Genomic DNA, 72,089 nt, shown 5'->3' with positions numbered 1-72,089 from the left:
AACTAAGGGCCAAGGAACATATGAAAAAATGGTCAATGTCTCTAACCATCAGGGAAATGCAAATCAAAGTCACAATGAGATATCACTTAACTCTAGTGAGAATGGCTTTTATCAGAAGGTCCCAAAACAACAAATGCTGGCATGGATATGGAGAGATAGGGACACTCATACACTGTTGGTGGGACTGCAAGCTAGTATAACCTCTATGGAAAGTAATATGGAGATACCTCAAAGAACTAAAAGTAGAACTATCATTTGATTCAGTAATCCTGGTGCTGGGTATTTACACAAAGGAAAAAAATACTTTTTGTAAAAAAGACACATAGACTTGAATGTTTACAGCAGCACAATACACAGTTGCAAAGATTGTGGAAACAACCCAAGTGTCCATCAATACATGAGTGGATTAATAAAATGTGTTATAGGTATATAACGGAGTACTACTCAGCCATTAAAAAAAAAACTGGTGAACTAATACTTTTTGTATTAACCTGGATGGAACTGGAGACCATTCTTCTAAGTGAAGTATCACAAGAATGGAAAAACAGCATATGTACTCAGCATTAAACTGGAACTAATCATTCAACACTTATGCGCACATATGGAAATAACACTCATCAGAAATCAAGCAGGTGGGAGTGGGGAGGAGGGGATGGGGAAATTCACACCTAATGGGTACAATGCATGCTATCTGGTTGATGGGCACGCTTATAACTTTGACTCAAATGCTACAACAGCAATTTATGTAAATAAAACGTTTGTATCCCCATAACATTCTGAAATAAAATTTTAAAAATTGCTATTGAAATTTTGTTAGGGATTGCATTGAATCTGTAGATCACTTTGGGTAATATGGACATTTTAATAATATTGAGACTCCATCTGCACAGGATGCCTTTTCATTTATTTTTACTTTCTTTAGTTTCTTTCATTAATGTTTTATGCTTTCAGTGTATATCTTTCACTTCTTTTGTTAAGTTTATTCCTAAATATTTTATTCTTTTTGATGCTATTATAAATGGAATTGTTTTCTTAATTTTCTTTCTGGGTGGTTCATTGTTAGTGTATAGAAACACAGCTGATTTTTGCATGTTGATTTTTTATAATGCACTTTTCCCAAATTCTTTTATTGCTTAATTTTAATGTGTTTGTCATTTGCCCAATTTTCTCTTGTGTTCTCCCCTGTTATTTATTAATTACATAGTGTTTTTATGTATTCCAAATATTAGCCTTTTGTGCTTTTATGCGTTGAAATACCTCTTCACCTTTTGTGGTTTGCCTTTTCACTCTTTTTCATAATGGCTTTTAAGGAATTCTTAATTTTAATTAAACTGGATGTATCAACTTTTCCTTTGAAATTGTCAATGAAGAAAAATCCTTAAAAAAATCTTTCATTGCCTTCAAGGTCTGGAGATACTCTCCTTTGTTATATTCTTAAAGCTTTATTTTTTTTTTACCTTTCACATTTAGATCTTTACTTGGTGGTACATTGAGCTGTATAATTACTTTGCACTGAACTGCAATACCAACTCGGTCATTTATCAAATGGGTGTATGTGCATAGATCTTCATTCTCCTCTATAGCTTGTTTGTCTATTCATGTGCCAAAACCACATTATGTTAATTACAATAACTCTACAATAAATTTGACAACTGGTAGGGCAGGTTCCTACCTTCTTTTTTCTCAAGAGTGTCTTGGCTCTTATTGACCCCTTGCACTTTCATTATGTCTTAGAAATGTATTGTCAAGTTCCATAAGAGCATTTTGGAATTTTTATTTGCATTGTACTAAATCTCTAGATCATTTTGAGAATTGACACTTTTACAATAAACAGTCCTCTAATCTAGGAATATGATATATTAATAGATATCCATTTATTTAGTCCTCCTTTATATGTTTCAAAATGCTTTATTATTTTCTCCCTGAAAGTTTTCCACATCTTTTGTTAGATTTATCTCAGGTACATATTTTTATATTACTGAAGATGGCATTTAAAAAATTTATTTTATCTATTTGTTACTCATATATAAAAATGCAACTTATTTTTGAATGTTAACTTTATATCCAGCTATGTTGCTAAACTCTTACTAATTTTAGTAATTTACCCATAGATTCTTTTGTATTTTCTGTGTATACAGCCATGCCATCTATAATAATAATAGTTTTGTTTCTCTCTTTTGAATCCCTATACTTTTATTTTTCTTCTTATATTACAACACTGACTAGAATTGTTAGTATAATGTTGAATACCAGTGGTGATAATGAGAAGCCTCATCTCAATCCTAATCACAAAGAAAGTATTTTCAACATTTCACTGTCAAATATGTTAAGCAGCTTACCTTCTGACCATCTTTCAGAGTTCTTCTTTGTTTGTCCCTCGTGCCTTTCCTCAGAGTTTATAGTTGAGAAGGAAAAAATGTCTCTAGGCAATTTTTTTCCAGATTGGAAATCTCTATGTGTTTATGTCTTCTGTTGTGTTTCTTTGAGAAGTTGGGCTGGGAAATGAAGACAGAAAGCTGTTTGATGCAGCAGGCACACATTAGTTGAAATAATGGAAGAGACCAGGCATGGTGGCTCATGCCTGTAATCCTAGTACTCTGGGAGGTCAAGGTGGGAGGACTGCTTGAGCCCAGGAGTTTGAGACCAGCCTGAGCAACATAGTGAGACCCTGTCTCTAAATAAATAAATAAATACATCAGTAAAATTACCTGGGCATGGTGGTGCATGCCTCTAGTCCTAGCTACTTGGGAGGCTGAGGCAGGAGGATTGGCTTGAGCCCAGAAGTTTCAGGTTTCAATGAGCTATGATGATGTCATTGCACTCCAGCCCAGGCAATAGGGCAAGACCCTGTTTTCTCCCCCCATACTCCCCAAAAAGAAATAATGGAAGAATTATTTCTCATTGGCTTAGAATTTGATAATTTACTTCTTATAAGTTTATTACTTGAAGATTGCCACTTCATTTGTCTCAAAACATTAATTTTCTCAACAACTCCTTTGGCACTTGCACAGGTTTGTACAACTGGAAGAGTATTTTTTCTGCTCACAATATGCCAGATGTCCAGGATGTGCCAAACTGTGAGAATTAACTTTTCTATCTTGTCCTTCTTCACCTTCACCTACAACTTATTCAAGCTGCAGGTAAAGTTTCTAAGAAGCAACGGCAACCTTAGTATTTACCGGATTTAACAATCCCCAAACTGTAAAGTAACCGCAGATATCATAGTTGTAAATTCACATACCTGTAATGTCATCAGTAATCACCAGCTGAATGAATGAATCAATTGCCATTTATACTTTTATGTTCCTAGTATATCTGAATACCTGTCTTAGTCCGTTTGTGTTGCTATAAAGGATTCCTGAGGCTGGTAATTTATAAAGAAAGTTTTATTTGGGTCATGATTCTGCTGGCTGGAAGTCTAGGCATCTGGTGAAAGCCTCAGGCTGCTTTCTCTCATGGTGGAAGGCAAAGTGTGTACAGAGATCACGTGGTGAGAGAGGACATGAGAGATTTGGGGAGGTGTCGGGCTCTTTTTAACAACCAGCTGTCCCTCCAACCCCAGGGAGAGGATTAATCTATTCATGAGGAATCCACCCCCATAACCCAAACATCTCCCATTAGGCCCCACCTCCATAATTGGCGATCAAATTTCAACATGAGGTTTTGGGGGACAAACATCTAAACTATAGCACCCCCTTTTCTCAAGCTTAGATAATCTTTTATTCATAATGAATGTGTGTTGAAACTAGGTTGTGTGCTCTGCCTTTGTGTTTCCATAGTTTCCTGTACTCCCCTCCATGCAAGGGACATCTATAGGTCCAGTTCCTTGAACTCTTCATGAATGAAGAAGCTCACATAGGTGTGAGAATAAGCAGGCAATTGACTTTGGGAATATGTAGAAAGTCATTCATTAAAAGCAACAGTCAGCAAAACTGGGGAGTTGGAGGAAGCTAGAGTTTCCTCCTCTCCACCCAAAGCCTCACATGATTCTTATCAAAGACTAGGAACTGACACCTAAACTTACGCAGCTTCCCAAGAATTCATATTCAACCTCAAACAAAATGGTACTGAACAAATGCATCGCACTTCATTTTAGTTGTGGAATCCTGCCCTTGAGGCACTCAGTGTAGGGAGGCCATTGACGTAAACCCTCACCAAACACGTTGACTCCTATCACAGCATGTAGGGTATGTTGCTGTTATTGCTTATCTAATCATAACTCTTACCCATTCTAGACTATAAGCAAAAGGCAAAAAGAACTGTGCTAATTTTCCTATCCATTCTCTCTCCAGCCCCTACCACAGGACCTGACACAAGTAGGAGTTATTATTTAATTAACTTCCAGACACTGGTGAGGGTAAGGAGGAGTAAAAAATGTGAAAGAAAGGGTTGTTTCCCCAAGAACTTACAACTTTGATGAGGAAGATTAACAGGTAAATAACTACATATAATGTAAGTCATTCAAATAAATGCTAAGAAGATTCAAATTATCAGCCCTGGCAGTCTTCAACACAGGGAAGTTAATTGCTAATTTATGGGATCAAGGAAGGCTTTACTAAGGAAGAGATTTTTGAACTGCATGTGGAAATAATGTAGTCTAATATATGGGAAATAATTTCTCTAGAGTGGATTCCTATTTTCTTGACTTCCATTTTTTTCCTCAAAAAATAAAGTTTACACAGTCTTCCTATTATTAATAGTAAGGGTCTGCTTCCTGTGGAAAGTCCCAAATATCATTTAATGATTTTAAAACAATAACCTCTATGTGATAATAATGGATTCCCATCTGGGTACTTACGTTGGGAAGAAAAATATGAATCAAATTTTCAGCCCAAATACTATTCCAGGGCTTTTGGGAATCTCTTTGTTTTGGTTTAAGCAATTTGTTTTTGGCTCATAAATAATCTCAGATGGTAGCAGCATTTCCAATTAGATCTCAGTACTGGTGATGGTAATTCATTTAAGGGTGTGAACATTTTAAAAAAAAATTAGATTTTTATGTTATTGAATTCTCCAGTGACCAAGAGAAATTATATAGGCCTCAGTGATTGGATTTTCCAACTGAAGAGCCATTAACTCTCCCAAAAAGGGAGAATATATAACAAATCCATTTTTGCAATAGGACTGCACATTTTTATAAAATATTTTGCAAAATACTACCAAGGTTTTTTCTTTTTAAATTTCAGAATATTATGGGGGTACAAACATTTTGGTTACATATATTGCCTTTGCACGGCCCAAGCCAGAGCTACAAGCGTGCCCATCTCCCAGACAGTGTGCTCCACACCCATTAGCTGTGAGTTTACCCACCCCCTCCAGCCCCCTCCCACCTGCCCAGCACCCAATGAATATTATTACTTCCATGTGTGCACCTAAGTGTTGGTCAGTTAGTACCAATTTGATGGTGAGTACATGTGGTGCTTGTTTTTCCATTCCTGTGGTACTTCACTTTAAAGAATGGGCTCTAGCTCCACTACCAAGTTTTTTGGGGGGACGATCTCACTAATCTTCCTTAGAAACCTGGTTGAAAAGGTGGAGAAGAGACTAATCATATTATTTTTCCTTAAATAATTTATTCAGTACAGAAAGTAACCTGTTTGTCACCCAGGAGATGAGTAGCAAAATATTAACTGTATCCTATATTGTGTGCTTGTTTTGTGGCTATAAAAGAGCTTTGAAAACGTTTGCTAGTAATAATAGTTAGATTTTTCATTAACCACTCTGAAAATGAAGGCATGGGGTGGGGATCAAGGAGTTCAAATGAATGTACTGAAAAAGGCAAGAGAAGGTTGGGAAGAGGAAAGTTGCCTAAGGGAAGAAGAATTTCTAAGCAACCTCTAAGCCCATACAGTTGGCTCACACCATCAAAATGGCCTACCTCAGCAGTGGCTATGACTGGAGTGTGCAGTGACTAAGAAAAAGTTGTGGCACAGCTGATTATTCAAGGCTTCGTTGAATGGATTAAACATTGTCAGGCCTTTCCTGCACCTGAGTTTATGTCCCATTATCTTCAACGAAGCTTGTTAGGGTTGAGGCATTTATTGTCTGTACCTTACAATTAGCTCTCAAGCTCTCATCTACTCTACTATTACATCAGGCATCTTCTCAAGTAGACTGTAGTCTCTTTAGGGGCAAGGACCGAAGCTTACAGGTTGCCAAGATTTGGTACAATTCTTTACACCAAGTTCAGAAGTCAATAAATATCTTCTGATGGTATTTCACTGAACTTAAATGTAAGGCATGTCAGTTGTGTTTTTTCTCTGGCTCAAGATAATTCCCATGTTTTGAAGACTGATGCTGTTTCATTTCCCACACATGAGTCACCAGAGGAGGCACCAGAAGCCATGCCTCTACTTTGTGATTCTCCCTGATAGGCCATGCAGATCCAGTAAGACTCTTTCTCTTAGACATTTGGAATTTTGACCTAAGAAAAAAGAGATTTGAGTCTATTGCTCCTGAAAAAACACTAATAGAAGAAAGGAAGGTCCACAACCTCTCTGGTTCCATTTGTGGAACACACTATGGCTGCCTAACAAGAGGCATAGCCTCCATTCTTACTCACTATCAAACACCACGCTTTCCATCTGGTAGCAGCTGAAGATTTCTTGATCTCATGGAAAATGGGCCCAACTTCTAGTCTAGGCATAGTCATAAAGTCACAACCCAGTTTTACCTAATGATAATCATAAACTAATGATTATTAGAAACCTATGATTATCAGAAACCTAGTTCTTTTGTTTAATGCTTACATTTTTTTTTTTAAGAGTGAGACTCTGTTGCCCAGGCTGGAGTGCTGTGGTACGATCATAGCTCATTGCAGCCTCTAACTCCTGGGCTCAAGTGATCCTCCTGCCTTAGCCTCCCCAGTAGCTGAGATTACAGGCATGTGACACCACACCTCGCCTCAGTTCTATCTAAAGAGACATGATAGGAAGTCTGCTGAGGGTCTTCTAGGAAATATTTATTGCTCCTTGAAAAAAGAAAAGAGAGAAAAATAATGAGAACTTTCTCTCTGCTCTAGCCACCACCGCTCCTCCTTGTTTCCTACCTTTGAATACGGTGCCTGGTGTTAAGGCAGCCATGTTGTAGCCATGAGGCCACCAACCACAAGAATGACTGACACACTGAGGCTGGTTAAATGAAAGCATGGAAAGAGTCTGGCTCCTTCGTGACATTGCTCAGTGGCAGAACCAGCCTTGGAATATCTGGAATGGTATTTTTCTAGATAATTAAATCTCTATTTCTAAAGCCACTATTAGTCAGATTTTTTATTATTGGCAATAAAATATATCCCTAATGATAGATCATATGATCCAGATCTTTTTCCTTATATTCTTTTAGATTCACTAATATATTCTCTATAACTTATTTTTCCTCTTTGGGTAACTAGAATAAATTTCTATTTTGTGTAGCCAAAGGATGATTAACTTCTTCTTTCTTCTTCCTTCTTTCTCCTCCCCCTCCCCCTCCCCCTCCTCCTCCTCCTCCTCCTCCTCCTCCTCCTTCTCCTTCATTTTTTGAGATGGAGTCTTGCTCCATCATCCCCAGTAGAGTGCAGTGGCATCATCACAGCTCACTGCAACCTCAAATTCCTGGGCTCAAGGAATTCTTCTGCCTCAGCCTCCCAAGTAGCTGGGACTATAGGTGTGCACCACCACTCTAGGCTAATTTTTCTATTTTTGGTAGAGGTAGAGTCTCGCTCTTACTCAGGCTGGTCTCACACTCCTGACCTCAAGCAATCCTCCTGCCTTGGCCTTCCAAAGTGCTAGGACTACAGGCATGAGCCACCATGACTGGCCATGTTAAACTTATTATACAGGCTTTTCATAAAATATTTGAGATTTTTTTTCTTTATGACACAGGGGGAAGTCAAGCCAATATTTATCCAAATACAAAGAGTAAGTGATACTTTGTCTTACTTGAATATTTTCCTCTTCAATTTGACTTAACACTAGATGAAGGCAACAATAAGTCAAGAACTGCTGTTATACTCTCAGCTTTGCAAAAGAGAGATGAGAGAATTAGAGCATAGCTTAACCAAAGGAAGGTGCTCTTGCCAGTAGCCAAAGAAATGCAATTCAGAGTTACCATTTTATGTTACCTGAGGTGAGGATAAAACTTGAATACAAACATGTAGCAAAGAGCATTTCAAATTGGCATATCCCCTTTTTAAAGGAATAAGATAACATTTAGTAAAAACTACAAAGACATTCATGTCCTTTGACCAAGTAACACTACTCCAGAGAATTTTTCCTAAGGAAATATTTTGACAGATGTAGGACAGATGTTTCTATCTGTAATAGAAAAAAAAATTGAAAGAGAAAAAATGTAATATTCAAAAATAAGAGAATAACTGTAAATTGCAGCATATCAACAAGAGAGGCTACAATACAACCATTAAATTTAATAATTATGTAAACAAGTTTAAGAATATAGAAAATTTTTGTGATTTTTTTTAAAAGCATAATACATAATGATATGTAAACTATGATTGCAATTTAGATAAGATCTGAAAGGTAAAGGAAAAAATAAAATGTAGTTTTGGGATCCAAGTGGGATTGAGGGTGACTTTTTTTTTTCTTTCATTTTTTGCAATGTCATTCTAATGTGTTTTGTTGCTCATACCAAGCATTGTGTTGTGCCAAGGTCATAACCTGTGCATAGAAAGAAAAGTCTTCTCTCTCTCCAAATATCATGTGGAATTAAGACTTTGCTTATTTTATGTTCTTATGCTGAATAATCTGAGTGATGGAAAATTCTTGAGGAGTAATAGCTAAAAACTGACAGGACCATTATCACAAGGGACACAAATATTCAAAACATAGCTGACCAAGGCCTTAGTAGGATTGATGAGATGCGATCTAAGTGCATTAGGGTGGCCTACATTCTTCCTAATCCATGATTTCTCCCTGTTGTCTACTGGGTGGCTATTTACCTTGTCTTCTTGGAAAGATTCCTGAGCCTAAGAAGTCCTATTCTAGGCCTTCTGAAGTTGACCCAATGGAGGGACACACCAGGTATGTGTGGAAAAGATCATGCCAGGAAAAGATCTGAATGAATAAAATTAGTTTCTCCCACTAGAATTAATAGTTCTTTTCTTGAAGAGAATTTAATTGGTACAATAGCAATGTCTGGAAAATACTTTCATTTGTACTTTCAGATGAGGAAGTGCTGGAATACAGGAAGGGGTGAACTGAGACAATCTGGCAGTGAACTTGTAGGTGAAGCAAACATATTGAATTCTACTTTTATATTGTTTGTATCCTAACCAGCGCCCCCCCCCCAAAAAAAAACCCAGACAACAAAAAACCAAAGAAGGGAAATAAACAAAAAAAACTCATATGTGTTTGATAAAAACACTAAATAGTTATATACCTTAAATGTATACAATTAAAAAAAAAAAAAGAAAACACTAAATAGCAGTGTTCAGGTTTAATGGTAAGAATGGACCCAGCTTCAGAAGGAACCCTGCCTTGAACAGGGATGAACACATCCTTGGAAAAAAATCTGCATTATGAGTAAGAAATGTAGTGTCCCAGCCACAAGAAGTGTAAATTGCCTTCTGGGGCTGTGGGAGACAGCAGTTTTCCGTATAGAAACATGCATTTGAGGTATAGTGGTTCTCAACTGCATGAATACTACTCCCCCGTAGGCATTTGGGAGCTGTTACTCAATTTAGTGAGCAAGGGCCAGGAATGCTAAATTTGTGCAATGTTGGAGACTCTCCTGAACAACGAAGAATCATCCTCTATAAAATTTCAATAGATCTCCTGTTGGAAAACATTATGTAGAAAATCAAAGCTGGGAAGAATCTTGAAATTATCATTAAAAATGGAAGAAATAGGGGACTGCAGAAGAAAAACCTATTTCTCTGAATGTGAAGTTTTGTTTTGATGGTAATGATTCAACAGTTCAGAAATGCTTCTGGTATATCAGGAAAGGTTTTATTGGAGACTCTTACATAACACTGTCCTGCGTAATTCTCAGGAAAACCCAGCTATTTTGAAATTCTCTAGTTAGATGCATTCTGAAAGTGGTGACATTGAGAGATTTATTTCAGAGAGGAGATTTAAAAATATCAGGTCTCAGCGGGTGTGGTGGCTCACACCTGTAATCCTAGCACTCTGGGAGGCCGAGATGGGAGGACTGCTTGAGCTCAGGAGTTTGAGACCAGCCTGAGCAAGAGCGAGACCCCGTCTCTACTAAAAACAGAAAGAAATTAGCCAAACAATTAAAAAAATAGAAAAAAATTAGCCGGGCATGGTGACACATGCCTGTAGTCCCAACTACTCGGGAGACTGAGGCAGGAGGATTACTTGAGCCCAGGAGTTTGAGGTTGCTGTGAGCTAGGCTGATGCCACAGCACTCTAGCCTGGGCAACAGAGTGAGACTCTGTCTCAAAAAAAAAAAAAAAAAAAAAGGAAAGAAAAAAGAAAACTCATTAAAAGAAAAAAAAAATCAGTTCTCCAAAATATATCTGCTGGAATTTTTACTAGTCTTTGCCATTTTTTTAGGCTTCATAATTTCTTTTTTTTTTTTTTAATGTCAGTAGATTTAGGGGGCACAAGTAGATTTTTAATACATGGATGAATTGCATAGTGGTGAAGTTAGGGCTTTTAGAGTAACTGTCAATCAAATAGTTTATTACGGTGAAGAAAGGCTAATATTATGCTTACTTCACTTAGGATAATGGTTTCCAGTTTCATCTAAATTGCTGTGAAAGACATTATTTCATTCTTTCTAATGGTTGAGTAGGTATATATCATTACTTCATGGTGTGTGCGCATGTGTGTATAGTTTCTTTATCCACTCATCAATTGCTGGGCTCTTAGATTGATTCCATATCTTTGTAATTGTAAATCGTGCTGTACTAAACATACGAGAGTGCGTGTGTCTTTTTGATATAATGACTTCTTTTCCTTTGGGTAGATACCTAGTAGTGGCATTGCTGGACTGAATGGTAGGTCTACCTTTAGTTCTTTGAGGAATCTCCATATTGTTTTCCATAGAGGTTGTACAAATTTACATTCCCACCAATAGTGCATAAGCATTCCCTTTTCACTGCATCCATGCCAACATATATTATTTTTTGACTTATTTAATGGCCATTCTGACAGGGGTAAGTTGGTATCTCATTGTGGTTTTAATTTACATTTCCCTGATGATTAGTGATGTTGAGCATTTTTTATATATTTTTTGGCCATTTGTACATCTTCTTTTGAAAAATGCCTATTCATGTCTTTTGCCCACTTTTTAATGGGATTGTTATTTTTATTGCTGATTTGACTGAATTCCTTATATATTCTGGATATCAGTCCTTTGTTGGACGTATAGTTTTGCAAATATTTTCTCCCATTCTGTAGGTTGTCTGTTTACTATGTTGGTTTTTTCTTTTGCTGTGCAGAAACTTTTCACCTTAATTATGTCCCATTTATTTACTTTTGTTTTTATTGTATTTGCTTTTGCGATCTTAGTCATAAATTCTTTGCCTAGGCCAATGTATGGAAGAGGTTTTCCTATATTTTTTTCTAGAATTTTTATGGTGTTGGGTCTTACATTTAAGTCTTTTTTTTTTTTTTTTTTGAGACAGAGTCTCACTTTGTTGCCCGGGCTAGAGTGAGTGCCGTGGCGTCAGCCTAGCTCACAGCAACCTCAAACTCCTGAGCTCAAGCGATCCTCCTGTCTCAGCCTCCCAAGTAGCTGGGACTACAGGTATGCAACACCATGCCCGGCTAATTTTTTCTCTATATATTTTTAGCTGTCCATATAATTTCTTTCTATTTTTAGTAGAGATGGGGTCTCGCTCATTGCTCAGGCTGGTCTCGAACTCCTGAGCTCAAACGATCCGCCCACCTCGGCCTCCCAGAGAGCTACATTTAAGTCTTAATCCATCTTGAGTTAATTTTTGTATATGGTGAGAGATAGAGATCCAGTTTGATTCTTTTGCATGTGGCTATCCAATTTTCCCAGCACCATTTATAGAATAGTGTTCTTTCCCCAGTGTATGTTTTTGTCTACTTTATCAAAAATCAGTTGGTTGTAGGTGTATGGTTTTATTTCTGGGTTCTCTATTCTGTTCCATTGATCCATGTGCCTATTTTTATACAAGTACCATACTGTTTTGATTTTCATAGCTTTGTAGTATAATTTGAAATTGGGTAATGTGATGCCTCCATATTTGGTTTTTGCGCTTAGGAATGTTTTGGCTATTTGGGCTCTTTTTTATTTTATATGAAATTTAGCATTGTTTTTTCTAATTCTGTGAAAAATGATATTGGTATTTTGATTGGTTTTTTCTAATTCTGTGAAAAATGATATTGGTACATTGAATCTGTATATATCACTTTGGGAAGAATGGACATTTTAACAATATTGAATCTTGCAAACCAGGAGCATGGGATGTTTTTCCATTTGTTCGCACCATTAATGATTTCTTTCATCAGTGTTTTCTAGTTCTCCTTGTAGAGATCTTTCACCTCCTTGGTTAAGTATATTCCTAGGTATTTTATTTTTTGCAGCTAATGTAAATGGTATTAAGTTCTTGATTTGATTCTCATAGGGGGCTTCTGTTAGTGTACAGAAATGCTACTGATTTATGTACATTAATTTTATAAACTGAGACTTTACTAAATTTATTTATCAATTCCAGGACTCTTTTGGAGGAGTCTCTAGGGTTTTCCAGATATAAGATCATATCATCAGGAAATAGGAATAGTTTGACATCCTCTTTTCCAATTTGGATGTTAGACTTTATAATGTCATGTAGGCTTCTGGGATAGTAAATGTGATGGCAGAGAGTACCAGTCAGTTAAAGAGATATAGAAACAATACTTCTTATTTACATTTATCATTTTTAGTCTAATCCTTACTCAAAATAACTCAATAGTTTTAGTCCTCATACATTTTTTTCCAATTTGGGGGTAGTTGGGTTTGTATTAATATATTTAGCCACACAGCATGATAGACTTTTAGTTAAAACTATTGTGTGATGAACTGACCTGACATAAAAGAAGTCTCTGTAACACATACTCATTTATTAGCTTCATGGAAAGGTATTCCTGCAGTCACGTAACTGTGGTTATGTTTGCTCAACCTGTAGTTTTAGTCTTTTAATTTTAATCCCCTTTTCCCTATGACCGATTATTCATTATTATAGAGGATTAATATAAGGGGATGATTAGTCCAATAATGATCCTTCCTTAATTACATTCTACATTTATAATGGGAAAAAGTATAAATTGAAGCGTACCATTCTTCTGGCTGGGAAAATGGACATACTGAAAAGAGTAATGTAATCAACTTATTTTCAGTCTTTTCCATATGCTGAATGTATTTGAAAGTGTATGCAACTCTAAATTTTCCTCATATTAGAGATTTTAGGTTTGCTTGAAAAAGATTAAAGTTCTCCCCTCTCCACCTCCAACATCCTTGCCTTAACATAAGGATCCCAGTGCTCTGTCTCATTCTCACCGTGTTTTTGTTCTCCAAGTGCTTATCTTCACTTACCTCGAGAAAGGGAACTTAGTGAAGCAGCAACTTAAAAATCTTAATGTACTTTATCACCCCTTCACTTCTCTCTCTGAACAACCTCTGCCATGTTGCTTTTGGCCAAGCCCTCTTCTGTTGGAGAGAAGGGGCCGTGGATTCTTGGGCTGGCCATGGGTCATCTCCTAGGTGGCTTTTGGAGCCTGAATTTCCATTGCACTTGCAGGCAAAAAACTCTCTAAGGACTGGAGAGAAAAAGATAAAAGAGTATTTTTCTTAGTTTAGAGATCAAAATAAGAACCTGATACTTGTTCTTGATTTGCAGCACTCCCTGTTTTCCCAAGGAAAACAGAAGAGGGAGGGCAGGGCACTTCTCTCCACATATGCGGCCATGATCCTGTTCCCAAAAGCATTCCCTCCAGAGGGGAACGTTGCTCACTGCCTGGGTGGCCAGGGGAGCTCCCTCCTGGAAAGATGAACCCAGGGCAAGGGAGTGGCCAGAGCCTGAGAGGAGGTGAGGTGGTTTGTACTTACTCTTTCTTTACACTGCCCAGGGGGCCTCAGTTGGGAGTCTCGAGTTGGGAGGGCTGATGGAAACTATTTCTTTGTTTTGTGTTGTTTTAAATGAGAAGACTATGACTATAGTCTATTATCCTACTCTTTTTTTTTTTTTTTTTGACAGAGTCTCACTCTGTTGCCCAGGCTAGAGTGAGTGCCGTGGTGTCAGCCTAGCTCACAGCAACCTCAAACTCCTGAGCTCAAGCGATCCTCCTGTCTCAGCCTCCCGAGTAGCTGGGACTACAGGCATGCACCACCATGCCCGGCTAATTTTTTCTATATATATTTTTAGCTGTCCATATAATTTCTTTCTATTTTTAGTAGAGATGGGGTCTCGCTCTTGCTCAGGCTGGTCTCGAACTCCTGAGCTCAAACGATCTGCCCACCTCGGCCTCCCAGAGTGCTAGGATTACAGGCTTGAGCCACCGCACCCGGCCTATCCTACTCTTTGTCTTCTCTTTAGCCCTACTTCTAGAGTATGCCACCCAGTACACAACAGGTATCACCAACCAAAAAGAGTGTTTGTAATGAAGGTCTCTTAAGCAGATTCAAGAAAACATGTAAAGTTGCCCAGAGATACATTTCCCCCATTCTGTTAAATTCTAGTAGAGGCTTATCGCATGCTGTTTCCATTGCCTTGATTGCCACCTGCTGTCTTGTTTTTTCAGAAGACCTACTAAATTGTCAACCCGACCCTGTAAAACCTTCCCTGAGAATGTCTACTTTTTCCTACCGAGGTTGTCATGCTCTCCCAGAACATTAAGCAACACACCCTCCTGGTACTAAAGCTTTATTAAAACACCATTCTCTAAGAAGTTCGCAGGCAACTTTTGTCCATTCTGGAGCAAGAAAATAGTAGTCAGTAGGGTCTGCCCAGTGCATATATCTTTCTGTGACGATACCAGAGATATTCTTGAACATGAGAGTTTTAGGAAGACAACAACAACAAAACTACAAAAAGAGAATGACTGAGTCTGTATGATGATGAAAAGCATTTACATTTGACTCTAGAGTTAATTTAAATCTTTGTGCTGGATATCTGTTGGGATCTTAGCAATAGTCCTACTTCCATCTATTAATATTTTCTCCCCAGATTACAGGGTCTGGAAGCCTGGAAACTACATTTTCCAAACTGCTTTTTCACCAGCTTTCTAATTCAGGTTCCATGAACGGGGGGCATTAGTTCAGATTTAGAATAGAACAGAAGGCAAAAGGGGAGAAGCCGTCACTGACTCAGCAGCTGTGGACAAGCATATAAACTTTGGCAAAGCACAGACATGAGGTAGAGATTTTAGGTATCCTTCTGGAAATCATCCACCTTGGTGCTGCAGGAAGTTGAGATCATTAGCAGAGGTTTCTTCTGATCTTTGAACTTTCTAATTTATTGAAAGCTATGAGAGCTTCCCTAATTTTTATTCTCCTAGCCCATATAGTGGGCTTGTGTAACGGCTTTAATTCTCTATATTAGATTCTTTCCTTCTTGAAATACCTAGAGTGGTTTGTGTTTTCTTGACCAAACCCTGACTAATACAACCTATATAACCAAGTAGAAAAAATATTAAGAGCTGAGTAGATTTCTGCAATGAGCTTCTAGTTACTACTCATCAAGACCCAGATAGTTAAAACAAGGGTCATTTCTTTTTTCTCTGTGGCATCCAAACTCTGCTCATCCTCTTTTGTGTATTTCAGTTCTGTTTTGCCTCATACTTGTGAGTTACTTTTCACATCAGAGCACATACTCTTATATGTTACAATGGTCTGCACATAACACTTATTTGTTAAATTTTTTGAAAAACGTGAACTGTGCTTATGTTCTTGCTTTAAATACATTTTTGATTTAATATTTGGTAGCTGAATAGCACACAAAGGAGGTTACTACATTTCTAAAACATTTTGTAAAATGTACAGGTACAAAGAAATAGTTCTGTCAGTGTGAATAATGTTGAGTCATTGCCTATTCATTCATGCATACAATCATCCATCCAGTAAATATTTATTGATCACCTACTATGTTCAGGCAACGTTATAAGCACTCAGGACATGTCACTTGACAAAACATGCAAAAATCTCTGCCCTATTCATCTCGTTGCTTTGATTTGATCATGAAACCTGAGACTGGATGCTGTTTCCTTTGTTCCTTTGTGTTTCGTGCCTCACTGTTACTAAGGCAATTATTCTTAGTGGGAAAATAAGTATCCTGATTACAGATCCAAATGGAAAACTGATTGCCCTTATCAGGAAGAAGCATATGAGTCCAAGGTCCTGTCTATAGAATTCATCTTTCTGGGATGCTTAATATAAGGATGACACTCTCTGTCTTCCTTGCTGCCTGATGTCACATATGGGCAACATTTTTTCCTGTGTGAAAATCCCAACTCCTTCCTCTTGATCAGTAACAGTAGCAGTTAGTCAGTTTCTCCCCAAGCCTTGGCAAGTTGTTGTTTTACTGTGATGGATGACATTTACTAGCACTCTCATTCAAGTTCCTTCTTGTCTACAGTTTATAATATTGCTCTTATTGTTTATATTTAGACATAAAATAGCCTCGAGTGGTTTCTTATTCTATATATTATTTTTGGCATATTTCCGTGAAGAAGTCCTCATTATCTTTGCTCATACAGCACCTCTTTGTGATTTCTGGGATGAGACTGACTCATCACTTATGACTAAGTTTGGTACATTTCCTTTGAAAAGGATAACCCTACAGTTAATCCTCATACATTATAAATATTCCAAAATATTAAGCAATATAGTTGTGGTAAACAATGGCAATATATTGCCCTCATGTATATATTTTGTTCTCCTTAGTAAATTAAATACATGGGAAGGAGAATTCATTCAAATATCATTTAGGATAATTTTGCTTCTATTCATGAATAAAGGAGGCTGAAGCAGTTTCAATACTCCTGATGGCCCTGAAGAATGGCCAGAAGGAAAACAGGGACCATTAGTGGTTCCGGTTGATGAAGAGTCAAAGCTCACCAAGATAGTGCCTTGGTCTGTATTCCCCTCTTCAGGCTTTATTTCCTGCCTTAGACTCACAGAGAAGGGTAGAGCTGGGAGTGGGTGTGGCAAGATCTGCTGATCCGCACCAGAAGAGCAAGGAGAATCCAGGCAATGGCGCAGTCCACGTCCAACCTAAAAGACTCTGCAGCAGCTGGGATTTGTCTCTATTCGAAGAACCTGTGATTGAAGTATAACACAGGACAACTGAATTCATTTAAAATATTTAGGCTAGTCAGTACAGCATGGATTTATTTTTGTTCAGAAGATGGAAAACCTATACTTCCAGATTTTTATTTTCTATGTCCAAGCATTAGATAGACAATAACAAGTCAGGCCAAATGTATTTTACAGTTTGTATCCCGTTGGCTGCCTGCATACAAAAGCAGACTGAGCTAAGTAGAAGAAAGATCAAAAAATTGGAAAAAGAATCAGAAGGGAAAAAGTGAGCATGGTAGTGGGGAGAACATTGATTAAGGAAAAAAAAAAAAAAACAAGGGGAAAAAATACTGGGAGCTTAAATAATGCCTACAAATTATCTTAAATTAGCAAAAAAAAAAACCCCAAAAAACAAACAAACAAAAAAAACAAAAAACCTGGGATAATGAAGAACTAATTTTAGTATCTTTCCACCCAAGCCTATTTAAAGTGTTTCAAGTCTGTGGCACAGCTGGGTTGCCCTCCCTTTTGAAGTCTATTTCCACTTTAATCCTATATAATGTCTATGGCATTCTGTGAGGTGTTTATTTAAGTAGGGAAAGGTATGTAAATATGTTCAGTGTAGAAAGACACAGCTGGAGTTGTTCCAGGTTTGAATATGTGGCAGGTGACAAGCAGCGGAGCACCCCCGGGCAGCACGTTCCAGTTCTGCTGGCTCACCAAGGGGTGATACTGAAAAGGGACCCTAAGCAAATATTTTTTCAGTTAATGGGCGCAATTACTGAAATTTCACACAACACTTCAATCTTGCACTGCATGCAGTTCAATTTCCCTTCCACATTCAATATCCAACCTTTAAAAATACACATTAGCGGAGTTAAATTTGCTTTAGTAAGCTTTTAAAAGTCCTATGAATGGATGGAAACATGGTTTGGCTTGGTTTGGGCTGTGAATTTCTTCTCTTTTCCACTTCTTCCTCCCCTCTTTCCCACATTTTCCTATTCTAGCTTAGGGAGGGTGTCGACAGTAAGGAACAGGTGGTGTTTGGAGGCAGGAATAGGGAAGGAGGATTTATGTTTACTACTTGGTGTATCTTGTCTTAGGATGAGACCTCCTTAGGGGGCAGCCACAACTTTTTACATGTCAGTTGACATATATTTCCTTTAGTATCTGTACTCAATTAGCTTCTTTATTTCTACCAAGAAAGATTTGAAGACATTATATTCAAAACCATATACAATGAATGGGATAATAAAATTGGGAGGTAAAATTAAAAGCCATATCATGCAGGCAGAGAAAATACAATGGACTGTTAATTATATTCAGATCTTTATGGTAACCAAAAAAAGAAATCTAAGCATGTACTTATTGAGTGAGGTCTTACGGCTGTGTCCAGCTCTGTATTAGGACACAGAAAAGCACTGGTAATAATGCATAAAAATGTCTAATTACAGTATCTTAGCATACCCCAAAGTTTGGCGCGTTGGCATGCTGTGTACTTTGAACTAAAGGAGATTGGAAGGCCTCAGAAGCAGGCTCAGAATCAAGGCCTTTCTGACCTGTCCCGCCCTCCTGTCTCCCACCACACTTTCTCCCTTGAAGTGAATCATACAAACCAGAATTCCTCTTCCCCAAGGTGGATCATAGAAACTATAACTTTTCTCTCTCAAACAAGCCATAAAACCTACGACTATTACTCTAACCTTCCTCCCCTTTCTGTGTAGGAGCTGGCCATAAAGAAAGTCCCTGACTTACCTTGTCTGATTGTAGGTGGTAAGACCTTTGTTGCAGAAGCATCCTGCTCTGCACTCAGGACAAAGGAATGGAATGCTACACAGAGAAGTCAAGAAGAATCTGAACAAACAGGACTTGCTGGGTCTTTTCTCTGTCTATTGCCATTAGATCATACCCTTTCTGTTCCATCACGTTTCTACATGGCTGGCCATTCTTTATGGACCCTAAGCATAAAAACAGAAAGTTTTCCCTCTATCTTTGGGTCTTCATTTCTGAGGTCTCCCATGTCATGTAAAACTTTGAAATAAATTTGTTATGCTTTTCTCTTGCTGTAGGAGTATCAGCCAGGACCCTTAGGATGGGTGAGGAAAGGTATCACACTTTTCCACCCCTACAGTGTCTTTGTCCTGGAGAAAATTTGGTGATAATTAGCTTTATTCCAACTCTAGTGAGCTGTGATAAGTAAAATATACATTAAGCAAAAGTCATGTCAAAGGAGTTATAGACTATTTGTAAACATGTCTGGGGACGTGAGAAGTTGCCATACCATATGTGATTGAGGTGTCTGGCTCCAGGCCAGAATGCTACGTGTGGCCTTTCAGGCCTGAGCACAGGCCATTGCAAACGCTTTATCTGGCAGTCTTTGCTGGGGAAGCTGCCCTCCCTGCAGTGCACTCCGTGCACGATCTGGAGGAGCCACAGTCAAGGGGCCAGTGACTTGCAGGTGGCCATGCTCCTACGCATATCTGCATTCCTAGTCCAAATGCCTCCTTTCAGAGGTCTCCTTATCAAGGCGCTTTCCCCCACTGACTTAGTGTTTAGTACTTTTCCACTCTTTGTCCCTGATGCTCCCCAATCCTACCCCCAGGCAGTGAGACAACCCCCAATCTGCGCTGACACCTCTGCCCCTTGCCTGGAGCTGTTCTGTGGGGAACTGCAGCTCGTGGAGGGCGCTGATGCTTTTTCTCATTTGGCCTCTTGCTTATACAATTGCAGTGAGGGAATAAAGGCATCATTGATACTTTCAGTTTGGGTTGTTGTCTTAATCGACCACATTAACACCTGTCTGCTCAGCGCTCTCCAACTCAGTTCTTGACAGTAATTAGTAATTCCAAACTTTAGAACTTGGCATTCACAATACCTTCGTCTGGGTGGTAGCTACACAGATTTATACATATGTGAAAATTTATTGAGTTATATACTTAAGACTAATGCACTTTATTCTATTTACTATATGTGTACTATATATTATTTTTTTTTACAAAAACCCTAGGCTTCCATTTTTTGGCAGTTTCTATCTCTGCCCAAAACTGGCACAAGAAAAACTACAGCACTTCCACTAAACTTTTATTCTGGCAACACCTTGAAGGTGGTATAATCTGTATAATCTGCCAGTGATTCTCAGTCTTTTAAATATTTCTTTTCCTCAAAACTTACTGTTTTCAATGCAAAATTAAATTTCATCTTCACCAGAATTTCTTAACTAGAACACAAAATCTAGAATGCATAAAAAGATTGCTACATTTTGTTGCATTAAAAAGGCAACTTCTGCATGACAAAAACACCACAAGTAAAATCAAAATATGGATGAAAAGATAAATAACATGGGGAAAAAAACCCTCAAATCACAGTGAAAGGGCTATGTTCCTAAGATAAAGTTCTCAGCAGTTTATAAAGGACCAACAACCCAATAAGAAAAAGGGCAAAAGATATGAACAAACAATTCCATAAAATGTAGAACCCGAAATATTTATACATGAACAGATGCTTAACCTCACTCACAATAAGAGAAATGAAAATGGGAGCTACACCGAGATATCATTTTTAAAGCTGTCAGATTGGATAAAATTCAAAAGTTAGATACCACATGGTGTTAGTAAGGCTGAGGGAAGCAGACTGTGACATACAGCGCTTGGGATAGTACATTTTCTAGCTTTCATAGAGGGCAGTTTAACAGTACCTATCACAATTATGGATACATATGCCCTTTGAGCCAGTGATTTCATTTTTAGGAATTTAAATGGCAGATACACTTTTAATAAGCAAAATGATGCTTATTCAAGGTAGCATCATTGTTTGTCATAGTAAAATATTATAAATTATCTAAATGTTTATGAACAGAGGTCTGGTTAAATAAATTGTGATACATGTTTACAATAGAATATTAGCTATCTATAAAAAAAAACTGAGAAAGTTCTTTTTGTTTTAATATGAAAAACCAACCAAATAAAACAGAGGTTACAAAAATGTGTCATTCAAAAGGTCAAAGAGTCCATGAATTAAATATTAATAAATACCCAAAAGAATCCACAGGAATTTAAAAATTACTAAGCAAAATAATCTTCCCCTATGTTTTTTGACTCTGCTTTATAATTAAATAGACTAAGGTGCAATTGAATAAAATATTTTCTTTCAAAAACCTGATGTCTACTCTCCACAAATTGAAATAGTCACACATTACCTTATTCTGCCATTTCTAAGTGCTATAGCCTTAAAATTCCAATATATATTTCTTAAATTATTTGCTACCCACTTTGGGAATCAAAAACTGTTGGAACTAATAGAGATTTCTTTCCAGAGTTTTTATTACAAAATGAAAGAAAATACAAAAATGATCATTTAAAAAAAATCACAGGGTTATCATTGGGTTCCGAAAAAGTTTCCCGTCAAGAACATACTCTGGGCCCCCAAACATTTTTTTTTCTCAAGGGAGGTTTCCAAATATTTTGTTTTATGACCCGGTCTTAGTTTCACAAGTACATTATCTTGCTAAGTGACTCTCTCTTCTGCCCATGCTCTCTGTCTAGCGTAAGGATACTATTAATACATCATAATAATAAATCTGCTGTTGTTCCATCATGTGCAATCTGCCTTGCAGCAGGGGCATTGCCTGTAGCCAACTCTGACGTGTCTCTAGTGCCAGTATGTAGTTTTATAGAAGGTCAATCTTAAATTTGTGTTTTCATTGATTTCATACAGTAGGGAGGTCACCACCAGGAGCAAGGGACCTAGAAGCACTCATGCTTGGCATTTGTATTAAGATGCAAATTCATTAAAACAAACTCTAATGCTGCCTTAAAAAAGGAGAGGAAGACACAGAAGAGAAGCATAGACCAGGTGTCTCTGGAGTTAACCATAAACCTGTACAAAGGGATTTTGGGAGCTTGTTACTCGACTTGGAGAAAGGGACAGGTGGGAAAAGCGGGATGAAGTGGTTTTCTAAGAGGATTCCATGTATTGATATGATCCTCGCATAATTTTTTTCCATTGCTAGCTGTGAGAATAGCTGTTTAACTCTGGCCAACTTATTTTAATTCTCCTAGCCTCAATTATGTGGTGTGTAAAATAGGAATAATGAAACCTATCTATTAGAGTGATTGTGAGTACTGTAAGATAATAAATGTAAACTAGCTAGTTGACTGTTTTAGTTGGAGTTCTCTTGGGGCAAAGATCAGAAACTCATTGAAATGATTTCAGAGAAAATAAAGGTTTATCAAATATATGGGAACCAAGGAAACACTAGACAATCAGGAAGGAGAGGAATTGACATGGCAACAAGGATTAACTGTTCTCTCCATCTCTCTTTTGCTTGTTTTCTCAGCCTCTGTCTACACTCTGCTCTATTCTCTTTCTGTTAACCAGCTTCCTTATTTTACAAATTACTCAAATGTTCTCTCTAATCCCGGCCAATAGAGTCACCTGGAACCAGCACCTGCCACTAGCAGATAATTCTCTATGTCTTTTTATTTTACTTGCTGAGATATTCCCTATTGTCCCAATTCAATTTTTAGAGCAAAGAAATTAGTCCCAGCTTCAGTCATGCTCTAGATGGATTGTCCTAGAAGCCCACATTTCCTGATTCAGTAAGCAGGGGAAGGCCGGTGCAGCGGTGCAGCATCTGGTGGGCTGCTTGCTAGAGAATGCTCTCTGAGTGGGGCGGGCAGTGATAAGTAACTCTACATGGGTGTTCAGTTGGCACTCCCTAATGTTTGTTCTCCTTACTGCCCTGCCCTTTCCCTCTCCCCTGAGTCACTTTCTTCCCAGCACCAAGGCCCTAAGGAGGGACTTCTAGGCTCAGGATTTCTGCTGAGGGATGCCTGGGACATAGGCCCCGGTAGAGTACTTACGCTTCATTTTCTATGCTGGCAGAGGAGGCTGGTGATGAAATGACGAGCAGTCATTGTGCACTTTTTGCCACATGACAGCCAGAATAAATTTATCTCATTTTAGGTAATTTTTTGCAACATGGTAGGAAGCAGCTGTGACTAATAAATTGAAAACAGAACATAAATATTACAAAAGATATCAAGTCACCATGACAAGATGTCTCTTGAAATCCAGTGAAATGTATAATTAACTTTTTAGGCTTCTAGGACCCCTTCAGACATTTGCTCTTGCCAGGCATAAGCGTAGTGTCTCACGTTCCTCCCATTACTGTTATTGCTGCTCTGATTATTTTCCTTCCCTGCTGGACTCTGCACTTCACAACAGGGGGCACTGAGCCCACCGTGTTCAACTTCATAACCTTGGTATCCAGCATAGCACCTGGCCCATATTAGATGCTAATAAATATTCTCTTAGTTATAAACAAACTTATGTAAGAGGCTTACACAAGCAGCTGGTTTCCCTGAGAGAATCACTGAATCATTTATGCACTTACAAACTGTATTTTGCACTACAAAACGCAAAGCTCACAATTATTATATTTGCCTTCCATAAACCTCAAGTAAGCACTATTGGGGTCTCTCCTGAGCTTGCCAATTTTGGGAACTGCCCCTTCAGAACAATAGTGTACATTGTATAAATTTTGCCCTTAGAAAGGACACCCAGATGAGGGTGCTTGAGAAATTCAGCCTTTGGGAAATGCAATCTCGAGACCCATCAAGCCTACTGGTACAGACTTCATCAGCTCAGAGCAAGGGATGTTTGTTTCTATTTGGTCTGTCCAAATGGGGTGGGTGCCTTTTTCTAATTGTCATACAGGCACTATCTGCACTAGGACTGCCCGGCCCACTGCACCATGATGATGAACTCTTGATAGCTGGGTTGCCTGGAAAACGGAGATATGGATTGTTTAGGGCACTTATTCTGAGTCATTAGCAGATCAAAGAAGATAATGTATTTGACAAATGGCAGCCAATTTATTATTTTCTACTATTTAACACAAACTTAGCTCTTTACGTAAGTGCCTAACCATGATGGCCTAATCATGATGTTCCAACGAGGGACAGTGGAATATTCAATAAACAGTTCCAGACAATTGCTGACTTGTTTGTTCTGGCAGGCAGTGTCCTCCCCGAAGATGAAACAGAGTATTCTGGGTGATCACTTCCCAAAGCAAGATTCTAAGTTTAGCTTGGACTGTTTCCTCTAGTCCAAGGCAGTGGAGACTGAGAGGCAGGGTTTGTATTATTATTATTATCATTATTTTACTTTTGGTTTTGTGTTCATCTTAGCCATGGGTGAGGGAAGGAATAAACTTGTGTGTGACTATTGCCTAATCTGCTTATACAATTGCTTCTGCTATTACTGAAAGCCAAGAGGGTGGAAATTATCCAAGGCAAGAAATTATTCAGCAGAGAACCTGCAGAGGTGTACCATTGATTTCAACAGCAAATTACTTTTCCACATTCTGAGCCTAGATTTCAATATTTTCCTCATTAACTCTGAACCATGGTTTGAGAACAAACTGCTCCAGACAGAACCAAATTAAGGTCAAGTCTGTCTTTCACACCTGAAAATGAAGTTCTCTGGAAACATAAGCTGTTAAAAATACAGCATGAATAGTATTTATAAACATGTGTCTTGGACTTAGTCAAGTATAGATCATCCTGGAGAAATTAAATGTCAGTAGTGCTAGTGCTCTGTACTGAAATGTGATTTTGATATCAAGACCACAAAAACCACAAGACAGACAGCCTGAAAAATATTCACCTCTGTTATTGTCTGCTGCAAGAAACTAGGGTCACTGCTAGGAAATGGAGGACAGAATATAACCCAAGACCCAAGGAATAAAAATAAACTTAAAAAGAAGACAAGGCATTCTAACAGGGTCAAGTAAACATTATGAGCTATAGCTGTGGACAGATTGGTTAATAAGTTGTCAACAGCAGCAGCATTAAAAAAATAAGTTTATTGGACCATTGCCTTAATCATGGGGAAAACACACCTCTTGTATTATCCTGGACAGAGCTGGAGCCCATTCTACTAAGTGAAGTATTACAAGAATGGAAAAACAAGCACCACATGTACTCACCATCAAATTGGTATTGAATGATCAACACTTAAGTGCACACATAGTAAGTAGTAACATTCATTGGGTGTCGGGCAGATGGGAAGGGGAGGAGGGGATGGGTATATACATACCTAATGGGTGCGGTGCACACCGTCTGGGGGAGGGACATGCTTGAAGCTCTGACCCTGGTGGGGCAAAGGCAATATATGTAACCTAAACATTTGTACCCCTGTAATAAGCTGAAATAAAAAAGATAATAAGGAAAACATTAATATAAGTTCCTTTATCAGAAGTCATATATGGTCCATTTTCTAAATAGAATTGAGCCGGAAATTTCCGGGAAGGTAGGAAATTTTTTTCTTAAGCATGTTCATTTATTTCATAATTAGAGAATAGATACATATTTAATTTTCTAAAGGGTGCTCAGATAATGCATAAGATGGGAAGGAGGCATAAAATGACAAAATGTAGTTTATCACCACTATGGTCCATCGCCATTACCTAGAGTTGTGTTGCCCATTATGGTGGCCATGAGCCACATGGGACTATTGTCCACTTAAAATATGACATTTTAATTTAAATTTAAAAATGGATACTGATTTTGGATATATGGAAACAATCCATTTTCATCCTCTCCAATTAGGCCTATCACCCATCACTGGGGGTCCCGTAGCAGCTTAATGACTTTCCTGCCTCTAGCCAAACACTCTGGGAGGCCACACTCAAAAGAACTGCCAGTTATAATTGAATTTTTGAACTTTTTTTAAAGTATAAAAGACATACAGAAAAGAACAAAATTATAAGTATATACAGCTCCATTTATTATCACAAAATGAACACAACCCAGTTAGCAAAGAACTGGGTAAAAAATACATTAATCACATCATAAAAGTTTTCTCATTCATGATCCCTTCTTCTCTCTTCTGGCTCCCTTTTCTCCAAAGGTAACATTATCCTTACTTCTAATACCACAAATTAGCTCTGCTTGTTTTGTATAAATGGAATCATTACCATGTGCATTCCTTTGTGTCTGGTTTGTTTCCCTCAATATTATGGTTGTGGAGTTCATCCATGTTGTGATGTGTTATCTGAAGTTCATTCCTTTTCATTGCTGTAAAGGAATTTAATATATGAATATCCACAATTTATTCTTCTGTTCTATTCTTCATGAACACTTTGGTTGTTTCAAGTGCTTTGAATATTTAAACAATGTGGTTTTGTGCACACATTAGACCCTGTCTCAAAAAAATGTGTTTTGTGCACACATTTCTGTAGGATCTATTTCTAGCTATGGAGTTATTGGATAATAGAGTATGTACATGTTCAGTTTTAGAAGACACTGCCAAACCGTTTTCCAAAGTAGTTTTTTCAACTCACACTCCTATCTATAATAGTATATGAGAGTTAACATTCTATATCCTCACCAATATTTGGTATTGTCTTTTTAAGTTTACTTATTCTATGGATATTTAATGGTGTATCATTGTGGTTTTATATAGAATTCTTGATATTAATGAAGTTCAGCACCTTTTCGTATGTTCATTAGAAATTTGTTGTCTTTTGAAGTGCCTGCTCAAGTCTTTTGCTCATTTTTCTATTACTTTTCTTTTATTGATTTGTAGCAATTCTTTGTATATTCACTTAATGCACTGCAAATATGTTCTACTCCATGGCTTTGTTTTTTATTCTTAATGGAGTCCAAGTTTCTCATCTTAACATAGTCCATTTTTATCATTGTTTTCATGACCAAGGCTTTTTTGGTTCTGTTTAAGAAATCTTTCCATATCCCTAGATTTTGAAGTTACTCTACTAAGTAATCTCTTACAAGTGTTGTTTTGTCTTTCAGGTTATATTTACAACCAATTTAGATGTAGAATCCACGTGAAATATATTTTTTATATACAATGTGAGATAAGAGATAAGTTTCTTTTATTTTATATGATTACCAGTTACATGATTTTCTATTAAAATTCATGGAAAAGACCATCCTTACCACACTGCTCTGAAGTACAACCTTTGCCTAGGGTATTCAACTTATTGTAGTTTGCCTGGGACTTTCCTGATTTTAGCTCTGAAAGTTCTATGTCCTGGAAACAGCCTCGGTCTCAAACAAACAGGGATGCATGGTCACCTTACTTTTGTCATAAATCACATGGTGTAAGTATGTGTGTAAGTATGGACCTATTTCTGAATTCTCTTTTTTGAACAGAATAAGAAACTTATGCAGTCTTAATTATTTTAGTTTTATCATAAGCCCTGTTATCCTATAAAGAAAAATTATTTTAGTTTTATAATAAGCCCTGTTATCCTGCAAAGAAATTTGTTCTTCATTTCCAAGAGTTTTAACCATTTTTGGAATTTTTCCATTTCCATTGTAGAATCAGCTCTTCAATTAATACCAAAAAAAAAATTCCAAAATTGGGATGGCATTGATTCTATAGATCAATTTGAAGAAAAATTAGGTTATTTATAATATTAAGTCTTCTAAGCCTTGATTTATTTAGGACTTCTTTAATTTCTTAAATAATGTTTTGTAGTATTCTGTATGGAGGTCTCATGCATCTTTTATTTCTAAAAAAATTGGATTTCTAGATTTATTTCTAAAAAGTTGACTTTTATATTAAATAATTTTTTAAATTTATATGTTAGTATTTGTCCCTGGTGTGTAGATACACCCTTAAATTTTGTATATCGATTTTGTATTCAGGGAACTTGCTAAACTCACTTATTAATTCTAAAAATTGATAGGTAAGTTAAGCATTCTTATATTATTTTGGATTTTCTAATCAGGTGGCTGGCTCACAGGCTGTAGGTTGCCAACTCTTGCTTTCGTCCACGTTTACACTTTCCCAAGGAGTCTTTGTCTGTATAGAGTGAGCTCATGAGCTCCAGGCATGTGGCTACAACAGGAGGTCCAAATTGCTGCTCATGGGCACAGTATGAGTCTTGAGCTTTCCAAAACTGCCCCTCCCTACCTGGATATCCTGTAAATTGAGTCAATGGTGCCAAATTCATTTCCAGCACTCTTCTTTTCTTTGTGTAGGTCCAAGTTTCCATCTGGATCCTTTTACTTCAGCCTGAAAAATTTTAACATTATCTTGTAGTGCAAATATTCAAGAAAAAAAATTCTCTCAGTTTTTGTCTAAAAATACCTAATATATCACTGGATATATTGAATATTCACTAGGTTGACAGTTTTTATCCTCCTTCGACACTTTTTAGATGTCTTTGCACTGTTTTCTAGCTTACATATTTTCTGCTTTCTTTTCTCTGTATCAAGCGTCACAGACTTTTTCTGTAACATTCTCTAGTAAATATTTTAGACTTTGCAGGCCATATGATCTCTGTCACAACTACTTACCTCTGCCACTGTAGTGTGAAAACAGCCACAGACAATATGTAACAGTGTTTCAATAAAACTTCAAAAAAACGACACAGGATAGATTTGGCCTGTGTGCTGTATATAGTTTGCTGACCTTGCATTCTTTTCCTCTAGATGCTTTGAAGAGTTTCTCTCTTTATCACTGTTTTTAATAAGTAATTTGATGATAATGTGCTGTGGTATGGTTTTCTTTGTTTATTCTGCTAGGGGTTGGTTCAACTCTTGAGTCTTCCATTTCTTACCTTTTCATGTTTTTCTTTACATTCCTTTTAACCTTCTAGTTTGTAAATTCCTTTCTTTCCATACTTTCTGAATCTGTTTCTATTGACTGGTTTTTCTCCTGGATGTTATATTTTCTTCCTTCTTTGCATGCCTGATAATTTTTGATCAGATTCTAAATATTATAAGTTTTACCCTCTTAAATGCTGGGCTTATTGCACTCCTTTAAAGAGGATTGGACTTTGTTTTGTAAGCAGTTAAGTTACTTACAGAATTTACCAGAATTTGATCTTTTCAAGGCTGCTTTGAATCTTTGTTGGGGATAAAGAATTAGACTTTAGGGCTAATTTGCCTCCACTACTAAGCCATGGCCTTTTCAAAGGGAAACACAAGATATAACCCAGGATAAAAGGGGAGACGGTTTCCGAGGTTGGTATGAGAAGAGTGAAAAGTGAGCAGAAATGAGTCAATTGAAAGCTGGAAGGAGAAAGCTGAAAGGAGAAAGTAGGAGAGGGGAATGATATGCTATACTGAGATGAGCAAGTGCAAAGGCCTAGAAATGTCAAGTATATGATGTCTGAACAAAAATGATGCAAGATCCACTGTGATTGAGGGAGGACAGGAAGGCAAGAAGAAATGAGTAAACAGAGACTAGGCAAGCGTAGCAAATGCATGTGCTAAGAACCTCATTCCTCAACCCTTTAGATTACCATATACATTACAGGTTTTAACAAAGCAGATCTTTTTTTTTTTTAAGGAATAATGTTTGGCGTGCAAAAGGATAAGTAAAATACACTATAGAAATTTTATTTTATAAAATTTATTGTAAGCCTTTAATATGTGCTTAAGCCTTTTGCTCACATTTTTCTCCTACTTGTTACTATCCCTCCATTGGAGCATTGACTTTGGAGTTCTGAAGACTTGGGTTAAAATCTCAGTTTCTACATGATGTTGAATAAGTCCTTTAATCTGAGTCTTCATTTTATCCATAAAGGGGCGAGGGAGGACATGGGTATGAGCCCACTTACGGTGTTGGTATAAGTTAAAAAGACGTTTAATATCTGACAGTGTCCAGGATATGCAGACATTCATTGGATTCCTTTGCAATAAAAGCTCCTTGCATAACCATGGGAAGAAAAATTCCTTTTCCAGCCCAATTTTCAACTCAGGCTGCACAATAAAATCACGTGAAAAACTTCACAAAATGTTGATGCCCAGCCTTCACATAATGTAATTGATCTGGGATGAGGCCTGAGCATGGTATTAATATTATTTTTTAACCGCTAAGTGATTTTAACATGAATGCAAGGTTGAAAACTACTAATCTAGCCAGGAAAGGCTAACCTTTTCATCCCTTTGAAATCTAGGTAGGGGTGTGAGTGTGTGTGTGTGTGTGTGTGTGTGTGTATGTACCCCACAAAGCAAAACATGAAAACATGAGATCTATTAAGAGAAAAACAACTGCAGGCCATAACAGACATTGAGGAGAGCTGGCAATACACTTGGCTGACTTCTTAGATTCTATTTTTAATGTTGAATCCACACTGGTTATGCAACATTGAGGCTAAAGGTTTTACATAACATCTTTTTGAATCTGTGAAACCTTGACTGCTGATTTTATAAAAATCTTGGTTCTCATTTCTTTAAAAATTATTTCTACAGCAATTTCTTTTCATATGGGAAAGCTGCATTTTTTAACAAGCTATTTTTTTTTTAAGCCGTGTTTACTTTGAATTCATTTTGAGATTCACTCACTTCCAAAACAGGACTTCGTAAGAAAATTGACTCAATAAAACAAAATAAGGCTAACACTGAATATATATGATAGTTTGATAAATGTTTGAGAATATATATATTTTAGAATTTTTTAAAGTTTCTTTGGGAAAAACGTTAATTCAAGTTTCCTTGATGTTGTACTTTAACCTTTTAGTTTACAGGATCACATTAACCAAGAGTTAACCTTAGTCCTCCAGATGATGTTCCTGAGTTATTAGTAACAATCAGGTAACATTTCCTAATACATTTTTATAAAACATGAATAACTTATCCTTCTCTACTTCAGAAATATTTAGTTTTAGAAATCTAAACTCATTAGAAAATACAGATGGTGTGAAAGGATATATAAAGTATACCATTCTTCTGAGAAAAGATACTATAAACAAATGTTTAGTATTTTTCCTTTAAAATATCAATTTAAAAAGTATTCTTCATATTGGGTGTATTATGTGATACACACAATCATAGGAAAAGATATACTTAGAATTAAGACCTGGAACAAAGTACACAACATCAAAATGATGATTTCCAGTAACTAGACAGACTATAACAATTATTTTTTTTGCTAAACTGTGCTGGGCAGACGAAAAGCATCCAACTTCCACTTACAAGAGAATAACTTCCAGAAAAAGTATGTGAAAAGAAGACAATCACTTTTTTAAGTAACATTATCACAGAAAAAAACAGAACTAAATGAGAACTGCGCATTATCGATTTGAGCTTAAGACTTAGATTTGAAATAATTTTGTTCTTTCCAGATGAGTTAATAGGCTGTGAATCTGTCACGGGACTCCCAATATCTTCAGACATCATGAGGGATCTTTATCTTTACAAAGGATTCTATTGGCATCTTAAGGTATGGAGACGAAAGTCGGGGATCTCTAGTTCTCTACTGCCCTGCTTCTCTGATTATGCAGGTGGAAGAGAGGCAGTAGAAAGACACTCGAATGGATAATGAGCTAGAATTCTCCCTCCCACTTGAGATATGTTAATGTCACGAGTCAAGAGTTGCACAGGCCCCTGCTTTGTGGGCAGATAACAGGGGCTTGCATGACCATACTTTTCTCAATGTGTCCACATCCCTCTTTTTTTTCCCAACATCCATCTTTGAAAGAAACAGACTCAGATTTCCAGTTTTTCACTTTTGATAGTAAGGAAGCCTAATGATTTTAAGCAGCAATGAGCAACTTCATTTAAACTGATTACTTTAGACTGAACTAAAGAGAAATAGCAATAGTACTCTAGTAAGTCTTCAGAGTCAGGCATCATAACAACATTTCCAAGAGGTGGAAGAAAGTACGAGGGTTAGGAGTATGGGAGAAAGACAAGACCTCATATGACAGTTAAATCAGTAATTAAGTAAGAGAGATCTGTTAGGATCACAGCAATCCTAAATGTTATCTTATTTAAAATGTTTAGTTGGATGGGCTTTTGAATGAAGCTTTTGATTATTCTGATTCCAAATATGTCAAATTCAGCAAATAATTAATATTACTATACTATTAATATTACTATATTCCAATCTTACAAGTAAGTCTTCAAGTTTTTGGTAATGAAATGAAGTTATAACTTGAATAGTCTCACTATTGTTATCTTCCATTGGACATCTGTATCTGTGGGTTCTTCATCTGCAGATTCAAACAACTGCAGAAAGAATATATTAGAAAAAAACAATAACTATACAATAAAAATAATACAAATAAAAAATATAGTATAACAACTATTTACATAGCATTTACATTGTATTAGGTATTACAAATAATCTAGAGATGATTTAAAATATTTGGGATGTTGTACAGTGTATGCAAATACTATGCCATTTTATATAAGGAATTTGAGCATCTGCAGATTTTGGTGGGAGAGGGGTCTTGGAACCAGTCCTCTGCAGATACCAAGGGAAGACTATAACTAGAGTTTCATCTTTTGTTATCATTTTGAAAATTCAATACATATCTTGAAACACAAAATCCTGGAAAGACTTGATACTCATAGATAAAACTGTATAGGTCTAACTGCCTTTATGGAAGTTCCTAGAAGCTTCCTAGCCCAAGATCAATGTACCAAATATTTAAATGACTTTACCAATTTCAATAAATGCCAAGACTGATACAATCTGATTATAATCACTAGCTAGTGTATAACTGAACACATTGGGTAGCTCGAAAATTCACTAGTAGAATAAGAGGAAGACCACAGGAAAGCATGATAAAAATCTTTCTGGTTCATTCATTTATAATCTTGAGTAATTCTGCAAAGAATTTCCAGTTTTTAATCCAATATGTTTTCCTAATCTTCCTGGGGACTAAAAACAGGTTAGGAGTGGGAGGGAGTGGAAAGAAGATGAGGAGTTCTGTTTTTTAGCCACTGCCATAAAGCTCAGGAAAAAGAGAAACTCCAAATCACCAAAGAACATTATTTCCTTAAAATGTTTTCAAAATAAATATGAGACCAATCTTCAGAACAATGTACAACCATGGATAAGTTAAAACCTTTGGGAAGGGGGATAATTGGGATAACTCTTGAATACTGTATAATCAAGACCTAGGAGAACTGACATGTTTCCAGTTTGCTGGCAAAAGAAAACATGGGAAGGTTGGGACTGGCAGGCATTGTAACATTTTATATGAAACTATGAAATAGAAACAACTGTGCAAGACACATGACTCAGACAAACAAACACCCCAAATGTACACCTCTAAAAATGCGTGATAAATGTTTAATATACTGAGGATTAAGTCACAAAATCAAGACAGATTTTTTACTTTAGCTATGTTCATTTCCTTTGAATTCTTCTAAGAGTTAAAAATGAACTATCACATTTATTGATTTAGAACCATCATATTTTACTTCTGGAAAATCTAATACCTTTCAAAAAGTTATATTTTTAATGTTAGCACAAAAATTACTTCCTAACATTTCATTTTTAAAAAAACTTTTTCGCAGCCAAAGATTCCTATTTTTGAATTACAGTACTGCAAGGCACATACAGAACTCACTTTCTTCAAAACACACAGAAGAGATACTCCCTGAAATAGACTTTTAAAATCCTTGAACAATTAGAAATACTACAAAGTTAGCAATTTTTAGGTAAAAATGTTGCTCCTACAGGATCATGCACCTTTCTTAAAATCAACTCAGCACATATGTATAAATAATCCTTTTTTAAAACATTTGTACTTGCAATGCAAATACAGTGATGCTGAAAACAGCACTAAACGAAATCCTGAAATCCTATAGCTTGATAAAATTTTATGTTATTGCCTTTATTAGAGACTGTATCATCTCTAGTATTTTCAAAGACTTGAATAATGGGGTAACTACATAGGAAATAAAGAATTTTTTGAAAACAATATTTTCTTTACCTCTAGCATCAATTTTTTAAAATAAAGAATGCTAAATGAATTATATTTTTACGTAGTAAAACTGAAGATAGACCATTTAAGTGCTTCTACCAAATTTAATGCAGCTTAATTAGGGACCAGGTACATATTTTCCTCTGAACATTTTTGGTCAAGCATGTCTAACCATAAAAGCAAATAGAATTTTAAGAGGTAGATTTTTTTCCCCATGATGTATTTTGTTAATAAATGTATTGTCAAAGAAATAAAAATAAGGACTGAATGTGTTTTCTTAAAGTATAAGGGTCCAAAAGAAAAATAAAAGATAGATATGATATTCATTACAGTCTGACATTTTAACAGTCATATAGTATTGGATGCTTTGTGACCAGTGCATTTTGGACTCTCTCAGAATCAAAATACGAGTCTGCCAACTGTATTAAATCCTCCTCCGCCCCCTCCACCAGTTGGTCCACAGCTTCCTGGTGGGTCATTGTCATCAAATCCATTGGGCCGAAATGAACAGGAGGCAGATGCAGCTTGTAGGGCCCGGGCTCGAGCATTTAACTCCTGTTCCTAAAATTGAAAATAATTTTTATGAAATTAAAATGCTAAATATAATGCAGGGAATAGCATCTATACAAATATTTTAAAAGTATCTTAATCCTTAGCATCCTTGAAATTTCAATAACTTTAAAAATACTGACCACATCAAATCTTTATCAAATCCTTACTAAATGATATGAAGTACATAATAATCTTTGGAGCAAACTAGGCAGACAGCAACTCCTGGTGCAACTCCACAGAACAACAGATCTTAAAAGCCATTCATTCTGTTTCAATAGCTCACTTTACAAGAGAGGAAACTAACATCCCTAGGTCATAAAATTTCTCTACAGAAAACATTACAGCTCCTGCAACATTCTCTAATACACACTGGAATAGATTTTTTTCTAATATACAGAATGTAGAATTCAAAGGTTATCACAGTGGATTATCCACTCTATCAACTGGAGCTATTCTGGAAGCGGCTGATTACAGTAAAAAGTATAACTATGGGAAGAAGCCTGAATTTTTTCTACCCCTTCCTTAAAACTATTTCTCAATAAATTTGTAAAACAGGTCTCAAAAAACAAAGATAAGTACAATGAAGCCTATCTCCTTACGTTAATACTTAAAACTTTTCTCTACCAGATTAACAGAATTTTTATCAGGAATCAGTCATATTCATCTAAATGTCAGGGACATATTAGACTATAACACTATTAGGCATTTAGCTTCAAAGAGAGCAAATGTGAATAAATATCAGCAAATTCATTTGGCATGGTGTAAAACTGGATTCCAAAACTAGGGGCCCACAAACTCTTTGGAAGAATATGCAAAATATTCTGGTGCTCATTTTTTTGTGAGAGGGTCTATGGCTTTCAAGTGGGGTTGCTAACAATATGGTCTAAAAGCCACTGGTAACAGCATAACCCTTAATTTGTTAGCATAATCATCCTGAAGAACTTTTAAAATACAGTTACCGACAATAACAAAAACTGTATTATTTCCAATTTTTCAAATTAAATCCCAATGACTTTGTTTCATCTGCCCAGGTAATACTATGTTATAATTTCTAGATAAAAATTTTTAACTATTCTTTTCCTTTCATAAAATGCTCAATTTTTCACTATGAAGAAAAAAATCCAGACTTACCCTGATATCTATCCCTCACATTATAGACACCTTATTTCTCAGTAGCATACAGTGCCTGCTGTGTGACTCCCAATACACAAGAATCACATATTTTTAGGGCTGAAAGAGACCTTCAATAAGAAACTCCTGCAACAGAATGGCCTAATTAACCTGTCTCTGAAAAAGCTTTTAAAATTTAATTTGCAGCATACTTCTTACAAACTTTTTGCATCTACTGTGTCATTTATGACATTTATAATTGCTGTCTCCTCTATATAATGTCTACCCACACAGTTATTTTTGAGGTGATATATATTAATTTATTCTTCAATCTGTAAAATTAAAGAATTACAAATGTTTTACAGATAGAAAATAAAAGCCATAGATAGATACAGCAGAAACGGACACAAAAATAAAAACCAAAATCCTCATTGCTCTAGCTCTATAACCAATTAAACTATGCGAACAAGCAATGAAACTATGACTCTGTATCTAAGAAATAATATTGGATTTCAGATATAGATATGTTCCCTAATGAGTTAAAACTGAATGAATATGTAAGGTAGAGTTCAAGAAGTTCTGTTCCCAAAAGACACAGCAAATTTCGCCTATACTTTGTTATAAAGTGATTCCCTCCCAGAAACTATGTGGAAGGACACATAAAACACAAAATTAATAACTCCAGTGCTTTCTAACTTCTATGAAACCTATTATTTTATTTTAAGACACAGGTTCCCAAAAGAGTAGTATTTCTTTTTTGCTTTGTTATCTGTTTATATAAATATATGGCTGACTGAGAAAAATGTGTGATACTGTTTTCTGAAGATAAGCTTAAACAATGAATAGAAATAGGAAAAACTGTCTTTCTTCTTATTTAATATAGACAAGAACACTGTGTACAATGTCAAAATTATGATTCTCATAGAATATGTAATTTATATCACAAATTTTATCAAGTATTAAAATTAATTCTAATTTCAATAGTGGACTACACATTTAGTCACAGAAAGTTACTATTGCTTTGGGACAAGTAACTTTCAGTATATTTAGATCTCTCATTCAAGTAAAATTGGTGACATTACATTAATTCATTTTTCGTTAAACTGCACACATATATTATATACTCTTCTGTACATATGATAAAAAAAAAATTAAGAAATTAAACTACCACCTCCTCCAAAGAAACAAAGGAAAGAAACCAAGCAAGAGAAGATAGAAAGCTGTCTGTGGTGGATGTGGGACAGATGGGGTGGTAATCTTCCCAATGCAACCGTGGTGGTACTTACACAATCTTTCTCTCACTGGATACTAACCAAAGGCATAGTTTTTGTAATCCAGACACTAAAAAAATGCAGATATTCCTAATAGAAGTTGGACTGAAGGAAAAGAAATATATGAACAGAAAAGCCTGTTCCAAAATTTACTTTGAGATCCACAATTTGCATTATTTTCCTATGTGTCAGGCTTGGATATATAGAGTATAAAATGGTTTGTCATGTAGGATTTTTTGCCTGGGCTTTTCAAAACCATTAATCCTGCCAATACTGGAAAGAGCAACATTTTTTTTCTAACACTAGAAAATCTGGTGTAGCTAGATTTAAATTTAAATGGGGAATCCTAAAATTGAAGAATGAAATCCTAAAAAAAGTAAAATTATCAGAAGGCGAGTTTTTAATGTGATTATGAACCCTGCTATGTACTAAAATGGTAAGTTCATTTGTAGTATTGCTCAAGAGCAAAGAACTCAAAATGTTCACTCCACATCCTTATTTTTACGATTTAAGTTTTTATAGTTGTTTTATAAATCAGTTTAATACTATTTCTTAAAGCTAAAGTTGTGTTCTAATCTAGACATAGTAATCTATTATAAAGCATGACATTTTATAATATAAAGCATTAGCTATGAAATGGACATAAATTTTGAATCATACTTCAAAAATGGATGTAAAAACAAAAATGGGAATAAGAATAAAAACACACACATACATGCTCCCTGTGTTCGAAATGATAGCTGAAAACTTCTGTATACAAAATCTCAACATGATTTCCCACTGCCTGGCATTTATGAACATGTTTCATCAGTACAACAGAATAAATACAGAATCTCTTAACACAAATTTAAGATACCAGAATAATTTGGTTAAATGGTATGCGAAAGCTTAAAATTCAAGCCTTTATCAATCACATTACTGTACTTAAAAGTAAATAATCGCAATCTAAATATACTTAAGTTCCTAATTAAGAATGAATATTTATTACTGTACTTTGCTTTAAAAAGGCACTTGGATAATGAAGCTTTGATAGCCAGTCTTAATACAGGTAAATAAATACCTTACTGTAAAATTTTGCAATATTGTTTTTTGCATTAAACAACCTTCCAATAAGAAACTTAAGATGGAATTAAAAGTGTAAAACACTGAAAAACTGAATTTACAAAATACATAAAGCTTTTCCTTTATACTAACATAAAAGCCTTAAAATAATAATGAAAACAATGACTCCTCATGTTCAAATACTGTATAATCAGAAAGTAATGAAGTAAATGGCAAGGTAGTTAAACTGGAAAATCATTTAGAGTTAGGTTGTAATATAAGTAGCTGTTATGGCCACAAAAGCATTAGGCATTACAATCACAGAAATTAGAGTAGTTTCTTGTCTTTTGAAACCCACATTTCTCCTTTGATAAATATATTTCACCCAATCACTGATAACACAAACATTTCTAAAAGTCAAGATTGCACTAGGTCTTATTGTCTGTATTTCACATTACAGAAATTTTCTATTTCAACTTAACCCTCTTCCCCTCATTCCACCTCTCTAATCTTCAAGAATCACAATTAATAACTAGTGCTTACAGGATATCCAGTAAGAAGGACATAGTTGAACACATTCTATTTTTATTACCTTAATCACAGGCCATCTGACTGGATGTCAGATGAATCTTTGGTAGTGCATCAGTTCTAACAAATATTCTGAATTTCCATTTTTTTCTGTAAAGTTTATTGTTTTTGTGTTACTCTATAATACTGCTGCACTCCTTTAAATAAAAATGTATCATGCATCATTATTTGAGTATTTTATAATGTATATTTGAAAGCTTTTGAGAAAATTTCCCTCTAAAAATCAATACTATAGTGGCCCATTTCTTCTCTTATTCTATCTGTATCTTTTAGGAATTTTCCGACTTTCAAACACAAAATTTTTAGAAATTTACTCATTTAAACTCAAAATCACTTGAGATTACTCAATATACCTACAATTTCCCCCATAATTTACTACTGATCTTTTATGTTGAGAGCAAGTTGGCAGGTTTCAAAGAAAACATTTTCAGAAAGACCTTTATTAACTTTAAAGTAATAAAATCACTAACTCCTTAAAAAAGTATATTTATCAATAAATTCATCTCATGAAACTTTTATTCCATGGCTTTTATTAATTGTTCTATTATCTCCTTGGTTTTATTGACCAGATTCTCAAAGAATACAAATATCCTTTCTTTATACTACCTTTTAGTGTTCTTTATCTTATCCACTTGAATGTCAAGAAATAGCCCTTAAAATATTTACACAAAGATCTTTCAGGAATAAATACCAAATTTAGCAGTTGTTTTTCCTCATAGGTGAGACTAAGGGGAAGAAGGAGGATACTTCCATTCTATTAAACTTTGTATATTTCTATGTGACATGATTTTATAATGAGCACTTTTGTAACTAAAAATAAATAAAGTCTTCTATACTGCATCTAATTGCCACTTTTAATAATTAATTCACAATATTAGAAAGTAAGACAGTTTAATTATATAGGTTCAGCTCATTTCATATAAATCCAGACTCAAGTTTCAGAGTTCCTTGAAAACATTTAAGTTAGGTTTCAAAATTAGGGTACTCATTTAACCACCCGCCAATTATTTAATATTTTCCACAAATACTAAAGCTTGTATTTCCAACTTACCTGTAAATATAGTTTATTATCTTTCGTTATAGCATCCATAAGTTCTTTCTGTAGAGGTGGGTCTCCATTTATCCAGAGTCCACTGGTTGGATTATTACCACTTAACCCATTAGTGCTGTTCTGTTTTTTATACAAAAGAACATAAGCTGTGTCCTTTGGAAATCTACTCGTAATTTTCTGGACTGACTGAAATGAAGTAAATGTCACTCTACTGTCATTAAATAAAAACCACTCTTTTGACATTTCCTTATTTTCCAAATCCTGTTCAATAATTGCACTGGGACTATCTCTCCCTAGTAAATGACTCTGGGAGGATGCTAATGCCAGAGTTTCAGACTGATGGCACATCTGGTATGAAGACTCTGTACCTGTGATATTTCTGGCATAAGAATAGTAATGCCCACTTTCAGAGGATATACCAGAGTGAACGACAACAGAACTTAATAGATAGGGCACCAATTTTGGGAAGCATCCTTCTTCAGTCCCCGAAGGCTTTAATTTTTTAGCTAGGTTCTCACTGATATCAGTGAAGCCAACATCTACAGACCAACGTTCTGACAATGAAGAGAAAGAAGTAGTTCTTTTAACTGGCAACTCCAAAACCAGTGGCAGTGACACATTGTCTAAAATTTTTCTTCTCACATGATACTTCTGATCATAAGAAAATCTCAGGAGAGTAAGAATAAGGTATTCAGGTTCCTCTGTGATTTGCATAGTTTTCTCAGCATTCTGCAGAGAGGCACAGTTTTCACAATAATATTGGTTGTCACCAGTAAGAATCTCTGGAGCCAAAAAATAATTTAGTAAGTCAGTTACTGAAGGTGTGGTTTCACCTCCTGGTTTCTGAGGTACATCTTTATTAACGAGAATCTTGTTAGATTCATTAGGGATAGAAGTGTTTTCAGTACAGTAAAACTCATCAGGAGGACTGCCTATTGTTCTTTCATTCACAACTGAGTCACAGATAAAGGCAGCTGTTGCAGGATTATAAACTACTGGTTCTTCTGAAGGACCTGGTACAGTGGCTTGCATTAGACCACCATTTTGTGTATTGGGTGATGATGCTGGACCTTGGAAAGACAAGTTTTCCATAGAAGAGGAAGGACAAAAGGCAAGTGAGAGATCTGTAAAGGCTTCTACTTTTTGTGAGGTACTCCTGCAGTTCAAACAACATATGTGAGTCTGTAGTTTTCCTCCAAACATTTTTTCTATTAAAGTCTTCTCACCGTCACTTGTGCAAGGGGTCTCTGTTAGTATAGCTGCTTTATTATCGACTTCCTGTAAAGAAGTTTCATTGTACCCCAGACTTCCAGGAGGTTTATGTGAGGACTGAACTTTCAAGATCTTTTCTTCTTCATGGAGCCTGCAGGAGAATATATCATTATATAGCTACTTCATTTAAGTTTAAATGTCATTTCTATATAAAAATATTGCTAGTTTATATAAATAGCCAAGTTATTTTCATTACATATAATGCTTAATTTAAAAAAATGAAGTTTTTCCTCTTTTAATCAAAAAGAGTGTTTAATAGTTCAAGAACGCAGAAGAGAAGTTAGGGGCTATTACTACTCTATATTCTCATTAAACCTTCTTCATACTGCTATTTTATAGCACTTATTACATTATAGTTATTATGTTTCTGTCTGCCTGGCATCTCATAGTAAGTCTAGCACAAAGAAACCACCGAACAGATCCTGCATTGAAAGGAAGGAAGGCTGCACATGGTGAGCCCAACTAACTTCACTAGTCAAACAACAGAAGAGAGCAGACAGGGAGGTACAAGAAGATAATGGGTTTTATTAACTAAGTGGTTAGGAGCCGGTAAAATATACCAAACCCATATAGTTATGTACTTGTCTAAAAGAGTGACTTAACTTTTTTGGCCCCGGGACTCCTTTATGCTCTTAAAAATAACTAAAAAAAAAAACACAAGAACTTCTGTTTATGTGAGATATCTATCAACATTTACTGCACTCAAAAACTGAGAATAAAACCAATAATGTGTTAACACATTTAGAAAAATAATGAATCCATTTCATGTTACTATAAATAAGATTTTAAAAATGAAACATAGTTACATCTTCTAAAACCAAAAACAAATTAGAAGAATGGCACTGTTTTACATTTTGCAAATATTTTAAGTATCTGGCTTAATTGGAGACAGCTAGATGCTCATATTTTCTCTGCATTCTATCTATTGTTATATTTTTTTTTTGGATGAAGCATATAAAGGAAATCTGGCCTCACACAGATATGTAGTTGAAAAAGCGAAGGCTTCACAGACTCCTAAAAGTGCTTTGGTAATCCTTAGGGGTCCTTGTATCACACTTTGAGAACAGATGGATAAAGAAAGAAAACCCAAAACAGAAACCAAATGAAAAACAAAAGAAATCTTAAAAAACATACAATAAATACAGGAGTATTTTAAAGATTAACAGTTGAAATATGTTTTAAAAGGTAGAGACAATACTAAACAGAAATAAACTGTTATGAAATAATTCAAATCATTAATTTTAAAAATACTTTTTACCTGTCTAGCAGAAACCTGAGGTATTCAGAACAATCTTGCTGTGACCTGGGAGTAAACCATGGAGGTCTGGAAGCCTCAAAGAATATCCGAGGTGCGTATGCTTCTCTCTTTTGATAGCAGTAGAGAAAATACAAGATACACACCATGAAATAAGTAACTGAAATCTTAATATACAATGTTTAGTGAGGATCACTTAAAATTACATTGTACTCAGCCTTTACTAAAAAGTATCAGACAAGGGGGCAACTTAAGGGCAGATAAAATGAGTTAGAAATAAATTGTTAGCCTTTGATCCTAACTTCTCACTCTGAAGAGAATAGAGAGCTAGAAAAATTATGTGACTTGTCCAAGGTCAGACAGCTAAATGAATAGCACAGGGGATACATTAGAACCTAAGTCTCTAATATTTGATGTAATGTTCCTGTCATTATCCCTCTATGACACTCATGTGACTGAGTTCACAATTTTTAAAAAAATCAAATCAGAAAAAGATATGTTAATGAATACGTATCTTGAACAAAGTAATAAGGGGAATACTCTATAGAGTCATGCATATCTACTTGAGGTGAAAATTTCCTTGACTGGCGGTACACGTCAGAAATGTGCAGAATGCAAGCACACTGGTTAGGGACCTTGCTGATTTTTTTTCTTTTAAGTAGAGAGGCAGTTTAAACTAGTAGTTGATCATGTATTCTGGAGTAAGCTAGGTTCAAATCCTAAATTTTGCCATGACAAAGGAAAAAAAAAAGAAAAAACTGAAAAGGTATCTGAAAAGATGTGATTATAATTTGAAACTGTGGAATACTCCCAAGACTTTTTTTTTAATTTCAGCATATTATGGGGGTACAAAAGTTTAGATTACGTATATTGCCCTTGCCCCCACCTCCCCCCCATCAGAGCTTCAAGCGTGCCCCCCATCAGAGCTTCCAGTGTGTCCATCCCCTAGACGGTGCGCATCGCACTCATTATATATGTATACACTCATCCCCTCCCCCCCACATCTGCCGCACACCCAATTAATGTTATTCCTAAATGTGCTCTTAGGTGATGATCAGTGAAACCAATTTGATGGTGAGTACATGTGGTGCTTATTTTTCCATTCTTGCGATACTTTACTTAGTAGAATGTCTCCCAACACTTTGAATGTTTGTGGCATATGACAATGGAGTCCTCAGTTAAGGAAAATTTTACCCCAGTTAGGGGTGTTTATAGCATTTTGAAGAAAGTTTAGCATACTGGTTGAGCATGGGCTTCAGAGCCATTTGGTTCATATCCCAGTCCTGCTATCTATTTGCATGACCCCGAGCAGGTAACTTAAGCCTGGTTTCTTCATTTGTAAAAGGGGGATATACCTTATAAATTACCTGATAGATTGGTTTTGAAGATTAAAAGATAAAAGACTTAGCAAAGGGGCTAAAAAATTTCAAATGCTCAATAAATGTTAGCTTTATTAATTATAAGAAAAAAAAAGACTTTTCAATTATATAGGGAAATCTACCTACCTAAAATAATCCCTGTCAGTCTGTTACCAGAGAGGGTCTCAATTGTGACAGAACTTTAATTAGGCTACTGTTAATGTCTATTCTTCTTTTCTTGGGAGCAGGGAAACCTCCCCTAAGGTTTTTTTCCTAGTAGCTCTGGTTTAGTAAGTTAATATAGTTTGTATAGCTGCCTAAATATACATAACATATGTATTATATAGTAAATACAGAACAGTGATAAAGCAAGTACAGAAATCAATTTACTAAGCAACGATGGGGGAGTGAGGAAAGGAGGTAGTTTTCACTGTTTTCATTTCCCTTGGTCCTAATATGTTAAATTTAATTGGTGAACACATTTCCTCCCAGGTAAAGAATAACAAAATTATTTCTTCAAGTAAATTACCACTCATAAACCATCATTATCATCCCATATGTTAATCCTGGCTCAATTCTTTCCATTTAAGAAGTTGTACTTGAGGTATTTCTCAGCTTATGGATAGAAAACAAGGCATTCCCATCAACTGAATCCTGTCAATTCTGAATCTCTCTTCTCTTTTAGCCCTAACTACTGCTCATGTAGACCTCTGTGAGACAAAGGCAATCAGAATAAAACCAGAAAATAATAATATATTATATATAAATGACTTAAATATTCATGTGTATAGGCTCAAAGTCTAAACCCTAAGAGTTCGCTGTATGTGAGGATTCCTCTTTGAATGCTTATCAAGACACTGCATAAAGTGTCTCTCAATAAACATCTTTTGAATGAATATTTACTATACATGACCTTCTTTGTCCTTAGCATAAATTAATCTCTTTGGATTAATTTGTGGACGTAAAAGATCACAAAATTTTAACCTCTATAACTTAAGATAAACAGAACTACAGAGATCTTTAGTCATAATGAAAGGGTATATACAAGAAAAGAGAAAAAAGAAGCCTACGTACTACAAAATTATTTTAGTTGCTCATTATTGAACAAATCTATTAATTTAGTATCTGTAAGCTATTAAAGACGCATTTAAAAAGAATTCTTCCTGAAGAAGCTTTATTTGTTGGATAGGAAATCAGATCTTATTTGTATTAATTTTTAGAACAATGGGTCTGCATAATATTCATCTATAAGAATGGGAAGCAGAGGGAAGAAAAAAACTTAGAGCATATGCTGATATCTAGATATTTTAGGCAGCACCTCTTTAGCATTTCTAAGTAGATTTGTTGTGCTAGGTGAGATGTGTGATAGATATATTATTTCATCAGTTAAAAAAGTTTGATATAATGTAAAGTATAAAAAATATTACCAATGCAGGTAACATAAACATACCGCACACATACATACTCACCTGTGTATGAGCCAAAAAAGCAAAAAGATGCTGTAATTTTTTCATTAATGAATTGCACCCATTTAAATTTAACGATAATACTTGCCTCCTGAAACTGAAAGAGAATAAAATATAATGATTTATGTATATATGTGTACACACACATGCATTTTTTTTCTGTGCATACTTTTATTTTATTTTTTTTTTCACACATGCATTTTTGAAAAGACTTTTTAAAAGCTAAAAGGAAGTTAGTTCAAGAACTTACTATCCTCCAAGTAAAACTTCACTTACTTGATGGCCCTTTACCTAATAAAGTTACCACTTATAGTAAAGAAGGAAGCAGAGAATGACAATAAGTGAACACTTACTATACGGCCTGGCACTGGCCTATGTGCTGTCACATATTATGCCTATTTTTTAGCAAATAGAAATAGGTTAAGCAATTAATTTATAGCTTAAGTAACTTATAAATTCTTTCAAATCTGCATGAAATAAAAAATATGCTATCATCAAAAAGCACTATAAAGTTAAAGTGATTTAAAGAGTGTGGCAGTAGTATAGCATGAGAAAAGGATAAATTATTCAAAAAATAGTAAAGGAACAACTGGGTATCCATTTGGAAAAAAATGGAGTTAGATAAGATTTGACGTCATTATAGATGCCAAAGGAATAATTAACTAAATATAAAACACAAAACTACTGAAGTATTTAAAATAAAAAAGAGGGAAAACTTTAGAGGGTGAAGGCTTTTTAAAATCCAGACATTATAAATGAAAAGTGGCAGATTAGACTACATAAAATAAAAAATTATAAATAAAATACTCCATGAATTTGAACCACATGACTAGAAGGAAGCATGTAACAACAAAGGATTATCATCCAGAGTAGATATAAATCAACATGAAAATGAAAAAGACCCAACAAAAAGATGTACAAAGAAAAGGTTATTTAGAAGAGAAACACAAATCAATTAAACAAAAACAGAGAGGGAAAAACTCTATAATGGTCAGCCATATGCAAATTAAAACAAAAAGACATTTTTCCGCAGATTAGAAAAAATTTAAAAGATTGATTTGCTGGTAGAGATATGTGGTCATAGGTACAATAATATATTAGTATACGAGTTTAAAATGCTACAGCCTTTTTAGAAAGCAATCTGTGTCTAATCAAAGAAAATCCTCTATCTGCATATGGGCAGAAGATATTAATTACAAGCAAAACAACCTAATATTCATCAATAGGAATATGATTAAATACATCATGGCATAATCATTTACTCAGAATGACACATCTGTGTTGCCTTAAAATGGGAATATTTCCAGCACAAATTATTAAATGATAAAAGCAAGTAGCTAGAAAAGAATATAAAAATAAAATTCTCTGCAAATTTTTTTTTTTAAAAACAATGCATTTGTTTTTATATTAGGTATGAACTCATAACTGTACAAAAAAAGATCTGGAACAATGCACACAAAACTGTTAAGAAATTACCTTTGAGAATGGAAGTGCCTGATTTTTATCCTATATATGTCTAAATTTAATTTTTTTAAAACCATAAAAAATTCACATATTACTTAAGAAATAAAATATGCTGTCTACCTATTTCATAATACTATGTTGTATTACTGGCCACTTTTCAGTAAGAGGTGCTCTTTTATTTGCTCTTGCCAGTTACAATTGTTTTAGGTCTCTGTTTTCTCTGTCACCTGTAAAATGAGATGTCTGGACTAGATGACCTCTGGTGGTAAGATATGGATTCTTTTAGTCTTCTGCCTGGTATCACTTACATATAAAAGTACACACCTTTTCTTCAAACAAACAAACAAACAAAATTTCAAATACAAACAGACCAAAAAAGAAAACAAAACACTAAACCAAACCCAAACTACGTGAGTGCTGATATTATAATCTAAGGCCAAAAAATAAAGCTAACTCTACATTTCATTATTTATGATTCCTCTAGGCAGGCATGACAATTTACAAAAGTTTATAACTCAATTTGTAAACAAACATCTTTGGGCAAGTTCCATGAACACTTTTTTTGGTAATGAGAAAAAAATTCAACCATGTTTTTGGCTTTCAGGAAGTTTATCATTATTTTGTACCTTCACAAATAGCATTCATATAACTAACAACCTTTGATTCTCTGGTTGCAAAAAAAAAAAAAAATGGATTTTAAAATAAATCCATAAGAGGGCAAAGAAACTTGCTGGTTTAGATATTTATTCAGTAACTATTGTCTTGGGGTGGGAAGCAGAGCTTAAATTTCTTAAACATCAAAAAAGAAGTTGTTTATCTGATAAACAACAAAACATCTACAAGCAGATAAAATTAAAAATGATCTCAAAAGATATATAGGTTAAAAAAAATACACTGTCTCATGGGATAACAGCAAAGTATTCCAGGATACTTAAACTTTTTGAAAGAGAGGCTTACTTAATTCCTCTGTGACACTATTAAATATCAAGTCAGAGTAATTAAAAAATAGTGGGATTCTAAATGCAATGCACAATATAAATAGTGAAGAAGAATTTACATAAGTTAATATTTTAATAGTTTCTGAGCACTAAAAGCCATTTCATTTCTCAATAAGGCAATATAAGAAATGTTAACACATTTGTACTATTGATAAGAAATAATGTGTAGATAATTCCACCATCATACATTTCATTAGTATGTATCAATTTCTACAGTTAAAATCAAAATACTCAAATTTAAACTTACTCTGTGGCCATAAACAATGCCTGTATAACACTGTTCATATAACATGTATTTCCTAGGTTAATTAAACCAGTTTTCCCAGTTTCAGATTTTCCAGAAAGTCTAGACAAGCAAGATGCCAAAGAATTGGATTGAGAAGTCCAGGCACTTTGATTGAGAATCAACTTAATCTTCTCTTCACTGGGCTTAGGAAAATCCTATAGATCATAAAGAGGAAAAACTGTTTAAAAAGTAAAAACTATTTTTATTATTAAATTAATTAACACCATAAAGAAGATTCTTATATTGACATTTGAACTTTCTTTTCTCCCACTTAGTTTTGAAATCACTAATAGTATTTGGCAAGTCATCAAAAAATCAAATTACACTGCATCGCAAAAATAAGTATCTCCTAATGGCAAAGTTTATCAAACTGAAGAACATTTAAAAATCAGAAATTCCAGTCATATCTGAACAATTTATGTTCCCTATTTGCCAGCAAAATGTTCACAAAATAAAACTTAGAGATCAGAGAGTATACTGCAGTGCTATGCAAAGGCAGCAGAATAAAGACTTAAATTAGCACACAATTGAATAAGCTAAAAAATAAATAATTTACTTTCAAATTTTGTAATAAAAATGTCCCCTTTTCATTCATTATTTATATTTACTCAGTATTAACACTTAGAAATAAAAGCCCAAAGTAATTAGGGGATGAAAAATGAAAGCATCTAAACACAATGACCTCTAACTTTGAAAAAGAAAATTCAATCTCATGTTTAACCATATAGAAAATTATTACAACATACAGATTCTTCTTATCCACTTTGTGAAGTATGAGATAAAATTTTAAGTGTAAATGATTTCAAGCATGAGTGGAGCACTGGAAAATAAGGAAAGTTGGCAAAATCATTAGTGCCTTTTTGGATTGCTATAACCATTTGGTATTTGGTCTTAGAAAACAAATATTTTCTGAAGTAATTTTAATTTAATTTTTTTCTTTGTTTACAGCTAAAAGAAAGTGCTCTCCTCAGGCTAAGAGTGAGTCCTTTGCTTCTTCTGAGCCTATATAAGTTATCAGAATTTTCAACATGAGAAGCACTGAAAAGCTGAAGAATGGCAATCAATTCACAAGTTTAACAGCTCAGCTTTCTTCTGTGGGCACAGTGACGCTATAGAAAGAGATTAACATTACTATCAAATCCATGACAGAATGCTCCTGTCCATAATTTACTTCTGAAGTGTCAAAGTGTCATACCAGTGGTACATACTGATTGTTTAACAGTCTTGTGTTCCAGAGTCAACCATAACCAGTTTGATTTAGATATATAGTAAAAAAAATTCTATTAATAATAACTTATGATTAAGTCTGGCTGAGTTCTCTAGTTCTTTTGTTATACCCTTATTATACAGTAAGTTTACTAAGAGGAAGGTGTGCTTACTGTGACCCTTTTTTTTTTTTTTTTTGAGACAGTGTCTCACTCTGTTGCCATGGCATCAGCCTAGCTCACAGCAACCTCAAACTCCTGGGCTCAAGCAATCCTCCTGCCTCAGCCTCCCGAGTAGCTGGGACTACAGGCATGCGCCACCATGCCCGGCTAATTTTTTTCTATATATATTTTTAGTTGTCCCTATAATTTCTTTCTATTTTTAGCAGAGACGAGGTCTTGCTCTTGCTCAGGCTGGTCTCGAACTCCTGAGCTCAAAGGATCCACCCAACTCTGTCTCCCAGAGTGCTAGGATTACAGGCGTGAGCCACCACGCCCGGCCATGTGACCCATTTTTTAACACAAACAGAATAAGTGAGTGCATTTTGGATCCACTGTCTATACAAAGTTGAAAAACAGGGTAACTCCACAAATAATTCAACTAAAGATTCTATGAAATATGGATATTCATAAACAGTCTATAGCAAAAATTAAAAATGGTAAGAAATCAAAGTCAAATCTTTTATTGAACTGCATTTCCTTGATTCTAAGATATGCTTTATATATTTTAACATGTCTGATATTGGCATGTAAATTTGATGTTTGTACTCATTTAATGTACCATTTCTTTTTAATAAAATTTCCCCAAAGCTGTTATAAATTTAAAGATATGCCTTATAATTGATGGCATTGTAGAAATGAAAAAATATGGTTATTAATTTACAATGATAGCAAGCAAGAAAGAACTCCCTAAACATTAATGAAACCTGATTCTAAATGTATTTCTCAAACAAAAACCATATTACCATAAAATGGTAAATTGGATAGATGGTTATAGCAATGTTTTACCACGTTCATCTATTACATCATGGTCTACAACTCCACAAATATTTAACCATCATCATACCTTTATTGCCTCCAGAATAGGTTCATAGAGATCTGGAAATCCAGAATAATGATACATCATACAGTGTATCAAATCGGTTAATTGTACTAAGAAGGCTGTACTGGAAGGCAGACCATCACTTTTGAAAGAATGAACCAAATTAACTACATGAGGAACAATCTAAAGAGAAAAAAAGACAAATAGTCTTTAATTTATACAAATTGGCAACAAATTTCTAGCCTACAAATAGAACGCAAATGTTATATTATCAGCAAATACTTTTCTCTATGTTTAGTCACAGACTTTTTCTTAAAAAGTTTATGAAATTAAAAATTTCTAGAATAGCAAGATAAATCTATTACTAGTTTTCACAGTCACACATGATTGCAATGCCTTGGGTTGAAAAATGTTAGGGCTATTAAATTATATTTACCAGATCATTCAAGGGGAACAAATTTTTGAAAAAATAAAGCTAGAATTAGCTAAAGAGCTCCATCTAGTGTGAATTTTAAATTTTCCACTTGAAAGAATTATACATACTTTGTACATTAAAGTCTATTTCAAGAAAGTCTTTGAAATAACTTATCTATGTAACTAAAATTGTAGCTCAGGTAACAAGATTATGTTCAGGATAAGCACAGAGATGATGTTTTATGTTAGAGTGGCTATCTTACTCACAAACTCTATTTCCCATCTCTCCAAAAGAGGAGATGGTTCTAAAAATAAAAAGAATCAGAAACTTCTATTATTTTTAAGGAATTGGGGCTAAAAATCAAAGGAAAATATAAAATGCCCATTGATCATAAATATGAAGAAAACTGTTAATATTGATAATCAACACAACATTCTTTCATTGTAAAATGAGACTAAAAAGTCAACTGATACAAAGCCAATCACATATCTAAGAGGTTATTTAAAAAATAAAACAAATTCTATTTTACAGAAATGGCTCATTCCATTAGCACTATAGCATATTAGCACATTCCATGGCACTATACTTTTTCCAATTAATTATAAACTATTACCTTATACTACATATTTATACTTCTTATGGTATGATTAAAAGACATCTTATTATGTTCTATTTGTAGAACATTTTTTTGGTTGTTAACTCATGGTAAAAATGAAGTTACAGCTCTATTAGAATCATATCATCAAATAACAATAACAGCAATTACAGTAATACCCTAATCAACTCTCTTTCCTTCCTGCAAAAACAACCATATTCTTAAATTAACACTGTTATTTTCATTCTGTTCCATCTAGCTTTGCTTTTATGCTTGAGGTCTTAAAGCATCTTTTAGCTTTTATACCACCTTCTTATAATCTTACCTCCGTCACAGGTATTGATGTGACCATGAAACTACCAGTTCCTAGTGAGTTCACTCTATTGCTATCATCTCTACATTTCTAAGCAAATCTAAATTATAAATGTCCCATAAAGCCATATCTATCAGATATTCTCCTGCTAAAATAGTCAGAAATCCAAAATTAGTTTCCTCTGAGGTGAAGAGAGAGAAAGAGACGGAAGAAAAGAAGAAAGAATTTTAGAAATGAGTAAATTTACAATTCCAAATCTACCAAAGGCTTTTCCAGTGTAGATTTGGTCTTTGCAATCAGGTTATATGGTTGTCTACTAAATGGTCAATATTATCACTGACAGGGAAATAAGACTTAGTTCTTCACAGTTATATAGACACACTTCAGAGCAGGCTGTTATTTTCTAAATGCTTGCAAGTTGATTTTTTGAATAAGTGAAACTAAATGTTTCTAAACATTATTATAGTACTCACTAAACTTAAGTTACTTTTTGAGAAAGTATATAAAACATTAGAAGGTTTGATTTTTTTTCTGTCTCCATTATTACTGTCTGCCATAGCATCTGTTTAAAATAAATTTTTCCACTGAGTAAAAAGCATATGAGAAGCTGCCTAAGCCATAACAACATATAACATCAATCTCAGTTTGCTCTAAAACATTTAAACATTTAATATAATGAATTATGATGATGTTGATTCCAGATTATTGCTCACTTAAACCCCTAAACCTGAGTCCTTTGCTGAGTTATCTGGAGTCATAGGTGATTCAACTACCACATGACCCACTACTACAAGTTATTTTTAGTTGAGTAGAGAATCAGGCTTTACACACTATTTAAGCAGTATTTAGGTCTTTGCTTTTAGGCTTTAGTAAGCCAGGTCACAATTTTCAATTTAAGAGCTATTTTTTAAATAAATTATTTAATACTTATTTATTTCAATAAGCCAAATATTTCAAATTCAAATAATTGTTATTTCAACTACTTTTTCCAGAAAAAAAGCAATACAAGGTAAGAAGATATCTTCTGTCTTTTAAAAAACTGTAAGCAGAGAAACAGGTTTAGAGTATTACATAAGTGACTAATCACAGAAATTAAGGAATGTCCTCAATGTGAAGATCAATAAACATTAGAATGAAAGATAAAGTTATGTTAGAAAATCTCTTTCCTAGAAACATTGAAAACAAAGCCTTTTCTCAAATGGCTAACACACAATTGTGCCTAAAAGACAGGTACAAATAATTCAAATAATTGACGTTTTTTGCCTTCAAAGACCTTGCTGGTACACTTGTTGTACTGGTTCAAGTTTGAGTTTTGTTTGTATAACAAAAAGATATAAGGTTAATGCTTCATGATCAAACTGTCAAAATTAGAGCAATTAACTGCAAAAATCACTCATCTTAAGTGATAACGCATAATGTGATAACCTGTTCATAAGTTTTACATAGTACAAAGCCTGTGGATTTTCCTTCAGTGGAAATGAGGCACTAAGCAGCCTATATGAATATACGGTTTCCTGAGGCTAGTTATATTTCCAGCTAAAAATTGACAGTTGAATTTCTGAACTTCTTCATTAGTCTCCTCTAAATTTTGTTATGGGTAATCAACATCCCTAAGATTTTTACACTGTGATTGTACTGACAGTAAGTTTCTAGTTCTATAAAATTGAGGATCAGACTTTAGATAAAGTAGGTAACCAACGCTAAGATTCTACTTTCCCGTGATGCCCTAGATAGGTAAATGGATAGGTTCCCGAAACATTTTGCCATTCCTCATCTGCAATAATTGATAATCAAATCAAAGCCAGTGATGTAGCTGGCTTACAGTGGTAGGATTGTAGATATATTTTAAAGGTGGAGTCAATAGGATTTGTAGGATATGGGCCGAGAGAGAATGAAAAGCCCTAATATTGGGTTTATGAGGCAAGGACTGGCTTTTCATGACTTTGAAATCCTAAAGCAGTCAATAGCTTTCAATCATTTTAATCCTTCTACACTGTTCATACATGCAGCAGACAGCCATCAGTGACATGTCCCATGCAGAGGAGTAACTTTTAATTGCCAGTAGTTGTTCCACGTGAGGCAGTTTTGGTGAGAAACAAAACATTCTGAAAATACATTCCTTGGAGGGAAATCTCACAATCTTAATTTTCTAAATCATAAAGCAACATGAGAATTGTTAGATTTAGAACTAACCTACAATTTTTTCACTGTATACAAATGTGACTCAATGTTAACCTAAATTTTAAAAATGAGCTTTTCCTATGTAGAAAGCTGTATCATAACTTACCAAATGGAATGCCTCTGGAGAGTGCTGAAAACTAAGCAGCATGTGAGAAAGAACTGCAAGAGCACCAGGTCTCACAAGGGGAAACCAAAGTCGATTAAAAACCTTCAAAACAAGACAAGACACCCACCTTAAGAGTTTGTAGGAAAATAAGTAACCCAGTCAGTATTTACTTTCCTAGGGCTAAATATTATTTATGTGAATGTCCCTCTTCCTGGAAAGTTCTACCATAATATATGTTAATAAACTTTGGGAGAAGAAGAAAGCTAGCAAATAACAGCACGACAGAGATCAAGGGGAATGTAATGGCCTAAACAATTCATAAAACTCCCTGATCAAAAGAAATCTGTCAAACTATGTTTACACGGTGACAGCTCCCTGGTCCACTATTCATTCAATTCACTCAACAATACTTGCTGAGCAGCTACTATTGCTTGACACTGTTCTAGGCACTGGGGACAAAACAGTGGATCAAAAAAAATCAACACTTTACAGGGTTTACTGTCTAGAGGGTGGATAGGATAATAAAAAGTAGCACATGGTTATACATGCTGCACAGAAATATAAAGCACGGTATGATAAATAGGCAATGCTGGATTGCAAAGGGGTCCGTTATTTTATATATGGTATTAAAAAAATGCCTTGTGAAAAAGGTGACATCTGACTGTAAAGCTGAAGGGAATGACATAAGCATGGCAGATACCTGGGAGAAGAGCATTGTAAGCAGGGCAAAAATACTGCAAAGGCCCTGAGGCCCACAGGCTAGTGTGCTACAGATATAGCAAGGAGGACAGAGCAAACAAAACGAGACTGAGGCAAGAGCAATGGGAGATGGGATTAGAGAAGTAGCAGTGGGGCAGATCATGTAGGACCTTGTGACACTTACAGGGAGCAAGAGCAGGAGCGGGGAGGCTACTGCAATCAGTGCAGAGAGGATGATGAAGTTGGATAAGGGTGGTAGTGAAGTAACTCATTCATTTTTTTTTTCTTTTTTTCTGTTTTTTTTTTTTTTTTTTAACCTTTTCCCGCGGCCCTCACCAAAAGTAACTCATTCAAAGTGGTAAGATTCTGAATATATTTTAAAGGTGGAGTTAGTAGGATTTATAGGGTATGGGCTGAGACAACAACATCTCAGAGATAAGGATAGCTTCAAGGTGTTTGGCCTGAGCAAATGAAAGGATGGAGTAGCCATTTATTAAGATGGGGAAGACTAGATTTGAAAGGGAATAATTAGGAGTTAGTTTGTGGATAAGGTGAATTTGAGATTTAAGTATAGACAGCTGGATACATGAATATGGAGTTCAAGGGAGAACAATGAACTAAAAATATAAATCTGGCAGTCATTAAATTAGAGATGTTATTTAAAGCCATGGGACACCTATGCTGTTAGTACAGATTGAGAAGAAAGTGGATCAAAGACTGAATTCTAAGGCACACTAAAAGTCAGAAAGAGCAATTATAGGAGATTGATATGCCAGTGAAGTTGGACAAAAACCAGGGGAGTATGTCCTGGAAACAAGAGGGCAAAATCAACTGTGTCAAATGCTTGCTGCCAGGTCAAATGAGAAGAAGTCTGAGAAATAACCCCTGAGTTTAGCAACATTGCGAAGCACTGGTGTCAAAGGTAATTTTGGTTGAGTAATGGTGATAAAGCTTGATTAGTTGGATTCAAGAGAAAATGGGAGGAATATGTTTTCATACTGGATATTTGAAAACAATTATTTTAATTATCTATACTTAAATGGCATTTTTAAAATTTCTAAAGCCTATTCAAAATAAAAACAAGAATATATTCAAAATTAGATGCTTTCAAGGAGATAACCCAAAGACAAAAATAGATTATATAAGGCTACACATTCTAATAGATTTATATACTCCCACTTACCAGTTCTATTTTCAGCAAAGTAACATCTATCAAAATAGTAAACTTCTGGACAGCTGCCAGTCCTTTCAGGAGTGCAATTACCCAGGTATCCACATGTTGAGCCAATGGCCAGGACAGCCAGTCAATCATTCTGAAAATTGAAGAAAAACAAAACTGTCAGTATTAAAAATATTTTCAACATTATTTAGTTAAGAATAACAAGAGTTACAGTAGATAAACACTCATTTTGTGAATAAATAAAATTTATGTTATATAGTGGTATAGGCTGACTATTCCTTATCCAAAATGTTTGGGACTAGAAGTTTTCTGGATTATTGATTTTTTTGGATTTTGGAATATTTGCATTATATACTCACTGGTTGTGCACCCCAAATCCAAAAATATGAAATCTGAAATGCTCCAACGACCATTTCCTTTGTCAGCATCATGCTGACACTTAGAAAGTTTCAGATTTTGGAGCATTTCAGATTTGGGATGCTCAACCTATGTCAAGAATTAATTAGGCAAATTTACTCTAAGAAGAGCAGTTGAAATATAGATATCTTAACTAAGACATATGGATATGAACCCAGATTTCTCCTTCCTAGTGAGTACAGTCTATGAAATACACTGTTAAAAAAGACTATTTTGAATTGTGAAATAGTTATCTTCATCCCTTCCAAAATCCTGCTATACGTAGACAACAAAGGGAAACTTCAAATACATACAAGGGCACTGAGTGTGCAAATATCCTAATGGTCTCATTTTGCATTATGAATGCTTTTTTTCTTGAATACCAACACAGTTTAATGGAAAAAAGACAAAGTAATATGGGGTCTGATGGAGAAACTCCCTACAGTTAGTCATCAAATATAATGAAGACTATATAACTCTGTAAAGCAACTGGACCAAATGTTTATATAATTTGACCCAGTAATCCAATTTGGGGGGTTAAATACTTAGGAAAAAGTAGGGGGAAAAAGGGTTTTTGAAGTCAGTGACTGGTTTAGAAATCTCAATACCATTTATTTGCTGGGGGACCCTAAATATCTCATGTAAATTAATCTCTCTGTGTCTCAGTTTCCTCATCTGTAGATTACAGATAAAAATGCTTACTTTATAAAGTTGTTATGAAGATTAAATGAATTAATATATAACAGTGGAAATATTCATTGTGAATGCTTCTCTTCTACCACATATTAACACGTGGCAATAAATAAAAAATACCTTGATTGTACAAATGTCAAATAAAAACACTAGGGACATAAATACGTAACTAAAAGAGCAAGTACCACGTCAAAAAGACTGACATATAAATTGATAGCTATTTTCACAATAGCTGTTATATAACTATCTACATTAACATTGGAGTGTTATCTTTATTAAGGTTTTTATTTTTAAAATTAAAATGTCCCATCAGATATTAAGAGTGGTCTCAAAGTCCAAATGCATGTTAACTACAAGTTATCTGTATATTCCATCCATTAGCTACATAAATTTTATTTCCTTTCTTGTTTTTCTGGCTTTTTCCAACAATGATGGTTATAAGTCATTAAAATAGTCCTTGACAGCTATTCCACATTTTCCACTACTGTTAGGCTGATTCTCATAAAATTTTGTGGACATTCTACACATATGGAGTAGGAAAGCAGAGACATACTTACAGTTGGGTATAAAGAGTGTATTCACTGTTGCACTGTTGTTTAAAAACCATTTTTGTTTACAAGAAAATCATGAGTATATATATGCAAATATGCACATAGAAAATGATGTGGTCTAGAGGCAGGGTATGTGTGAGCACATGTCCTTCGCTCTGTGGATTCTTTGCCTCACGGGGAGTCACACTGCCAGGGCAGAACCAGACAGGGTTCTCTAAAATACAGGGTTCAAGGCCAGAACCCCCTTTAGCTCGGTCTAAGGAGAGTACTGGTAAAGTACTGGGGAGAGTGGGTGGAGAGTAGAAAACTCCACTTGGCCTTAGCTTTTCATTATCCTAATTACTTAGTCAGCCTTTTTCTCTATCCTCCCCACTTCTGGCTTCCCATCTCATAAGCCTCTACTCTTTACCTTATCCTACGTGTACTAAGCTGAATATCCTGAAATAAACTTCACATTAGAAATTATACAAATTAGAAGCTGCTATAGTGTGAATTGTTTGCATCTCTCCAAAACTCATGTGTTGAAATCTAATCTCCAGTGTGTTGGTATTAAGAGGTGGGAACTTTGGGAGGTGACTAGTCATGGAAGTGAGCCCTCATGAATGAGATTAGTGCCCTTATAAAAGAGGCTGAAGGGAGCATCCTTGCCTTTTCTGCCATGTGAGACACATAGAAGGCACCAACTATGAGGTACAAGCCCTCACCAGACGCTAAATCTGCTGGCACCTTGATTTTGGACTTCCTAGCCTCCAGAACTATGAGAAATAAATTTCTGTTGTTTATAAATTACCCAGTCTAAGGTATTTTGTTATAGCAACCCAAATTGACTGAGAAAGATGCCATTCATGAAACACATATTTGAGTGTGTATTATATAGCAGATACTGTGTTATGTGCTGAGAATATAATATTAAGATATGATGTATATCTCCCAACTGGAAAGAAAAGTTGAGAAATACGTCAACACAATTACACAATTATCAAATAATGGTGCTGGTATTTGAACTAAGCTCTGCTGGCATATAATGCAAATTTTTTTGCTCCATTTTAATTATACTCCAAGTCTGCTTCAATTTGATTGTACTTGCATATGCCCAGATCTTCTCAGTATAGGCACTGTGGGATGAGTTATTTTTATGGTTAACTACAGTAATCTTATCCACCATGTATCAGTTACTACCAATTTGAATTCTAAGGATACTTTAACCCCGATACACTGATTTAATTTTTTACTATTTAAAGAACATTTAACTATGGTTGTCATTTACATACTCAAAAGTGTTGTCTCCTCTGTTAGACTGTGAGCTTGAGAGCAGTGATCTCAGTTTTTTTTTTTTTAAATCATATATATCTTTGGATTCCCAGTACTTAGCACAATGCCTGGCACTGTGCTCAAATTAGTTAAATAAATGAAACCATTTCTTTCTCCAGCTAAAAAAATAAATACAATTTTCAAACCTTAACATTAAAACTGCTGATATTATAAAAGGGCAACAAACTACATTTAATTGTGATTTATGGAGAATAAATCCACCTTTCACCTTTACATGGCAGCTCAAGGGCTATTTCCAGCCTTCACTTTTATTTGTTCCAATGTTTTAAAAATTGAGAAACGTCACACAGAAAACTAGATTTCAGGCTTCTTTTGAAAAATCAGATCAAGCAAGACTGGATTCAAATTTCCTTGTGGCATGAGACAACTGGAGTTGAAGATCAGCTCTCTCTTTTAGAAGGTACTTGTGTACTCCATTCCCTGTCATTTCACTTACACCTGTCCTACTTCATACTTTAATGTTACCTATCTGGTCCTAGTATGGTATTTGCACTTGCATTTCTTTGGATTATAGAAAATGTCTGTGAAGCATGATCCATGGTTATGTTGGGGAAGTATAGAGAATGGGGGACTGTAAGATGGTAGAGTATGGTATAAACAAATATCAGTATTCATTTCTATTAAATTTTCTATATAAGAATAATTATTTTGGGTAGATTATGGGTTAAATAGGATCATGTAGACTAAACTGGAGATGTAATACAAAAATTGGATGACTACTGCCCATAAAAACAAATAGGTAAAAATTAATTTCTGAATACATTTTGAAAATAAAATAAATTCTTAAGTTGGGTACCGTGATTGTTTTTTGAAGAGGTTGAAAAATTAAGACTAAGAATACAGAATGCCCAGAAGTAGAATTTGCACTTGATTTAGTAAGTTGTGGAAGTCACTGTAGCATCTTGATTGGAAGGGAAAAATTGGTAAGTCTGGATGATTTAGAGAAGAAAAATGAGTCACTGCTGGAAAAAGACCAGCTAGAAGACTGTGCAATAAAGAAGGCCTGATTTCCTCAAGGTGGTGGGGATAGAAAAAGTGTGACTCTAAGAAATGTCCTAAAAAAAAAAAAAAAAAAAATCCAGAGGACTTATTAGTTATGCTAATCAAAAAGAATTAAAGTAAGGATGGAGTTGAAAATTGCTTATAGGTTTGTGATCAGACACCTAGGAGAATTAGTATCAATTGGAGTAAAAACAGAAAAAGAACAAAAATAAAAACCAACATCAGGCCATGAAGATAGTTCTGCCTCTAACAGAATGGCCCTAAATGAGAAACTTGACTACTCTGGGTTTGTTTCCTCATTGGTGACTATATAGTATGATAACTCCTGAGCAAGATATAAGTTCCAATACCAGACCCACCATTTATATATTTTCTGAGTGAGCTTGGGTAAATTATTTAGCCTCTCAGTGTTTTACACTATGATATGGGGCCAATAACAGTACCTAGTACAAAAGGTGGTAGTGACCATTAAATAACTTATGTCATATAGAGAAAAATGTTGGCCATTATTACCTATATAATGAAAATGTTAAACCAACTAAAGTCTAATTTCCCTTTTAGCTGTGAAATCTATAATTCTCTGAATCTTTCTATTTTACTAAGAAGACAATATAATTTGCGATATATTCATCCCAAAGAGAAAGAGATTTTAGTGCTGTTATAGTCACACTGACAAAGGCATGTTGCTTCTACATAGGACACAGAAGGAGTTTCATTACACATATAAGGATGAGATAAGAGTGTTTCTTAAAAGTAAATGAACATTGAGAACTTTACAGAAAGACTTGGAAGTCAACCACATATAGATCAGAATTGACAAAGTGATAAGAACAAAGGAGGAAAATAAAAAGAACAGATAGAAGAAGAAATTTCTAACAGCATGCTGTCACAGGACTAGAATTTCAAGAACAATGAATATGCAGATATCAAGATGAGGAAAAAAAAAACATAGATCAAATATGGCAAGGGGGGGTTACCATAAATTAAAAGCAGTGGGGGTAGTAGTCATACAACAGGAACAATATTTACATAGACTTTTCTCAAATATACAAAGCAATTTCACAAACTTCTAAAAGTTAAAGAGAGAATGAGCAATAACGAATTGGAAGTAAAAGTTACAGATAAATCGATACAATTACGTTTAATAGCACAAAGAAGAAAGAATAAAAGTTAGGGAAAAAAGGCCTTCTTAAACAATGGAATGAAAAGGGGGACAAGGTAAGAAAATCAAAGTCCCCAGAGTTTGTGTTATAGAGAATGAGATTAGTACACATGCAGTTTTTTGAGAACTCATGATTGAATAATTGATTCAATTGAAATAATTGAATCTAATTGAACTGAACACAAATAATTCAGTTTATATGTTATCTCAGACTATAAATTTATAGCAGGGCACAGAAACCGTTTTGTTCCAAATCTTTATATTCCATTTAAATATGCTTAATACATACATATACACATACAGGAAAAAGTAGAAAAAAAATTAAAAAAACAAAAATAGGCAGGTATAAAACAAGAACAAGCAGATAGAAAAAGTTCAATTAGAAAAAAGAGTCATTGAAATAAAGAAACTCAATAGCTGGAATAAACTTTACAGATGAGCACCTTTGAAGAGAACATTAGTGAACTGCAAGAGTACTGACACTCTTCCCCCTCAGATATCCACAAGTTTGCTTCCTTACTTCCTTTATTATGGTCACCTCAGTGAAACTTTCCTCATCTACTAATATCTTATTTAAAATTGCAAACTACTCCTCAACAACCTATCCCTGCTTCTTGTCTACTTTTTTCCCCAAAACACTTACCACTATCTAACATCCTAAATTATTTTACTTCTCACATTTAATCAAATCTAAAACAAAATCAACTTTAAGAGGCATAATTAGCTTAGGTACCATTAAAGCGAGAAAAGTTATGCCAATTTAACTAGGACACCAAACACCAATGACTGGGCATTTCCTTCCACATTTGAACATCTTTGAAATTAAAAGGCATAGTGGAATCAGTGAAATATGTTATTAGTTTATTATCTGCCTCCCCATTTAGCCCATGAAGGTAGATATTTTTATCAGTTTGTTATAGGATTTTTTGAACACTGCCTGGCAATCATGGTAAGGGCTGAAATAAATGTGATTTGAATAAATGAATGACTGAAGAAAAGTACAAAAGTTATACCTAGAAATATAAGAGTAAAACTGTAAGACATTAAGGATAAAAACAGAAAAGCAGAAAAGTTACCAGAAAAGCCTGACTACTCAAAAAGGAATGACAATCAGAATGACAGATAAATTCTCATCAGCAAAAATAGATATTCAAAGACAATGCAGTATTATTTTCAAAATGCTAAGAGAAAATGGCTATCAAACTGCAGTTCTGTATCTTGCCAAATCATCTATTTAAGACTAGAAGACAAAAAAAAAAAAAAAAACCAAAACAAAACACCAAACCCACAAAACTTCAAATAGACAAAGGTGAAGACTGTATTACCCACTGTGCCTGGCTGAAAAAGAAAGTAAAGTATGTACTTACTAAGAAAAAAAAAAAAAAAACTCAGAAAGAAGAAATGCGTTGCAGGAAACAATAATGAGCAAAGAAATTAGTAAAATACTGTACACTGATAATCAAAAAAACTTCTGACTGTACAGTAAGTGTATATGTGTGTATATTTTGGAAATTAAAAAAAAGTAAATGGCTTTGTGAATTACTGGTAGGCCTGTAGAGGCTATAAGGTAAATAATTCATTCCAATTAATTTGGAGAACACATATTTAATTCCATGACTTTAGTTTTAAACACATCTGTAATTTTTCATTACTCACTAAATACAACAAAATACCTCCTCTTCCCAAATCTACAATTACCGTCTATAGCGTCATGAAGAAGTACCTGCAAAGGGCCTGGGTCATACTTGCATCTTTTACATTTGGATCCGTAGTAAGGCTCCTGATGAGAACTGTAATCATCTGAAGAGGAATATGCTGCACAAGGCTTGCCAATGCTACAGAAGGTTCAAATGACGCATCTATTTTTTTAATTAAAAAGAAAAAGGAATATGGCAAGAAGGTTCAAGTGAAGTATTTAAGGAGAACAACACTTTACCACAAAAAAAAAAAAAAAAAAAAAAAGGAATTGCAGCAAAGGTGTTAATCAGGAAGCAGTTGTTATGCTATACCTCATGGGCCTCTAATGTACAAGAAATGTTAAATTTCAGAAATGAAAGATTAAGCATGAATAGCAATGATCACTCATTCTATAGACAGAATACTGAAATATAAAAACTGTTATTTACAATGACCATATTTAGCCCATAAGTTACTTTAAGTTTTCACAATTTACTAATATCAAGTTATATAGTTCTGATAAAATAGTCATTCGAAAAGCCATAGTTAGAGAAGAAACACAAGGTAGCATTTCGATTCAGATCTTCCAAAATAACTTAACACTATTATAGGAGTCATTACATTGCTCTAAAGAAGATTTTAAAAATCTCGTAAAGAAGTAGAAATTAAGTGAATTTGGGTGGACATTGCATAAAGCTATATCAAAATTAATCAAGTCCAAGATGAGCACCTTTACTGCTACAGTTGAAAAAGCTGGAGGGAACCTAACAACTATGACAACACAGGCAGTACAACTAAAATTATAATAAGGAAAAAAAACCCAACTCAGATGCTGCAAACATATAGTTGGTAATTCTTTCACAAATGTATTAAACGCATCAGAATGTATACAGTTTGTTAAAAGTCTACTCTTATTTCTGGTTCTTAAGATAAAAGGAGGACACCTCCTTCACAAGTTCAATTTCAAATAGCCAGAGTACCAACTGGGGGTATAATTAGGGAGAATGGTTTCAAGTAGAGAGGAAGTAAGCTCAGTTTTGAGCCTATTATCTCACAACCTACAGACTTCAAAGGTCCAAGGCACAACAAGGAATATAGAGTCACTAGTAAACTTCTTGGTCAAGAAAGCATTTTCTAGCCAAGTTATCACTTGACCCTTCCCTGCTTTCTGAGGATGCAGTTCATGGGCATAAAAACATCTGCATATTTAAGTCCTCACACTCTCCCTTCCCTCATTCTACCTGTAGCCCCTCTCACACACAATATTGTAGACAGAAAATGCCAATATTTAAAAACTACATACTGAACTGGAATAATTCAGTAATAAAACAAACTGCACAATCCAAGAATTCAAAAATGGGGGTAAAACTCATTACAATAAAATGACAGGGACATGTACAATAACAACATGGTAAACATTACGATACCATTAGTCACTATTGAATACAAGCTTTATATAGTAGTCATCATCCTCAAAGCATTCCAAATAACTGGAGCAAAGGCTAGGTAATTAAGCAACTTGTTTGGTGCTAAAGGTCTTAGACCTAGACGTTCTCAACCTTTAAAATAGGAAAGCTGCCTGTTTTTAAGGTACAAAGTGACATCCTGAACAAGGCTGTGGATGTGAATAAATTTTGGATGAGGGTATTAGGATTTTCTCTCACTTAAGCATGTTTACAGAGCAGAAAGCAAACATGGTGTGTGTGTGAGAGGGAGAGAGAGAGAGACAGAGACACACACACACACATATTCGATTTTCATGAGACAGTTTCCTTAAATATAACGATCCTTACCCGTGGAAGAGATGCTTGCAAAAACTTCTTGCAGGGAAGGCAGCAGTGTGGCAGGCTCAGCCTTCCAGATGTTCTGAAGCAAGTTACTCACTTTTGTCACCTGAGAGACATATTCCCGCAGCTCTCTCTCCTGGGTGGACACGCACTGGAAGTGGCCTATGGTTCGAACCAGCTGTTGACAGAAAGTGATGGACAATTTCCCTTTGGGGATGCATTGCACGAAGTCGGTCAGAAGGTCGCTCAGTCGGGCACAGAGCTGCGGCTCCGGCCTCTCACATACAATCCGTAGCACCTCTACCTGCAGCAGGCTGAAGAGGTCCAGCACCGACGGACAGCTCATAATCAGCTTCAGGCCATTGTGAATGTAGTCCAGGATGGCTACGTCCTTTCTGTCCAGCGAGTGGTAGCCCTGCTGAAGGAGGCCCAACACGAAGGTCTTGTTAAAGAAGGCCTCGAACTCTGGCCGGTGGTACCGTGCGTAGGCTTCCAGCACTTGGTGCCCCACCTGCCGCTGGAAAGGGTCCTGGCCCTCCAGAATGAGCCGAGTCGTCAGGTCAAACATGGCCTCGCACTGTGCCTCGTCTAGCCAATGCTCCGCCGATTCCACCACCTTCCGCACAATCACCCGCTTTAGCGGCAGCGGATGCGAAGAACTCACCAGGCCCTCCAGGATCTTGTCCATTGTTGCCACGCTGCAAGGCTAGGGCCAGTGGGTAAGGAGCGGACGACGGCAGTCCCCAGCTGGAGCAGGAGAGCCCCGGCGCGGAGATGAACTTGGAGCGCAGCAGCAGCGTGACCGGCCACCGCCACTGCCGCCTCAGCAGCCGCATTTATCGGGTAGGAGGGCCCATCCAAGCCGGCGCGGGAGCTGGCGAGCCTGGGGAGCGTAAGAACCGACACCACCCACGGCTGGCCTAAGGCGCCTGAGGCCTGTACTGCGCCGCCGTCCCGGGCCCTCGATCCCTCTCAGCATCAGCGCCAAGGGGCCAGCGCGAGCTCCTCCGGCAGCGTCTGCGGGCGCTCAGGGGCCGGGGCTGCGAGCGAGTAGGTGGAGGAAGCGCGCCTTCGTGCTCCGGGGCAGATGCGGGCGTCCAGGCTGCAGCAAGTCGTGAGAAGGAACCAGTCCTGGGCTGAGTCAGGAGGCGCTGTCACGAAGGGTGCGGGGATTAGCCGGGGAGAAGAGACCGAAGCGAACACCCATGACCCGGATTCAGAAGCTCCGGGAAACAGGAAGTGAAGAACATAGGAACCTCCCGAAAAGCCCGCCCCTTCCCGCTCCCTTCCCCCGTCCCATCCCTGCCTGCTCTTGCTCTTGCACCCAACTCGTAGACGCCCTCCCCACTGCGCTCGGACTCCGACCCCCGCCCGCCCTGCCCATTCGCTGCCAGGCGCGGCCGCCTCCAGTCGAGTTACGCGGTGACGCTTGCGTCACTGGAGAGCGTGTGTCGAGTCACAGGCGGTCTTCCTGACAGAGCGGCCCTGGTGGACGCCGTGTGGGTGGTTGGGACTCTAGGATTCCCTTCAGCTGATCTGTGTGGTTTTCGTCTGGGTCAGGTTACTCGTGAAAACTCGAGAAAGTGCTGTTTATGTAAAGTCCAAGGAAAAGGGCATTTGAGGAGAAAGAAAGGAAAACTCAAAATTTGGATTGAGAAATCATTTAATGTGCTGGCTCGTTCTTCAAGAAATGAGCTAGAGTGCCTGCTTTTCTCCTACGATGTGATTATTAAAGAACTGCACTGACAGCGTCAGACGTTTAGAGATGATCAATGTCAGTAGCAGGCCTCTAGCAGAGAACCAGTTAGTGAGCTTTTTTGTATCATATCGAAAGTTTATAAGCTGTCCAAAAAAATGACAGGGGAGTAAGGAAAATGTCAGGTGGGAAAGAAAGTATTTTTATGCCTGCGTTGTATAAGAGTACTTTGAAAATAGGTGAAAATATCCAAATTTAATGTATATGTATGCTAACATTGAAGATGGTTTATAACAAGAAAGAACAGATGCAGTCATTATACTCGTACTCTTTCATTAGAGTTAAATTCCAGATTCACAACAAGAATTTAAACTTTAATCAGGAAGTCTTTGCATAGGAAAATATTGCCTAATTATGGCCTCATTTGGGCTTGGTTAATGTAGTTGTGAAATCAGATGTTAATGGCCTGTAGTACAGATACAACTTTAAAGAAATAGTTCATTTAAAATGTCCAATAGAAAAATGAACAAAATTTTAAGTTGTTTGAGTTTACTAAGTAGTTTTTTTTTTTTTTTTTTTTTTTTACCAAGTTACAAACATACCAATATATATAACACATTGATTAGGGTAATCGTAAGAAGAATAGCAATTCAGAGGAGATAGGAGCTAGGTAAAGGAGAAGTTGAGACTGAGTTGATCGGGGGAAAGGAATGAAGGTAAAAGAGATGTAAGGTAATTGATGGGTCTAAAAGATAGTCATGTTTGAGGACAGGAATGACTTTGGAACTTTCCTTTTTCAAATAGGTAGAAGGTAAAGCTACAGAGAAGTTTGACTTGGAATAGTGCGGCATTGGAAGACAAAAATAATGGAGAAGGTAAAGTATTAGAAAGGAATGGTAGGATTGTGGATTTGAGGTACAGTGGAGATTTGGAATTAGCCTTTGTGCTAGAGAACAAGGGTTAATAGAAATTGTTGAATAGTAGCAGTGGATTCCTCCAAAGCAGACAGAAAAAAATATTGGTTAGTTAAAAACTTGATAGTTTACTTTGAATTATGCATAACATTTTCCCCTTTCTGCTAATATTAGATCTTGAGAAATAGTGTTGTAAAATAAGATGTCTGACAGAACATAATGTTCTATTTTCAGTCTGTACGTTACAGATAACATGATTTTATACTATCAGGCTTCCACACGTGCCATGATTCTGTATTTTTAAAGTATGTTTTGAGTGATAGATGCATGAAATAAAATAGTAGGTTTTTATGCCAAAGTATTCAAAGCATATTGCCATTGGTAAAAAAGTATATAATATGCTCTTCTATGGTTATGAGATTTCAATTGAAAGTGGCCAAATTTATATAATTTATTCTATAGCATAAATAAAAGTTTCAGAGGTCTGTGAAAGGGTTCTTTTGCATTGAGCCATGCCATTAATCATTGCATTAGTGAATGCTATTGCTATGGGGTTTAAGACTTTTGTACATTTAGCCTAAGGCCCCCATTGCTAATTAAATGGTTTTATAAATGTCTTAGATCTGAGAATGGGAGCTGAGAATGGGAGCTAAGAATGGGATGAAAGACAAAAAACAAAAGATGGGAAATTATCATTTATTTAGCACCCCCAAAGTGTCTGAAACTCAACATATTATACTTTAAGTTCTCAAAACAGACTTTTGGAAGTAGATGTTAATAGCTGCATTTTATAGATAGCTGCATTTTATAAGACTAATTCCATGAGAGATTAAATAAATATCCAAGTCTGATTCTAGCGGCTCTATTATTTCCACCATGCCTTTAAGATGGAAAGTATGTTTGTGTGTTTGTGATAAGCAAAGAGAAAAGGCAATTCCAACAGCAGTGGCTGGAGTTGGCCAACTGCAATAGCTTTATTATGAGGTTAACTTTCCCCTAGGAAATTTATATCACCTTACAGAATCACAACCACACACATTGTATAGAGAGAGCTGTGATCAATAACCCATAATATGAAGTAATTGCAAATAATCTTTGCCTTTTATCTATGCAGTTTATGTACATATACATTTTTTTAAATTGTAAAGTAAAAAACTGCCAAGAAATACACCCAACAGGTTTGATACGGTGGGTTTTTTTTCTAATGACTTATAGTGAATACCATGCTAATCTCACTATCCTATTTTAAATCCTCCAGCACTTCTCATTTTATTTAGAATAAAATGCAAATGGCTACCACTGACTTTAAGGCCCTACATAAAGTTGCTCCTGTGTCTATTCCTACCACTCTCCTCCTTAGTATGTGAGCCACACAGGCCTTCTTATGGTTCTTTCTCAGGTCAGACTCTTTCAGATTTTAGGACTTTTGTACTTACTGAAACTTTCTTTTCTGACTCCTGAAATTTAAATATCTGCTCAGTACTTATCTCCTCTGGGGGTCAGTTCTAGACTATCTACCACTCTGTTATGTTGCTCTGTTTATTTCTTTATAGTACTTAGCCACTATATGAAATTAACTTATTTGTTAATTAATTGCTTACAGCCTTTTTCTGTCCTCTAGAATCTAAACTCAATGAGGTCAAAAAACTTAATTTTCTTAATCACCTACATATCTAGCAATTAGAACACTATTTGACATACAATAAACTATTAATAACAATTTTTTGAATGAATGAACTTTTTTTAAATGAAATGAAAAACGTTTAAAAAAAATCCCAAGAAATCTACAAAATAATTTCCAAAACTAATAAGTGAATTCAGCAAGGTCTCGGGATATAAGATAATAGACAAAAATCAATTGTACTTTTATATACTAGCAACAAATATATGAAAACCAAAATTAAAATTGGTAATTACTTAAAATCAAAACTACTTAGGTGTAAATCTAACAGAACATGTACAGGATTCATGCTGAAAGTAACAAAACACTGACGAAAGAAATCAAAGATCTAAACAAATGACCATGTTTATGGATTGGCAGACTCATTATATAGTAGAGATGTTAATTATCCCTAAATTGATACACAGGCTTAACACAATTTTTGCTAAAATCCCAGCAAAATTTCTTTTTTTATTTTTATTTTTATTTTTTTGTGAGAACTAAACCTCCAACTGACTGAACTGACCCCTCTTTGCCAAGGGAACCCCAGAGAAACCTTAAAAACTGAGTTCTTGGCCATGATGGGATAGGAGGTCAGACATGCTTCATTGTACTCCCTCTCTTTTATGGTTAGACACAACAACTGACCAGTATTAATGTTAAAATAGAGATCATAACACTGACAGAACATACTGTGTCAATAAGATACCAAATTATAAATAAGATCTAAGGTCATGTGAGGCAAGGGTTAAGTCATACACCTGTATAGGTAAAAAGAAACTATATTCTAGCTGCCACAAGGTTTTTCTTTTTTCTCTAGCAGCTAAACAAGCACTGGCCTCAAGATATGTAATATGAAAACAATTGCAGCTCATTCACGGTCTGATGCTGATTAAGTAATCCCCTTGTTTCAAAAGCCATAACTATAGGTTGAAAGTTCAATAACTTTCTCCTGATAAGAGACCACTGACCATAGAGTGGTTCTGGCTGATTTATAGAAGCTGCACATTTGAGTGACTTCATTTCCCTGCTTGACCTTGTGATGTATAGGACTTAATTGTAATACATCAAAATATTAAGTCTCCACCTCAAAGTGAACATGTAATGTTTATTCAGTATGCATGTGGTAGGACCCTCATCATGAATATTCATAGCTCTTCCTGTAACCTGTTGAATATGTATACTTGGCCAAGGCATTCAGTATAAATTCCTGTTTCACCCTCCCCCTCTTGAAGTGCTTGCCTTTCAGTCTCTGCCATAGGCCTGTTTCTCAGCCTGTCAGGATGGCCACCTTGCAGGCTATAACCCTTTATAAGAAGCAAAACTTCTCTTTCTAAATTTATAGATCCCAGGCCAGGCAAGGTGGCTCACGCCTGTAATCCTAGCACTCTGGGAGGCCGAGGTGGGTGGATCGTTTGAGCTCAGGAGTTCGAGACCAGCCTGAGCAAGAGCGAGACCCCATCTCTACTAAAAATAGAAAGAAATTATATAGACAGCTAAAAATATATATAGAAAAAACTAGCCGGGCATGGTGGCACATGCCTGTAGTCCCAGCTACTTGGGAGGCTGAGACAGGAGGATCCCTTGAGCTCAGGAGTTTGAGGTTGCTGTGAGCTAGGCTGACGCCACAGCACTCACTCTAGCCTGGGCAACAGAGTGAGACTTTGTCTCAAAAAAAAAATAAAACAAATAAATAAATAAATTTATAGGTCTCATGATTTTTAGTTGATGTTAGATACAGGCAAAATTATTCTAAAATTTATATGGAAAAACAAAGAAACCAGAATAGCTGCAACAATTTTGAAAAGGAAGAACTAAGTGGGAGGGATTGCTCTACCCAAATTTAATACTTCTTATATACTACAGGAATTAAGACAGTGTGGTATTGGTAGAGAGATAGACAGATAGATCAGTGAAATAGAGTCGAGTACCCAGAAATAGACCCACACAAATATATCTGACTGTTTTTTGGCAAAGATGCAAAAGCCATTCAATGGAGGAAGAGTAGTCTTTTTAACAAATGGTTCTGGAGCAACTGGCTATCCATAGGGAAAAAAGAAACTTTGACATAAACCTCATACCGTATGCAAAAACTCAAAATGGATCATAGATTTATCTATAAAACATAAAACCATGACACTTTAAAAGAAAACATAGGAAAAAATCTTTGATACCTAGGGCTTGGAAAGAGTTCAACAAAAGCAAATGAATAAATTGGACTTCATCAAAATTAAAGACTTTGCTACTAAGAGAATGAAAAAACAAGATACAGACTGGGAGAAAATATTTGTAAACCATGTCTCTATCTGACAAAGGACTTGTATCTAGAATAAAGAACTCTCAAAACTCAAAAGCAAAAAAACGAAAACAAAAAGCCCCTTTGTACTTCAAAACATAATGTCAAGAATGTGAAAAGACAATCCATAGAATAGGAGAAAATATCTGCAAAGCATATATCTAATATATCTGATAAAGGATTATACTAGATATGTAAGGAACTTCTACACCTCAACAACAAAAACTCAATTCAGAAATGAGCAAAGGACTTGAATAGACGTTTCTTCAAAGAAGATATACATACCTCATAAATCTAGATCTTTGCACAAAAAGAAAGAAAAAGAAACAAAAAACAGAAGATATGCAAAGCACGTGAAAAGATATTCAACATCACTACCCATTAGGGAGACACAAATCAAAACCACAATGAGATATAACTTCACACTCGTTAGGATGGCAATTATTAAAAAATAAAACAGAACACAAATAATAGAAAATAGCAAGTGTTGACAAGAATGTGGAAAAATCATGCATTGCTGATGGTTATGTAAAATTATGTAGCTGCTGTGGGAAACAGTTTAGTGGTTCATCTAAAAGTTAAACATAGAATTACCATATGATCTTGTAATTCCACTTCTAGATATACATCTGAAAGAATTGAAAGCAGGGACTCAAACAGATATGTGTACACCAATGTTCATAGCAGTTATTATTCACAATAGCCAAAAGATGGAAACAACCCAAATTGTCCCAAAGAGATGAATGGATAAATAAAATGTGACATAGAAATATAAAAGAATATTATTCATCCTCAAAAGAATAAAATTCTGATACATGCCACAACATGGATGAGCCTTAAAAACATTATGCTAAGTGAAATGAGCCATTCATAAGAGTACAAATATATGATTCCACTTATATGAGGTGCCTAAAATAGTCAAATTAGAGGTTTCCAGAGGTTGAGGGGAAGACAAACGGGGAGTTATTGTTTAACAGGTACAGAGTTTGTTTGGAAGGATAAAAATTGTTGGAAATGAGTAGTGGTGATGATTGCACAACAATGTGAATGTACTTAATGTCACTGAACTGTATGTTTTAAAATGGTAAATTTTGTGTTGTATATATTTTACCACAATAAAAAATTAAAACAAACAGTAAAAAAGTCATGCAATCCAATGGACTTTCAGAGACAAGATAATGTTGCAAGGTAGTGTTACTTGGGATTAGGAACAGGAACTCAACTGGAGAGTTAGATCACCTCGGTTTAAAATTCAGTGCCATAATTTATGAGCTATATGATCTTGGGAAAATTAAGTAATCCACAGCCTTCAGGCTTCTCATATAAAATATTAATAAACATAGAACATAGGGCTTTTGGATGATTAAATGAGATAATCCTTGGAAGACACTTAACATAAGTACCTGTCACATGATATTCACTCTATAAGTGATAGTTCTTTTTGTTCCTTTGGATTATAATAATAGGTTAATGATAGCAATATTTAATGAGTACTCACTATAAGCTTGGCACTATTTTGAGCATTTTCCCAAGTATTAACTCATTTTGTCCTCAAACAATCCTCTGAGGCA

General features: G+C 35.5%; 1 protein-coding gene and 1 long non-coding RNA gene across 3 annotated transcripts in view; both read right to left on the bottom strand.

The window, feature by feature from the left end:
- LOC138398960 (uncharacterized) overlaps positions 1-2,472 on the bottom strand; it is a 6,159-nt gene extending 3,687 nt beyond the window's left edge. The window contains exon 1 of the long non-coding RNA XR_011236073.1: positions 2,340-2,472. This is a non-coding gene — a long non-coding RNA (uncharacterized lncRNA). The remainder of the gene's footprint in view (positions 1-2,339) is intronic.
- A 28,379-nt stretch (positions 2,473-30,851) lies between these two features.
- On the bottom strand, positions 30,852-65,345 carry USP38 (ubiquitin specific peptidase 38). 2 transcript variants are annotated; one of them, XM_069493156.1, is made up of 10 exons: positions 63,959-65,344; positions 62,212-62,347; positions 55,356-55,485; positions 53,474-53,575; positions 49,888-50,046; positions 47,578-47,771; positions 44,872-44,965; positions 42,048-42,154; positions 39,518-40,880; positions 30,852-34,465 (listed from the first exon to the last, which is right to left on the bottom strand). In XM_069493156.1, the coding sequence occupies exons 1-10, from the start codon at positions 64,638-64,640 to the stop codon at positions 34,304-34,306; spliced, it is 3,129 nt and encodes a 1,042-aa protein (XP_069349257.1). In that variant the 5' UTR covers positions 64,641-65,344; the 3' UTR covers positions 30,852-34,303. The 2 variants fall into 2 exon arrangements, with proteins under 2 accessions (XP_069349257.1, XP_069349258.1); XM_069493157.1 differs by lacking the exon at positions 53,474-53,575 and having other exon boundaries at positions 63,959-65,345.
- Between the last annotated feature and the right edge of the window lie 6,744 nt (positions 65,346-72,089).

This window comes from Eulemur rufifrons, chromosome 18 (assembly GCF_041146395.1).
Source record: "Eulemur rufifrons isolate Redbay chromosome 18, OSU_ERuf_1, whole genome shotgun sequence".
NCBI lineage: Eukaryota > Metazoa > Chordata > Mammalia > Primates > Lemuridae > Eulemur > Eulemur rufifrons.
This window is presented reverse-complemented; position numbering and strand designations above follow the sequence as displayed.

Excerpts from the sequence above, each read along its gene's own strand:
- USP38 (XM_069493156.1), bottom strand. The coding sequence starts at position 64,640 with ATGGACAAGATCCTGGAGGGCCTGGTGAGTTCTTCGCATCCGCTGCCG. Across the intron at positions 50,047-53,473 it reads CTCCAGAGGCATTCCATTTG|ATTGTTCCTCATGTAGTTAA; the intron begins GTAAGTTATGAT and ends TTTTCTCTTTAG. Across the intron at positions 44,966-47,577 it reads GCATTGTTTATGGCCACAGA|TTTCAGGAGGCAAGTATTAT; the intron begins GTAAGTTTAAAT and ends ATTCTCTTTCAG.